Source organism: Dasypus novemcinctus, chromosome 11, assembly GCF_030445035.2.
Source record: "Dasypus novemcinctus isolate mDasNov1 chromosome 11, mDasNov1.1.hap2, whole genome shotgun sequence".
Lineage (NCBI taxonomy): Eukaryota > Metazoa > Chordata > Mammalia > Cingulata > Dasypodidae > Dasypus > Dasypus novemcinctus.
The window spans coordinates 116,774,279-116,841,576 of record NC_080683.1 but is presented as its reverse complement, the minus strand read 5'-3'; the positions used below and the strand labels follow the sequence as shown (position 1 = coordinate 116,841,576).

At 43.2% G+C, this 67,298-nt stretch overlaps 1 protein-coding gene across 1 annotated transcript; it reads left to right on the top strand.

Moving 5' to 3' along the window:
- The first annotated feature begins 6,699 nt into the window (after nucleotides 1-6,699).
- Nucleotides 6,700-36,684, top strand: IL22RA2 (interleukin 22 receptor subunit alpha 2). Its single transcript, XM_004468549.4, has 5 exons — nucleotides 6,700-7,111; nucleotides 10,228-10,363; nucleotides 12,927-13,105; nucleotides 32,316-32,485; nucleotides 33,483-36,684. The coding sequence occupies exons 1-5, from the start codon at nucleotides 7,051-7,053 to the stop codon at nucleotides 33,630-33,632; spliced, it is 696 nt and encodes a 231-aa protein (XP_004468606.2). The 5' UTR covers nucleotides 6,700-7,050; the 3' UTR covers nucleotides 33,633-36,684.
- Nucleotides 36,685-67,298: the final 30,614 nt, after the last annotated feature.

Below are 67,298 nucleotides of genomic sequence, written 5' to 3'. Positions count from 1 at the left end.
TGAAAGATGTTGTTAATAAGGGTAAGTGTGGGAGGGGAAGGGGTGTAGGGTTTATGGGAATTCTCTATATTTTTTATGTTAATATTTAGGTAATCTAAATCTTCTTTAAAAAGAAAAAATTTTTAATTAAAAAAATCTCTTCCACTTGGAAATTTTGTTTTTAATCCTCTCTTAAATAATCCTTGGGATCAGAAAAATTAATCTAAATTGCAGAATAGCTAAAGAAAAAAATTAATGAAAATATCACCTTGCAGAGCCCAGGGGAACCTATAGCAGACATTTCAGAGTATATTCCTGGTGTAAATACCTATATTGATAAAAAAGAAAGAACGAAGCAAATTAAATAGGCATCTTACTCCAGGAATTATTAAAAAGAACAACAAATTAAATAAAAAGAAAACGGAAGGAACTGAAAAGCATAAAAGGAATGAGACATGAAATCTTTTTTTAAAAATAGAATACATAACTAATTACAAAATCTGGGTCCTTGAAAACTTGTAAAAAGTTAAGTAACTAGTAGTAAGTATTTAAAGTAAAATAAGAAAACAAGGGAGAAAATACCATTACTCAAAATAGGAAATGAGAAAAGGGAAACCACAGAAACAGAGGAATTGAATAAATCATGAGGGATTAACTAATTTGCTCAACTCTAAACACAAACATAAACTCTAAACATAAAAGCATAAATGAAATGGCTAATTTTCTAAAGACAATAGAATTAGCTCAAACTGAATGTAGAAGAGAGAAAATTAAATGGACTAATCCTCATAGAAGAATTAGAATTAGAAAATTTGCCAAAGAAATACAATCCCATACACCCAGAAAAGCACACGGATGATTTCTCAGGGAAAGGTACCCAGCCCTTAAGGAGCAGTCAGTTCTCAGACCCACAGCTGATTTGTCCAGCTGCGATCCCAGTGGCAGTCGCAGCATTGTGCGAAGGCTGACACTGCCCCTGTGTTTCTGATTGGGCCACAGCCAGAGAATGCCAGTCCTCTCCCCTCAGGACCCCTAACAGTAAAGCAGCCTCCTGTTCTTTCAGCTTAAATCGAGTAAATTCACGTCAGTGGCTAATATTGCCTTCTTTTCCATGGCTTCACCAGCTATGCATTAAGTGCTAACTGGGTATCCAGCGCGGTTCAAAATGCTGGGGATAAAGGAGTGCACAAAGCACACCTCCCTGCCCCCGTGGGCCTTGCAATTTAGAGGGGGAGACAGACAGTAAAAATAAAATAAGACGCAAAGTCTATCAAATGATGGTAAGCGAAGAACGATCAAGCTGACAAAGGGGACAGCAGGTGGGCGAGACGTTGCCATTTGGGCCCGTCCTGGCGGAATTCACATTAAGACACCAAGGAGGTGAGGCAAGGAGCCTCCCTCACCCAGGAGGAGCATTCGGGAAGAGGGGACAGCAAGCAAAAGACCCCGGCCGGGGGATGTGCTACCAAGAGCCATCTGTACCGGCTTTGGTCAGGAGCTTGTAGGAGAAGAATGTGAAATCCCTGCAGCCAAGTCCTCTAGGACCACCGGGGGGATTGTCAAGCTGACTTCATTCTGAGAGAGGTGGGAAGTTGTGGGAAGGTCTGCACCGAGGTTCAAACTGGACCTTTAAAAAGACGTGAAATCTTTTTTAAAAGCAGAAGAGGACAGGAGCAGGGCCAGCAGGAGCCTGTGGCCCCAAGGCAGGCAGGAGATGGTGGTGGCTGCACCAGAGGGGAAGCAGTGGGGGGCGGGCCACTGACTGGGTTCTGGTTATGCCAGGAAGAGCTTTCCAGGCTCAAGTTCTACGAAAGGGGATTTTTAAATGATGTATTTGTGCCCCTACTCCTAAAATTCATCAAAACTGAACTTGGGCAGATTAGTCATGATGCTTACGTAGCCTGTGTCTGAATAGAGCAGTTCCTTTTTCCCTGACTTCAAGTCCAGACATTATTTTGAATAACATGTTCAATTATTTCCAGAAAGGCAGAGTTGTTTTAAAGGTCAACATCTCTCAGCAGAGCGACTGCGGCCCCAGCAGACAAGAACCGTTTCCCAGTTATTGGGACTGCAAGTGGAGGCTTCTCTGTAGGTCTGCGGGGGGAAAGGCGGTGTTTGAGTTCAAGTTCCCCGCTGCTTAACAAATCATGGGATGAGAAAGGGCCTGGAGCAGAAGCCCCGTCCATCCGACCCCTCTGGTGGACACCACCAGCTCTCCTGCAGACTGGTCTGTAAACACTTTTCTGAAGAAGGTTACGGAGTGCGGGGCCCGAGGCTACCAGCACCTGGCAGGAGAAAGGAGCATAGCTTTGCGAGGGACTTCACAGTCCTGTCCCTCAGCAGAAGCTCAGGGAAGGTTTTCTCAGATGGCTCAACAATGAGCGGAGCGACTGGCCAGATCTTCCTGGACACCACTGTAGCCCCTTGTGGTCTGAACGTTGCAAGTGAAAAGCAGTGCGGAGGGGCGCAAGCCAAGGAACCTGGAGGATTGCGGCAAGCCAGACCTGGGGCATTTCCCGGGAGGAAGCCAGCGTTCTAGCTTCCAAACAACAAGACCATAAATTCCTGTTGTTTGAACCAAGCCATTGTGTGGTATTTGTCATAGCAGCTCTGGCAAACTAAGATGTATGGAAAGTATTTAACACAGCACCCCATGGTCATTAGATTAAATACTTAGGTCCTTATTAACACTGAAATGGCATCCAATGACCAAAAGACTTTTATAAAGGTGCCATCTTGGCGGCAGACTTGGCCCAGTGGTTAGGGCATCCATCTACCACATGGGAGGTCCGCGGTTCAAACCCCGGGCCTCCTTGACCCGTGTGCAGGTGGCCCATGCGCAGTGCTGATGCACTCAAGGAGTGCTGTGCCACACAGGGGTGTCCCCCGCATAGGGGAGCCCCACGTGCAAGGAGAGTCGCCCCGTGCAAAAGAAAGTGCAGCCTGCCCAGGAATGGCACCGCACACATGGAGAGCTGACGCAACAAGATGACGCAACCAAAAGAAACACAGATTCCCGAGCCGCTGACAACAGAAGCAGACAAAGAAAGAAGATGCAGCAAATAGACACAGAGAACAGACAACTGGGGTGGGGGGGAAGGGGAGAGAAATAAATAAATCTTAAAAAAAAAAATGCAAAGAGACCAACTAAACATTGTGCCTCTTTAAAAAAAAAAAAAAGGTGGCGTCTTATAGATAAAAGTTTAAAGCTTTTTACTGTTGCTTTGAAAAATGTCAAATATATACAAAAATAGAGAATATAATGAGCCAGCAGATACCCAATACCCCGTGCCAACAATTACCAGCTCATGGATTGTCAGCCCTTCTCCCACCCCTTGATTTATTTGAAAGTAGATCTCAGACATCATATCATTTCATCTGTAAATATATCAATATATATCTCTAAAAATAATTTTAGAATAATAAAAGATAATAACTATCACACCCACATCATGCCTAAGAATAATTAATAATGATGCTTTAATGAGACAAACTGTTGATCAGCTGCAAGCAAAGCACATAGAAAGGAAGAAGTGAAGCAAATCTGGCCCGGGCAGAGGCGCTGGGGCAGCCTGCGCCTGTGAAGCTGGATTCTCACAACAGGGGTGAAGGGACAAGGGACGGGGGTGTCCAATGCCAGCATTTCATGCCTGAAGTGAGGCAGAGGAGGGGTCCCCATTAATTGTCACTTTCTTCTTTCCCAAACCAAATGACATTTCACATGAAACAATCATGTTACAAATTCTTCTGCTCCCTACCTGGTAGAAAATTCTCATTTAACTTCACCTTCTGGCCTACCTAGTGGCACTGCCAGCTGTCGTGCCTTCTATGCAGGCTAGGATCTCACACAAGGAGAGAGAGAGTTCATTGAATTGGGCAAGGACTGGTTTTGGTTTCTGAAATTTAACAGAGCTTAGATGCCCACACCTTTGGGAGATTCATTTCTCTGTATATTCTGTGCTCCATTTCTCCCTAGTCCCTGCTTATTTGTTCTACAAAGTCAGGAACCTGTGGAAACCCCAATTTCATTTTCTGCTGCTTGATGTACAAAACCTTGAATTAACATATTTTCCTTTTATTTTCTTAACTGGCATTTGGAGCAATTTATTTACTTCAAAAAAAGAGCTATTGGTGTTGAAAATATTGAACATCAATAGTTCACACTATTCCAAATATTCCATATTTGATATGGAATAGGAATTTCGAAAATAGATGGAGGATTGTGTTGGTAAACAGGTCTGTCCCTCCGGGCATATTAGATTATATTGGATTCAGAGGTTTCGCTTTTACTTGATTAAATAATGATCAAGGCTTTGATTGGGCCATGTCAGTTGGATGTTGCATCTCACAGAGAAACTGCACCACAGAGAAGGGAGTTTGGAGTTTCAGTGCTGGAGCCCGGGAAGTAAGCACACAGAGGAGCAGAGAGAAGGCTCATTAGATATGGCAGAGGCCCTGGGAAGAGAAAAGAGCTATTAGCCTCATAGTCTACAGCAGGCCTTATGGAGAGAGCAGAGCAGCTGAGCCCAGAAAGAGGCAAGCCCCTGGAGAGACAAGACTTGTCCCAGCCTACAGCTGATTCATAGTCTACAGCAGGCCTTATGGAGAGAGCAGAGCAGCTGAGCCCAGAAAGAGGCAAGCCCCTGGAGAGACAAGACTTGTCCCAGCCTACAGCTGATAGTGGAAGAAGCTAGGACCGTGGAGCCTTAAGAGGGAGAAGGAGGGGAGGGGAGGTGGCTCAATGGCTAGCGCCTCCCTCCCACATGGAAGGCCCTGGGCTTGGCTCCTGGTGCTTCTTAAAAAAAAAGATGAGCAGACAGTGAGTGCAAATAACAAGGGGCGGGGGGAGAAATAACAATAAATCTTTTTAAAAATGCAGAATTTTGTGTGATCTATTTATTTTTTTTAAAAGGACAATAAAAATTGCAGAAAAAATAGAGGAAAAATATTTAAAATATTTTTTAAAAAAGAAAAGCAAGAGGGAGCCTGAACCCTCGCAGTCATCGGCAGCCATCTTGCTCCAAATAGACTTTGTTGAGGGAAGTAACTTGTGCTTTATGGCCTGGTCACTGTAAGCGTCTACCCCAAATAAATACCCTTTATAAAAGCCAAAATATTTCTGGTAGTTTGCATCAGCACCCCTTTTGCTGACTAATACACAAGGTTATCATCTCCCATTTAAATACCAAGGTTCAAGCAAAGTCTAGGGTCAGCAGGCGATGTCAGCAAGTCAGAGAAGGATGATGCTGCGAGAAAGAAGACAAAGAGCACCAAGAAGACAACAGGGGAGCCTAAGGTGCTTCATGTCCCTTTTTCAAAAGCCTAGTTACCGCTGTGCCATGGACGCGTCCCATGGAGAAGACAGGTGTCTGGACTCAGCTTGAAGGCCCCAGGTCACCTTCAAAACCCCTCCCTTCTGCCTTGGTTTCAGAAATCACATGTCGTGACAGTCCTCGAGTACCTGTGGAGTCTGTTAGGTGACAATAGCCATGGGTCCTCACTGCCCTGGCCCATGAAGAATCTCCCAAAGGGCTCTGTTCCAAGATGCCATCGTCATGATGAGGTCCCCTGCTGCCCCCAACCCCGCCCAGTCCCAGCCACATGAGGGTCCAGAATGCACCCAGAGGCTGGGGCCTGGGGGCAGTGGGGATACCACCCTTGAGGACAACGTCCCCTGTGCCTTCACAAAGATTCACATCCTCCCCCCCCTTTTCAGAACTCTGCATCCTCCTGCACAGCGGCTGCATTCATCCTGCCCTTTCAGCTCTCCCATTTTCTCCCTTCCCTCCTTCCAACCCTGGGTCTCAGCAGGGAAAAGTGCCTTTGCCAGCAAGTTTCTGAAACTTTTCACCTCCCAATTGAGAAGGAGAAGGAAAGATTAACAGTCACCACCCTGCCAGAGCTCTTTATGTCCTATGTTCCCCTTTAGAGCTTCGGGAAGGCAGCGGCAACGTGTCTTGCTTGCGGCTGTATTCTGGGAGCAAAGAACAATGCCTAGCTCCTGGGAGGGCAGCAAATATGTGTTAAATGTTATTGAATGAATGAATGAATGAGTGAATGAATGAATGATACTGCTCAGAAGCCATCACTTCTCCTAACTAAAGGGGCTACAGAACCAGGACCTTGAAAGAGGCAACACATGAGGAAAAAGAAGACAGAACGCATTTCCTCCTTTTGACCTAAATAGCTTCTTTTTGAAAAAAGATCTCTGTGACTCTCTTGGGCTTTAATCTATATTTTTAGTGGTTCTAACATGCGGTAAAGAAAAAAAATGGCTTTGAAAAATGACACAATGAATCACAGGCAAAGAAGAGAAGATGTGGTTCAATCACATCTCAGAGCTGATACCAAAAAATCCTACTTGGACAGCGGCTGGAAGGCTTGCCCTCCACCTGCCTCCTTTCCAGGAGTCACTTGGTTTGACAGACTCAACTCTGTATCCAGATAGGGACTTGGAGCCTGAGGTGGGGGGGAAGCAGAAGGAAGGGACCTCATTAATGAGGAGGGTCCAGGGGACCTTGGAAAAGCAGCGGGTGGCGGGAGGGAATGAGGTCCCCAAGGGGGATGGCCTAGAACTACAGAATGGAGGAAAAGGAAGAAAGGGAGAGGAGCCCGGGGCTGGGGACCAGTGCCAGGACCTGGAGAGCGGCGACTGCCAAGCGCAGCACAGACTTCCCGCCAGCCACCACCTGGCTCCTGGCAGCCCTCCCCATCCTGCCGCCAGGTGCCCCTCAGGCCTCCTGAGCTGCTTCTGGGTCCCCTGCAGCCCCTGGCACCATGTCCTGCCCTGCCAGGGAGCCTGCGCTCCGTGCTGCACCTTCTCACCCCTGGCAAAGCCACGACAGCGCCAGGGACAGGCGACGCGCACCCAATGGGCTTGAGGTGCTGCGACTTTCTAACTAGCCGCCAGTGATTCAAGAATGCCTCGTCGTCACGAAAACGGCTTCAGGAACCACGGGCTTTGGTTAAGCCCAGGAGACCATACGTTGGGCTGGGAGTTTTCCAGTTCCCTGTTCCCCCAGCTGTGCTGTCACCAAAGGCACCGCGGTGTCCGGCCACTCAGCGGGGACCATGAGGCCCAGAGCCGGCTTCCTGGGCGTCCTCCTCGGTCTCCTCCTGGCCCACGGGGCAGGTAAGCACCTCATTCTTTGTCGCCTGATCCAAGGTCTGTTAAAAACGGCACTGGCTCTCTCCTGGGCTTTGTCACAGCTTCAGCTTTTTTTCTGTGACTCAGATGACCAGACCGACTGGGTCCATCGCTGTCCGATTGGCTCCGGGCATCCTAATGGGCACCTGTGAAGGAGCAGGTGCTCGAGCGGGGGTGGGAGAGCGCGGCCCCCTCTCCCTGCCTTCGGGGGCACCTGGGCTTGCGGGGAGCACAGCCTCCTCAGCCAAACTGCTGGGAGCCGAATTTCTCCTCCGCTTGCGTGATTTACTTGCCCTCCCTGGGCCTCAGTTTCCTCCTCGGTGGAATGGGGTCATTGTGAGGATCCAGTGAGCGCCCAGATGCCCAGTCCTCAGGGCAGAGCCTGGCAGAGAGCAGGGACCAGGGACACGTGGGGTTTGCTGCGGGCACCACAGAGAACATTCCAGAGCCCGAGCCCCTGCTCACAAGCCCTGGGAGCCGGCGCAGTTGACTCAGGTCCTGCTCATCATCAGAGGCTCAGGGAGTTTTCCCAAGAGCGTGCAGCACCCCGGGCCTGGCGCGGAAAAAGCCAGTGCCGCTGGCCCTCGGTAATGCCGAGTACACTCCGCCCGCCTCGGCAGGAGTTCAAGTGCTGCTGAAACGAGCCTCTGCATCTGTGTCTGCAGCCTGCCTGTGGCTTTGGGCGGGATACAGGAGCTCTTCAAGCCTCAGCTTACCCATCTGTAAAATGTGAGCGTAAGACACATGCTTTATTTGGCAGTTGTGAGAATTCAGTAGGAGGTAAAACTTCAAGTACAGCACCTGGTCTATAGTACATGGTCAGCGACTGGCAGCAGGAAGGGGAGAGGGAGAGGGAGGAGGGGGAGAGGAGGAGGAGGAGGAGGGGAGGAGGAAGAAGAGGAGGGAGAGGAGGAGAGGGTGGAGGAGGGGGAAAGGAGGGGGAGGAGGAGGGGAACAGGAGGAGGGGGAAGGAGGGAGAGTGGGGAGATGAGGAGGGAGAGAGAAGGAGGAGGAGAGAAGGAGGAGAGAGGGAGGAGGGGGAGAGGGAAAGGGTGGAGGAGGGGGAGGAGGGAGAGGGGGAGGAGGGGGAGGAGGGAAAGGAGGAGGGGGGAGGAGAAGAGGGGAAGGAGGGGGGAGAGAAGGAGGAGGGGGGAGGATGGGAGGGGGAGGGACAAGAGGAGGAAGAGGAGAGGGGGAGAAGGGGGAGGAGGAAGAAGAGGAGAGAGGGGAAGGAGGAGGGGGAAAGGAGGGGATAGGAGGAGGGGGACAGGAGGAGGAGGAGGGGGAGGGGGGAGAGAGGAGGAGAGGAGGAGGGGGGAGGAGAAGGAGGGAAAGGAGGAGGGGAGGATGGGAGGGGGAGGGGCAAGAGGAGGAGGAGGAGGGCAGGAGGGAGGAGGGGGAGGAAGGGAAGAGGGAGGAGGGGAAGGAGGGGGAGAGAAGGAGGGGGAGAGAAGGAGGAGGAGAGAAGGAGGAGGGGGAGGGGAGGAGTAAGAGGAGGGCAGGAGGAGGAGGATGCCCTTCAGCCTCTCTGTCTGTCCCGTCCATCAGCCCCTGTCCCCCTTGGCTTGGCTCTTAGCTTCCTTGGTAGGTGAGGGGCAGGTAGGGGCAGGTGAGGGGCAGGTGAGGGACAGGTAAGGGGTGTGTCTGAAGTGGGGACTGTCTGGGAACAAAACCAGTTTCACCCTTGCTGCTGGGCAAGCTCCTGAACTTGCCCGAGACCTAGCTCTGTATTCTGTAAGGGGAAGGCAGCCACCGTGCCTTCCTCGGAGGCGAGCTGGCAGATGAGCCCCAACAAGGCGGCTGGAGCCCCTCTGGAGCCAATGCCCGTGCGCTGGGAAGAACCCGCAGACCCAGGGCGGAAGGGGCATTGAGCACCTATCGTCAGCGAATCAACTTGAGGCAGCTTTAGGGAAATTGTGTCTGTCATCTCCCAAGAAGTTCTGGAATTGGATGTACTAAATGTCATTGATGAGGCGGTGATCTGGTGAGTAAAATCAACTGTGACCCCAGATGCTCTCCGAGTATGTGCCATCACTTGAAGCAGGGAAGGACTTCTAAAAAATGAAAACAAAAACAAACTGTGCTGTGAACACCTGAGGAAACAGCTCCATTCCCTAGAAAATAACAAATCTTGAAATCTAGAGCTGAGATCATTGGCTTACAGTATCTGCCTCCACCTCGATAAGGGGGAAGTTGGACAAGTCTTGAAGGAGGTGAGGAAGTGAGCCACGCGGGAGCCCAGGGGGAGAGCATTCCAGGAAAGGGGAAGAGCCCTTACGTGGGCTGGTACCTGGCAGGTGGAGAAAGAGCAAGGAGCCACTTAGAGAAGTGAGGAAAGAAGAGGGGGTGGAAGATGAGGTCAGAAAGGAAACAGGGGACGGCCTCCTGACTCCCCTTCTCCAGCCCCCCTTCAGCTCATCAGACCCAGGAATAATTTTTTTCCCAAGGACTCTTGCCCCAGTGGACTACATCAGGTTTCGTCCCATCCACCGGGGAGGGTGCTCCGAGATTTCCCCAGGCCCCCAGGCCCTCCACGGGGTCTGGGGCGGCTTCCCTTGTTAGCGTGGACCCACCCTGCTGAGCAGTTGACGCTGGGTGCTGCGGGCCAGAAGGCAGGAAAAGGCCAGGTCAGCTGTGGGAGGAGGGGACACTGAGGCACGGCCCAGAGAGGAACCTGAGAAAGGGGAGCTGAGCCCCGGCCAAGGCCCAGGAGCCAAAATCAGTCGCAGGCCTGACGCTGCCCCAGAGCAGTGACAGCGGCCAAGGGGAGAAGGCGCTCGACCCTCCCTTGCCATCACCCTGCGGCAGGGGACAATGTCTTTCTTCACCGCTGTTTGCTTCCTCTCCAGCTTGGGGGATGGGGTGGAGGATTATTGCCAATTGGAAAAACCAAGCTAGAGCACCATGGTCCCCAAACACTTGCCTACATCCAAATCGTGGCATTGCAGATGGAAAAGGGGGGCTCTGGGCTCCGGCTCCGCCCCCTGCACTTCCAGCGGACGCTCAGGGAATCTCCGAGCAGGCATTATATTGAAAATGACTGCGAGTGACAACGGGGCCCCTGTCAAGTGGGATGTTTTCCTTTCTCTTTTCTTTTTTAGGAACCCAGCGAGCCCATGCACCTCTGAAGCCCCAGCGGGTGCAATTTCAGTCCCGAAATTTTCACAACGTTTTGCACTGGCAGCCTGGGAAGGTGCCGGCCGGCGACCTCAGCCTCTACTTTGTGCAGTACAAAATGTAAGTAGCCGGGCCTGTGTGCTGGCGACAGAGCGCCCCGGGGCCACGGGCCCTAGCAGCAGGGGTAGGAGCCCGCTGTTTCCAGGCCACGAGGCGTGAGAAGCAGCAGAGGCAGGGGCAGAAGAGCTTGTCGCCTGCAGGCTGCCTGGTGACCCAGAGCTCACGATGACGTGCGCTGCCTGTTGGGGGGACCCCCGTCCCGGGGGACCCAGTTCTGAGGCCTCCCGGGCTCAGCCGCCGGCCTGGCGTGAAGGGCTCTCAACGCGCGCCTGTGGGTCGCGTGGACGTTGGTTAGCGACAAGCAGGGACCAGGTGAGCTCACGCCGCGGGGAGCGGGAAGGCCGAGTGGGAGGCAGGCAGGTGCGCGTGGCAGGTGCGCGTGTGTGATCCAGCCTTTCAGCCTTGAAGTCATTTTTCTTTTCGAAAATGCGCGGCGGCTCCGGGTAGCGTGGACACAGACCCCGCGCGCGGCCGCAGCGTCCTCGCGGGTGCGCGCCTGGCCTGTCCCGCTGCAGGGGCGCCGGACTCCTGCACTGGCCCCCGGCTGGAGGCTCCAGAGGGCAACGGCGGGGTCTCCCCACCCACTCGTTTCCGGTTTGTTTGGTTCTCGGCTCTGCCTGCTCTGACGTCGTTCAAGATGCTGACTGAACAAGAGGGGAGGCGTCACGGTTCAGCTCTCTTGGTTTTTCATTGGAAATTCAGAAAATCCGATGCAGAAAGGGACCAAAACTACAATTTCATTCCATAAGTGACTCCCTGTGGCAAGGATGTTCAAATGCCTCTCCAGGAAGGGGTAGGGCTGGGTTAGGGTCTCCTGTTAATTAGCCTCTCACTGACCTCAGAGGGGATAGCCCCCAGAAAGTTCTTGGTCTTTAACTGCGGCTACTTTTCTCTAAATACTTTATGTTGTCAACTATAAGATTTACAAATCATTACAATAACTATTTCCCCAATCCAAAACTAGATTTGTGCATCCCGGGGGATGCTTCTGGCATTTAGGAAGTCTAACTTCAGGTTAGGAAGTATCAATCGGTCCCAAATTCCCTAATAAATGGATTAGCGGCTGTTCTACCAGGGAGGTAATAAAGCATAAACCTCAGGGCCTCGTCCAAGAATTTTATACTTATAATTCTTTTTCTTAAAAAGAGCTCCCAACCTTGTATAAACTTCAGATCCCAAAATACCCTGATCCATCCCGGTCTATATGGTATTTTCCCAGCACGATGCAAATGTATCTTTTGGAGCTCTTTTCCTTAGGGTCCTTCCAGCTCTCGTGGCTCTGATGTGAGTATCTGTCCCATCTGGGATAGGACAAAAAATGAAGTAGCGCGTTAACAAGAGAAGCCAGACATGGTAGCTAAATTCAGCTGGCAAAGCAACGTCTCCTCAAGAAAGAACATCTGAAAAACATCAAACTGGGCTCAAAATAGGTTGTTCATTAGGCTTTAACTATATATTCTGATCTAACGAAACTGCCGTCGTCAGGTGGTTTACAGAGTGCGGGCCCCAGCAGTGTCCCCCGTCACGCCTGGTTAGAAAGCTGGAGGCGCAGGCCTATGCGAATGCCTGGGAAGGCTTTCTCCCCAGCCCCAGCTCCCCACCAGCCCCTCCTGCATTTGCTGTGACTTGAGTCTGGTGGGTGCAGGCGCTCTTCCCTCCTCCTGTTGGTCCCCCCTCCCCTCGGGCCAGAGCGGCCTCTGGCCCTCTTTGCCTCCCCGTCTTCTCCTCGGACCCCTGCCTCTCCCCTGCTCTAACAGCAGCCTTCCCTACGAAGAGCTCGCCGCAGCCCCTACTCGGTTTTCCATGAAGAAGCAACCGTGAGCGTGGGGGAAGCATCACCTGAGGGGAAACGGGGAGCAGCTCCTCAGAGCCGGCCGCGTCCCTCCCGAGCCCGCTGGGAAGTGTGGAAGCCTCAGAGCTGGGCTCCCGGAGCTGCGGGGGCTTCTCAGAAGTGGGCGCTGGTCCCCTCGCCAGAGAAAAGCTCTTCATTAAGCACTGGGGGGAAAAAACCCAAACAAACAACAAAAAACAAAAACATCCACAGCTGGGAGGTGGTTAGGGCTGAGTTTATCTGTCAGCAGCAAGCGCTCTGAGTGACAAGCACTTTTTGACAGGCGCGTGCCTCGGCGATGGAGGAGGTTGTTGGTGTGGGAGGAGTGGGGTGGGGGTGGGGTATGGGAACCTCCTGTGGTGTATGTATCTTCAAAAAAGTACAGTTTAAAGGATGGTGTGGTGGGGGCATGGGGAGTGGGGTGTGTGGGAACCTCTTATTTATTTTTATGTTTCTTTATGTTTTTTGGTGTGACATTCTTTATCATCTATTAACTTTAATTTTAAAAAGTGTAAAAAAAACTTATAAACCAAGCATCATATAAATAAATAAATAAATAAATAAATAAATAACATACAAATATGGGGGGAAAAAAGGAAAGAGTAGCCACCAGGTTCCAAGGAGTTCCAGTATCAAAAGGACAGGTCTCGATTAGCCTAAAAAATTAATAGGCTGAAAAAACGGTGGGCTCCTCCGGTGGAAACTCAGATCTCTGTCTTTTCCCTTCTGCAGGTACGGACAGAGACAGTGGCACAATAAAGAGGCCTGCTGGGGCATCCGCGCCCTGCTGTGTGACCTCACCAACGAGACCTCGGCCGTGCAGGAGCCCTACTACGCGAGGGTGAGGACGGCCTCGGCCGGGGTCCTCTCAGGCTGGAGCACCACGCAGCGCTTCACCCCCTGGTGGGAAAGTGAGTTCCAGCCAGCTCCCCCGTCTTTGCTCTTGTTGCACTTGGAAAGCCCGGTCTTGAGCCAGATCTATCACATCCACCGTAACTACTAAATCCACATTTTCAAAGAGCCTTCCGTCCGTCTCCTCACCCACTCTGCATCCACAGCCCCCAGAAGCTCCTCTCCAGCCCCCTCCGCCTCCGGGAGGCCCGTGACGAATCGGTCTGTCCATTGAATAGTCTCCCGCTTCAGGCTGCTTTCTACTGGGTGGTTCCCTTCTCGATTTTCTGTGGCTCTTATCCTTTCACGCTGAAGCTGTCAATCAGTTTGTGCATTCTTTCTTGAGCATCCGTTCTTGAGCCTCGTTCCCTCTTTCTCGTCATCCACTGCAGCCCTGGGTGATGGTGAGCTCTATGTCTCACCAGAATTCTCTGCACTGCTCTCTGCTGGGCCCATTCGAGTTTGGGCTGGGGGCTGAGCTCCTTGCTTGGTTGGATCCCAGTGACTTCCGGCTGGCTTCTATGTTCTTATTCTCTGCTGCCTTCAGTACTGGGATGGGGCTTGATTCACCACAAAATAACAGATCCAGTCAGATGATGATCAGCAGTCCAGGTGTGTGGGTGGCATAGAGGAGCCTTCCTCCATGAGTTGCACACGCCTTACCCAACCAAGAGTGATTTCTCCAAGACTTCTCACAAGGCACATGTACCCCTTTTAAATGATGGAATCCTCCCTATAAATTATTTCCTTAAAATTTTCCTTGAAGTCTACTTAGATATTATTATGACTATACAAATTTTCTTGGTGGCATTTTCATTGTGTATTACGTTTATCATTTTACTTTATACCTTCTTGTGACCTTCTTTTTGAGCTTATACATAAGGCATAAGCTCTTATAAACAGCATTTGGTGGGTTTGTTTTTTTTAATCTAAAGCAAATTTAGTCTTTTAATTGGCGTATTTACTCAGTTTACATCTTATGTAATTACTGATAAATTTGGGCTTTATCTTGTATCTGGTTTTTATTTTACCCACCCATGTTATGATCGTTTTTCTCCTTTCTTGCCTTGTTTTAATTAATCAATTTCAAAAATTATTCTGTCATGTCTTTCTCTGCTTGCTATAGTTTTTTTATCATATTCTTTTAATGTTTGAGAGATTATGATGTGCATCTTGACTGATTGTAGTCTAATATAAAATATTACTGCTTCCCCAGCAGAGCTATAACTTTAGACAATCTATGGCTCTATTTAGCCCGTCCACTTTCTGCATTATTCTTGCCATGTAGTTTTATTCTATCTGTATATTAAGCCCACAAGATTTGTTGTTAATGTTTTGTATGGTCAATATTTATTCATTCATTCACTAACATATCTATTTATTTATTGCTCACATATTCCTGTGGGTACGAAGCCTTCTTCACTTCATCCACATTAGCTTAGTTCCTTTGTCACAGCAATGTATTGGGTGCTGGGTTGGTGAACAAGGCATTCACAGCGTACACAGAGGGAAGTGCTAACAAATGCATTTTTCAGGAGGGGAGGCAAATCCATAACCAGAAAGTGTCTGTTCTAGTGTCTTTGCCCCTTCCCTCTTAGAAGAGACCAAAAACAAACCTACCTGAGCCAGGTGGCAGACGAGACTCCCTGGAGCCCAGCACTGCACGTGGGGGTCAGCATCGGTCTTCCTCACTGGGAACCCGGCCGTTCAGAGTGCTGGTGGTCGGTCCGTCCCTGGCAAGAGGATGTCCACCCTGTGAGCCTACGCACAGCCTCCATCCCTTCCACACAGCTACTTTGTTCATGGGCCCATCGAGCAACATGGGATAATGGGAAAGAGGCTGCCACTGATTCCACGTAGATTTTCAGAGCTTCCTCTCAGTAGGTGCCTTTTGCTGGCATTCATATGGACACAAAAAATAGTCCCGTTTTGGATCTAAGTACATCCTGCTGATCCAGATACGTCTTCTAAGACCTCCTGCCACCATCTGAGTGTGTACAATGCCAGCAGGTAACACAGAACCTGCTGGAAACCAGGCTCATTTTCTTTCTTCCTTAGCCACCTGGTCACAAGGAACTCCTCAAGAGACCATAATGCAGTGGAGGAAGGGGTGGTCAGGCCGCAGGTGTAGGTGTCCCGAAAGAATAACACACTCACTTTTGTAACTTGCTTTGATATTAAGGCCTGCCAGAGGCAGAGCTTCAGTTAATATTGGCATGCTGTGCATTGTCCTCGGCATTCCAGAGGACACCCCATTTGTCGTAGGAAGCTCGAGTCACATGATTACTTGAGATCCCAAAGGCAGGTGTTCAGTTGCTAGGAGGACCCAGTACAAGGGGGTGCATTGCTCCAAAAACCCAGGGGCCTCTGATCTGGGATTTCATGGCCTCCTTATAGCATCCTGCCTAGCCACAGACCTTCTGGAGTCCACTGGATCTTTTGGGTGGTAAAAGTCCTGTGGTGTAGCTGTGTCATCACAACCCGGACTAGTGGAGAGTCTGTCTCTTCCTCTGAGTCCCACTCAAAGCCCACAGCTTTATGCGTGACTTGGGAATAGGTGGCACAGCCCAGTGGAGTGTGCATTCCCTCTAAAATCCACCGAAGCCCGACCAGCCCAGTGAACATTTCTTAGTGGTAGCAGGTACAAAAAGCAACTCATCTTCCCATTGAGAGATGTCTCAACAAACCCTCAGTAAGTGGACCCCCTGAAAGGTTGTGAGATTTAAGTCCACCACGCTGCTTGTATTTATCTTACGGAAACATTTACGTAGCTAGAACTTTGGCCACACCAAGGGCCATCAGCTTCACGTGATCAATTTAGTGGTTCAGCATGATATCCTATGGGAAGAAGATCAAGGACTTGGTAGACTGTGTGTGACAGAGAACCAGGCCAGCAATGAAAGCCAAGGGAAAGAAGACTGCTCAGGTACTTTCTAAGTATTGGACAGAGAGAGGAAAAAGTCATTCTCCAAATCAACAGCTGCAGAACAAAGATTGTGCTGATCGACTCCAAAAAAAAAGACATTATGTCCAATAGTAGTCAGAACCAGGTCACCACTAGAGTATATTTTCGATTATCCTTTTGTGATTCAAGATGCATCATTTCTTCCATGTCATTCAAATAGATGAGATCCAAGGGGAAGTGACAACTTTCACTACCTCAACATCTTCCAAAGTGTGTTGGGTGCACTGATCTCGGCCGTTTGCTCAGGGATGCAGTCTTGTTTTTGAGTATTTATCTTGTCCACAGGAGAAAGCTCATGGGCTTCCCCTTGGCCTTCCATCCCATGACACCTTTCACCCCGCAGATCAGGAACCAACATGGGAATGGATTTGTCAGCCTTGTTTCTAGCTCGTTGAGAGAAAGGACAAGCCATAATTGCTTTGATTATCTGATCCCTGGAAGCTCCCACAGTGGCATTCTAAGTTCCTCAAGGGCGGTCATCGACTCAGATCAGGGTCCACGCTGTCCTGAAGGTCTGTACTTTTCTTTCTCCAGTTCACAGTCCCTCTGTGGGAAAAGTGCGGGAAGATGGACGGTGTAACCTGGGTGTTATTCCCTCCTTCCCGCCGCACCTCAGCGGGTGGTCTCATTGCTGCAGTGTCCTTTAGCTCAAATCAATTGGATCACATCCAAAAAGCAAGCTGTCTTGGAGTTCAGAAAAAGTCATTTTAGTTGTCCAACTCTCCAATCACAAGGAAGGTGGCATGGAGTCTAGCAAATGAATCGGCTCTTGGAATAACTTGTGATTCAAACCCAATGCACACAACCAACAGTTCTCCAGTGGGAGAAAAGAAAACTGCATACTCCAGAGAACGGAATGTTTGACAATTGTGTGATTACTGTAGTCAATTGAAATTTGGGTCAACTTCAGATTTATTTATCAGACAAAGCACCCTCCAGTCTGATCCATTAGGTTAGTGAGTAAGAATAACCGCAGACACTGGCTGGGACGTGGGGGATTTAGTCTCAGTTCTCTTTGACTTGGGATATTGCTGAGTTAAGAAGGATTTGTGCTCTTTCTATATGACCGTCTCTTTCAAAAACAAACAAAAATCCTCAGGCAGTGATCTTTAAAAGACCTTTTTAGGTGCAAGGAGCTCTTTTTAGAGGAGCAAGAAGCCCAGTCCATAAAATAGTTAGAATTGGAGCTACTCTGTTTTAGCAATAGGGAGCCCAGCCCTCTTGGCTGTGTCCTCAGCCTCCTGCTTCTTTCTCTCCTGGGTCAGCTCCTGAGGCTTCCTGAAGAATGTGTTTTGAAAACTACATTTTTAGGGTATTAGGACATCATGTTCTTAGAGTTTGTGACATGGGCTTAATGAGCCAAATGGATGCATCAGTTCATGTAAGGGAGATTTCTTCACTGCAGGGTGTTATCTTAGGCTAAGAAGTTCTGGTTTCTTTTGTGTATCCAGAGCCAAAATAAGATTTTAAAAGACAAACAAACAAAAAACACCCTTGTAAGTTAAAGGCAGCATTTGAGGTTCATAAGAATTCAGCTTTATCTGACCTCAGAACATCTTTATTAGAATTCAGTATATGCTTTTGGAGTAGGCCTGATTTTCCAATGGAGGGGGCTGAGATCAGATTCAATAATCACCAGGCCTCTTTAGTCATTCCACAAATATTTACTGTTCCAGGCCTAATATTAGGTCCTGAGGATAAAGGAGCTAGCAGAGCAGGCATAAAGAAGTCTCTTTCTCTATAGAGCTTTCTGTTTAGTGGAGGAAGACAGATATTAATAAAACAATCTTAAAGCAAATGAGTAATGAGAACTGTGACAGAAGGCACAAAAGGAAATGTACAGCGCTGAGAGCCTGGCCAGGGATGGACCTAATCGGGAGGTCAGGAGAAGCATCCCTGAGCTAAGGGCCCGTGAGCTGACGGTAAAGGTAAATGGGAGCTAACTAGAGAGAGAGGGGAGAGGGGAGCATTCCAGCAAAATGAACTACATTCGTGAAGGCCCTTGGGCAGGAGGAAACATGACACCTATTTCCTAAAAGACTCAAAGACAACTGGTCTTGTGGAAAAAAAAAAGCAGACAAGAGGGAGTAGGCAATGGGGTGGGACTGGAGAGGCTTGCCAGGGACAAGAATCTTCCATGAAGGAGTTAATTCCACCTGAAAAATGTAATTTTAATCAGGTTGCATGGTCAGACTTGTACTTTGAAAGAGTTATTTTGGCTGTATTTGGGGGTACAGGTCAGAAAGAACTGATGGGCTGCAGGTGAGTGAGTTAGGAGGTTACTGTAATAGTCTATGGGAGACAGGATTTGGGCTTTAATTAGGATAATGGAAAGGATACTGAAAAGTTATTACAGAAGGGCCATTTAATGGGAAACATTGGTCTTGGTGTTATGCTGGGTACAGTGGTAAGGACGAAGGAGACATCAAAGATGACCTCGAAGTCTCTGAATTATGTACCAGGATTAGTCACTGAGACGGGGGAATGGAGACCATGGGATGGATTTTGAACATGTAGACTTTAAGGTGCCTTTGAGACATCACAAGCAATATGTCTGTACAGATCCAGGGCTCAAAGGTAAGTCCCTGTTAGAGACACAAATGTATGAGTCATGGGCTTGTGGTGCCACGGGCAGCGATAAGGTTGCCCAGGGAAAGAGGTTGCGTGACTCAAGAAAGGGAGGGTTGAGTGAAACCGTGTATTGAGGAAATTCCAGAAAAGATACCTGAGTAGGGAAGAAACTTTTTTTTTTTAATTAGAGAAGTTGTGGGTTTACAGAGCAATCAAGCATAAAATATAAGGTTTCCATAAACCACCCTATTTTCAACACCTTGCATTGGTATGGTACATTTGCTACAGTTGATGATAGCACATTTTTATGATTTTACTATTAACTATAATCCATAGTTTAACTTAGGGATCATTGTCATGCAGTTCCATGTATTTTTTTCATTTTTGTTCTAGAAACATATAAATAACCTAAAATTTTCCTTTTTAACCACATTCAAATATGTAATTCAGTGCTGTTAATTACATTCACAATGTTATGCTACCATCGCCACTATCCATTACCAAAACTTTCCATTGTGCAAATAGAAACTCTGTACATTTTAAGCCTTAACTCCCTGTTCCCTATACCTGCCCCACCCTCTAGTAACCTATATTCTCTTTATGAGATTGCTGATTCTAATTATATAGTATCAGTGAGTTCATACAATATTTGTCCTTTTTTGTCTGTCTTATTTCAGACAACATGTCTTCAAGATTCGCCCACTTTGTTGCATGTATCAGAACTTCATTCTTTTTTATAGTTGAATAACATTACATTGTGTACACATTTTGTTTATCCATTCATCTGTTAATGGACACTCGGTTGCTTCCATCTTTTGGCAATTGTGAATAAGGCTGCTCTGGACATCAGTGTAAAAATATCTGTTTGAATCCCTGCTTTAAATTCTTTTATTTAAATACCTAGAAGTGGGATTGTCAGGTCATATGGTAAATACAACTTTCTGAGGAACTGCCAAACTGTCTTCCACAGTGGCTGCTGTGACTTCCACAGTGGCTGGGAAAATTACATTCCCACCAGCAATGAATGACTGTTCTTATATCTATAAATCCTGCCCAACACTTGTAATTTTCCATTTTTTAATAGAAGCCATTCTAGTGGGTGTGAAATGGTACCTTACTGTTGTTTTGATTTGCATTTCCCTAATGGCTAAAGATTTTTTCATGTGCTTTTTGACTATTTGTATAACCTTGGAGAAATGTCTAGTCGTCTTTTGTTCATTTTTAAATTGGGTTGTTTGTCTTTTTTTATTGAGTTGAAGGATTTCTTTATATATTCTGTATGTTAAATCATTATAAGTTATGTGGTTTCCTATTATTTTCTTCCATTTTTAGGTTATCATGTTTCATGATAAAGTCCTTTGGGCACAAAAGTTTTTAATTTTGATGAAGTCCCATTTAGCTATTTTTTTTTTCTTTTGTTGCTTGTGCTTTGGGTGTAAAGTCTAAGAAACTTTTGCCTAACATAAGATCCTGAAGATGTTTCCCTATGTTTTCTTCTAAGTGTTTGATCATTCTGGCTCATATGTTTAGGTCTTTTATCCATTTGAAATTGATTTTTGCATATGATCTGAGGTAGGAGTCCATCTGCATTCTTTTGCAAATGGAGATTCAGTTTTCCTAGCACCCTTTGTTGAAGAGACTATTCTTTCCTAATTGAGTGGTCTTTGCCCCCTTGTCAAAAATCAATTGGCCATAAGTATGAGGGCTGATTTCTGAGCTCTCTATTTGATTTCATTAGTCTACATGTCTGTCCTTGTGCCAGAACCACACTGTTTTGATTACTTTTTTTTTTTTTTAAACGAGATCTGGGCATTGAACCTGGGACCTTGTATGAAGGAGGCTGGCACTCAACCACTGAGTCACATAGACTCCCCTATGTTACCTCATCTGTTTGCTTGTTTTTCTTTAGGAGGCATCAGGAACCAAACCCAGGACCTCCTATGTGGGAGGCAGTGCTCAACTGCTTGAGCCACATCTGCTTCCTGTAATAACTTTTAAGATCGGGAAATGTGAGTCCTGCAACTTTGTACTTCTTTTTCAAGATAGCTTTGGCTATTCAGGGCCCAATACCTTTCCAAATAAACTTGGTGATTGACTTTTCCATTTCTGCAAAGAAGGCTGTTGGAATTTTGATTGGGAGTGTATTGAATCTGTACATTGCTTTGGGTAGGATTGACATCTTAATAATAGTCTTCCAATCCATGAACATGGAATATCTTTCCATTTACTTAGATCTTTCTTGATTTTTTAAAAGTGATGATTTGTAGTTTTCTGTGCACAACTTCTTTACATCCTTGTTTAGATGTATTCCTGCATATTTGATTCTTTTATTTGTTATTGTAAATGGAATTTTTTCTTGATTTCTTCTTACAGTTATTCATTACTAGTATATAAAAACACTAATGGTTTTTGGGTGTTGATCTTTTACCCTGTACTTTGCTGAATTCATTTATTTGCACTAGGCATTTCCTATAGATTTTTCAGGATTTTCTGTATACATGATCATGTTATCTGCAAATATGGAAAATTTTAGTTTTTCCTTTCTAATTTGGATACCTTTACTTATTTTTCTTGCCTAATAGCTCTGGCAAGATCTCCCAATACAATGTTGAATAACAGGGTGACCGTGTGCATCTTAATCTTTTTATTGATCTTAGAGAGAAAGCTTTCAGTCTTTCACCATTAAGTATGATATTTACTGTGGGTTTTTCATATATGCCCTGTGGCAGTTTGATATTATTGATGAATTCCAAAGAGGAGATATTGATTATGTTTGTAAACTGGTCTGTTCCTCTGAGTGTGATAGCCCTTGATTGTATTAGATTCAGCTGAGATGACTTTGATTAAATTATACTAAGATTAGGGCTTTCATTTGACCACATCATTAGGGCATGCAGGATTGAGTCTCTGCCCCCCTTGGTAGGCTATATAAACAGACACTCAATCAAGAATACATGGAAGTAGATACAGAGAATATACACAGAGGGTCCTGCAGCCCAGAAAGAGAGATAAGCCTGATAGTTTACATCTGACTTTGTGAAGAGAACAGAGCAGCTGAGCGCAGAAAGAAATGAGCCCTGGGAAGAGAGATGAGCCTTATGCCAGTCTATAGCTAAGATCAGAAGAAGCTGGGACCATTGAGCTTAAGAGAAAGAAGGCAGGCTGAATCTTTACAGACACAAATGACTTTGGGTGAGAAAGTATCTTTTATAGTACCTTGAGTTGGACTCTTTAGGGCCTTGAGACTGTAAGCTTTTACCCCCAAATAAATACCCTTTATAAGGCCAACAGATTTCTGGTACTTTACATCAGCATCCCTTTGGCTGACTAATACATGCCCTTTATTATGTTGAGGGAGTTTCCTTCTATTCCTAGTTTTCTAAATGTTTTTATAAAGAAGGAACACTGGATTTTGTCAAATGCATTAATTGAGATGATCATGTTTTGGTTTTTTTTCTGCATTAACTGAGATGGTCATGTGTTTTTTTCCCCCTTCAATCTGTCTGTAAATGTGGATTACATTAATTGATTGTCTGTTTTATGTGTTTTTTAAAATTTCAGTAGTGTTGATAGTAATTTCCCCCTTTTCTTTTCTGATTTTACTTGTGTCCATGCTCTTTTTTCTTCATCAGTCTAGCTAAAAGTTTTGTCAATTTTATTGATCTTTTCAATGAACAAAACATTCTCTATACTGCCTTTTTTATACTCTATTTCATTTTTCTTCACCCTAATCTTTGTTATTTCCTTCCTTCTGCTTGCTTTGTGTTTGGTTTGGTCTTCTTTTTCCAGTACTTCTAGCTTTGAGGTTAGGGCTCTGATTTGAAATCTTCCTTCTTTATAAATATAAGAATTTAGAGTTATAAATTTCCCTCTCAGCAGTGCCTCTGCTGCATCTCATAAGTTTGATATGTTGCATTTTCATTTTCATTTGCCTCACAATATTTCCTAATTTCCCTTGTGATTTTCTCTTCTTTTTAAAAAATTATTATTTATTTCTCTCCCCTTCCGTCCCCCCCACCACCCAGTTGTCTGCTCTCTGTGTCCATTTGTTGTGTGTTCTTCTGTGACCACTTCTATCCTTATCAGAGGCACCAGGAATCTGTGTTTCTTTTTGTTGCGTCATCTTCTTGTGTCAGCTCTCTGTGTGTGCAGCACCTTTCTTGGGCAGGCTGAACTTTCTTTCATGCTGGGTGGCTCTCCTTACAGGGTGCACTCCTTGTGCATGGGGCTCCCCTACACAGGGAACATCCCTGCATAGCACAGCACTCCTTGTGTGCATCAGCACTGCGCATGGGCCAGCTCCACATGGGTCAAGGAGGCCCAGGGTTTGAACCACAGACCTCCCATGTGGTAGGCGGATGCCCTGTCCACTGGGCCAAGGCTGCTTCCCATGATTTTCTCTTAACCCATTGGTTGTTTAAGGGTATGTTGGTTACTTTCCACATGTTTGTGAATTTCCCCTCTCTCCCTCTGTTAGTGAATGCTAGCTTTATTTCACTGTGGTCAGAGAAAACTCATTATATGATTTCAATATTTTTGAAATTGTTGAGACTTATTTTGATTAAGATATGGTCTATCCTGGACAATGAACCATGTGTACTTGAGAGTAATGTGTTTTTTGTTGGTGGTGGTTGGAGTGTTCTACATGTCTGTTAGGTCTAGTTGTTTCAGAGTATGGTTCAAGTGCTGTATTTCCTTATTGATCTTCAGTCTAGATATTTTATCCATTATTGTGGTGTATTAAAGTCTCCTACTATTAATGCAGAACTGTAAATTTCTCCCTTCAAACCTGTCAATTTTAGGTGCCTTTATTTTTGGGCTCTGCCATTCAGTATATATCCATATATAATTGTTGTGTTTTCTTGTTGAATTGGGTCCTTTTTCAGTATTTAATGACTGTATTTGTCCTTTGTAACTGTTGTTGACTTAAAGTTTATTTTATCTGATATTAATATAGCTACCCCAGCATATTGTTGGGTCATGCTTTTTTATGCATTCTGCCAATCTCTGCCTTTTGAAGGCAGAATTTACTCCATTTGTGTTTAAAGTCACAACTAATAATGCAGGACTTTCTTCTGCATTTGCTATTTGGTCTTTGTAAGTGTTATACTCTTTTTATGCCTCAATTCTTCCATTAATGACTACTTTCATATTTATTTAAATTTTTTGAATTGTTCCTATTAATTCCCTTCTCATCTCTATCTGGATATATTCTCTATTTTTCTTGTGGTTACCATAGGGTTAAAATTTAACATACTAAATATTTTAAAATCATATTTGATTTGATACCAACTTAACTTCAAAAGCATACACCTACTAATTCTAAAATTCCATCCCTCTATCTCTTTTGTGCTTGTGACAAATTTTATCTTTGTACATTGCATCTTCAAAACCTTAAATTTATCATTACTTTTTAATACATTTGCATTTAGCACCTGTAGGAAATAAGAATTGGAGTTACATAGCAAAAAAATACAGTACTGACATTTATAATTACCCAAATTGTTATCTTAACCAGGGGACTTTATTTCTTTATGCCATTTTGAACCACTGTCAATTGTCTTTTCCTTTAAATCTGAAGAAGTCCTATTAGTATTGCTGGTAGGACATGCCTAGTGATGAACTTCCTCAATTTCTGTTTATCTGGCAATGGCATAATCTCTCTCTCTCCCTCATTTTTGAAAGGAAGTCTCATTGGATATGAAATTCTTGGTTGGCAATTATTTTCTTCCATCTCTTTAAGTATGTCATCCCACTGCCTTCTTGCCTCCATGGTTTCTAATGAGAAATAGGCACTTAATCTAATTGAGACTTCTTTGTACATAACATGTTGTTTTTCTCTTGCAAGTTTCAGTACTCTCTCCTTGTCCTTGCATTTGACAGTTTGATCAGTATGTGACAAGGTGTGTCTTTATTCAAGTTTATCCTGTTTGTGTTCTCTTGGCTTCTTGGACCCAAGAAGATTTGGGAAATTTTCTGTCATTATTTCTTTGACTATTCCTTCTGCCCCTTTCTCTCTTCTCCTTCTGAGGCCTCATAGTGCATATAACATCCCAAAGGTCCCAGGCTATTTTCCATTTTTGTAATTATTTTTTCTTTCTGCTTCTCAGCCTGCCTCATTTCAATTGTCTTGCATTCAGGTTCACTGATTCTTTCTTCAGCCAGCTTCAATCTGCTGTCAAAACTCTCTTGGGAATTTTTCATTTCAGTTATTGTGGTCTTCAACTCTGTTTGGTTCCTTTTTAAGTTTTCTATCTCTTTTTTGAGATTCTCATATTAGTCATTCATTGTTCTCCTGATATCTCTTAGTTCTTTCTCTGTATTTTCCTTCATCCCGTTGAACATACTGAAGATAATTTTTTAAAAGTTTTTGTCCAGCATGTCCAGTCTGGGCTTCTTCATTGATGTTTTCTGGCTTTTTATCCTCTTCCTTTGGAAGGACCATCACTTCCTGTTTCTTCATTTGCCTTGTAATCTTTTGTTGCACACTGTATATTACATTTTAAAATGTTAGCCTGGGATTTATTCCCTGAGATGTCTGCTTCTTGAGTTTATAACCAGCTTTTCTTAGGTGTCAGCCTCCCTCTCAGGAAGGTCTGCCAAAGGTGAATGCAAAATGCAGGGTGTTCCCTGTCTTTTCTGGGTCTATGTCTTGTCCTGTGCTTGCTAGTAACCTTAGAAGTTCCCCCATTTTTAGGAGTTGAATGGCCCCTCTACTTCCCAGGAGCCATACCTTCTACCTTTCCCACTGAGGGACTTAAAGCAGGTACCAGCCAATTGACCTCAATTATTTCTTATACTGCTTTTATTGTCTCTAGTGTCTTTTGAGAAGACTTTTTCTGGGAGGGATCCTTGCCTGAGAGGAGTGGCCAAGGTCAGTTTTTATGGCTGGAACAAGATAAGGAACATACAATGGGAGCAACAACCAGCTCCAAATTGCCCTGGAGAGGAGATGAGGGAAGGCCCAGGCAGGTTACCAGGAGCTTCTTCTTTGGCTCCCTCAAGCTGTGCTTTCCTCACCTGCCCAGCAAATGCAGCTCTTCAACTATTCTCAGCGGCTCTGAGGAACAGTACCCTCTTTAAGTCTCCTCTGCCTGGGGCAGGATGGAACAGTGTCTGCTTAGAGTCAGGCCCCCAGTGATCTAAAGTAGCTAATCAAACCCTGTGATCAGTGATTGGCCCATGCCCATCCCCCGGATCTTGGGGAAGTGGATATTTGTGGCCCTTTCTGCATGAGCAAGCCACACCAAGAGCTGGACCCCACTGCTGCTGGCTGCTAGAGTAAGGGCGCCATGCAGAGAGAGTGATTTACTTTTCTTTACAGCAGTTTATCAGCCTCTTCCTCCTGCTCTTCCCTGAATACTGCACAGTGTTCCACTGGACTCCAGATTTTTTAAATAGTTCATTCAGACAGTTCCTGCTTGTTTACTAGTTCTGGTGGAGGGACCTGTTTCTGGAGCTCCCTATCTGCCTCTTCCCACAATCCTCTTGGGAAGATAAATCTTAAGAGGAGACTGAGGAGGACTACCCAGAGAGATAGGAAGAAATTGTAGGGCTATTAGAATCATGATTGCTATGGAAAGAGAATATTTAAAGGAGAGAGTGGTAAGAAGTAACATGGTTCTATAAGGTCAAGTGTATTTAAGGTGGCCATTGTAACCAGCACAATCCAACAAGAGGGTCAAGAATGATCCCTAAGTTACAAAGTCCAGCATCACACACCAGGGGCACTGTGATGTCTGCGGGAGCCTCACTGGTTTATCTAGGCTTGAATTGTGTGCTTCACAGCAAAAGTTCTATGATACCTGTTATGGCAGTTGGATATTATTGATGAATTCCAAAAAGAAATGTTGATTTTGTTTGTAAACTGCTCTGTTTCTCTGAGCAAATGTTACCCTTAGATTGTATTGAATTCAGATGTTCCACTTTTGCTTGATTAAATTATGATTAGTGCTTTGTTTGGGCCACTTCAGTAGGACGTTGTGTCCCTGCCCACTCACAGAGAAAATAAGGCACAGGAGTCAGTTGGTGTTTTAATGCTGGAGCCCCAGGAAGTAAATACATAGAGAAGCAGATACATGAGGAAGGAGAGAAGCCTCCATTAGATATAGGAGAGGCTCTGGGAAGAGAGGTGAGCCATTCACCTGAAAGTTTACAGCTGGCCCTGTAGAAAGAATACAAGCTGACTAATTAATACATCTGTATTCAAAATTAAATATCACATTAAACAATTAAGGTCTAAAATGATGAATGGACACATTCAAAGGACAGGCTCTGTGTAAGCATGAGAAAAGAAAAATATTCAATAATTATATCCTGTGCCTGAAGGAGCAAATGCCACTCATCTTAAATATAAACATTTTAGTGAAAATCTAGTCTCTAATCTTGCATTCAATTTTGCCAGTATTTGTCTTTAACTCACTTCTACCAATTGAAGTAAGTCTAACCACGAATAACACAAAAGAAAGCTTGTTTGTTGGTGCCAAATATCTGACAAAGCTGTTACAGGTGTGCTTTCTATGTAGGAGAAAATTAAGCATATTTTCTCTTCTACAAAACTGAGTGGTGATTCATTCTTCTCACCTTGTAAGCTGTAAGCAAAAGGTTTATGGTTACCAGGACCTGGAGCATGGAAAGTATTACCAGGATTAAACGCCCTCAGCTTTACAGGATGAAAGTGTAAACAAATGGGAAATTCCTTCTTCTTCAGGCAATTAGGCAAAATCCCCAACGTATTTGAAAAATAAATTAACAACTTCCATTTCTAGATTAAGTAGTCTGAAAAATAAATAACCTTTCTTTAAAACACTTAGAAATTCTGAATAAAATATAACATAATCTCTTAAATCTACAGAGGAGCTTGAAAGAAAGCAAAGAAAACCCACTGGGGACCAAAAACAAAATAACTACAAACCAGAGGTGAAGTGGCAGCCATCCTGAGGGCATTTTCCCAACTATAACTAGAGCCCGGGGTGGAAATAGCCACCCATGAGAAAGAGACAGGGACGTAGGGTAGTAGGAGGTGGGGAACAGAGCTGATGCTGCCACAAAATTTTTGGATCCTTCGAGGACTACACTCTCAAAAGAAGGGTACACTAGGAAAAGCACACCTTCTGATAATGAGAAGTAACAAAGGAATTTGTATTGTTTCAGACTTGGCTCTCATAGGAAAACAAGTGCCCCCTAAATTCATAAAGGTTTGAGATTCAAATATATGCAACCTTCATGTTACAGAAAACACCGAGCCAATAAGTTAATTTCAAGTGGTATAGAGTTGATGATTCCATAAGGACACCTTGCTGAGTCAATGCTTTAGCAGAGACCAGAGAAAACAGTCCACCTATATGGTCATTTAGAAAGATTCCAGCCAAATCTACAAAATGAAAAATATTGATGTGGAAACATATACACACAATAAATATATATTATAAAAATCTATTTAAAAACACAAGGAAGCAGTGCAACATAAGGAAGATTGAAAGAAATAAATCCTGGACCCCACCAGTGCTTCAAGTATTAGTAATGTTGGAAATAAATAGTAAAATAAATATGTTTAAATGTGTAACAGAGGGAATAAAAACACGATCAAGGGAAATAAGTTATTTTAAGACCAGATAGATTGAAAAAGACATAAATCAATCTCATAGAAATGAAAAAACATGATCATGAAATTAAAAAATTAATTTATGAATTAAAGACATAACCTAAGAGTGAATCAATAGATTGGAAGGCAGATATGAACAATTCACTCAAAATGCCATGCAAAGAAAACAGAAAGATGGGAAAAATTAAAGAGAAGTTAAAAGACATGGAGAAAACAAAGAGATATTCAAACACATGTTGAATTCAAATTCTAGGAGAGAGAGGCAGAGAGAGAGAAAGAGAGAGAAAAGCTGTTTTTCAAGAATTATGAAATATAAATCTGTAGATTCAAAATATGCAATGAATACAAAATGGAAAAATAACAAAAAAAAATCAATACCTAGAAATATCATAGTGTAAATGGCAAAATTAAAGTGGCTACTGGTGTATCTTAGAGATATTGCAGGTTTGGTTCCAGACCGCCACAATAAAGCAAATATCACAACAAAATGAGTCACACAAATTTTTTGGCTTTCCAGTATATAAAAAAGTAATATTTACACTATATTGTAATCTATTAAGGGTGCAATAGCATGTCTTAAAAAAATGTACATGTCTAAATTTTAAAATAATTTATTGCAAATACAAAAAAAAAATAAAAACAAAACTTTATTGCCAAAAAATGCTAACCATCCCCTGAGCCTTCAGCGAGTCATAATCTTTTTGCTGGTGGAGGGTCTTGCCTCAAAGTTGATGGCTGCTGACTGATCAAGGTGGTGGTTGCTGAAAGTTGGGATGGCTACGACAATTTCTTAAAACAAGACAACAATGAAGTTTGCTTTATCAATTGACTTTTTAAAAAAGATTGGTTATTTCTCCCCATCCCCTTGTTGCTTGCACTTGCTATGTCTGTTCATCTTCTTTGTTTCTTTAGGAGGCACCAGGTACTGAACCCAGGACCTCCAGTGTGGGAGGGAGGTGCCTAATTGCTTGAGCCACCTCTGTTCCTGGCTTTGTTGTGTCTTTCAGTACGTTTTTTTCTTCTTGTTATGTTTTTTTTTTAAGATTTTATTTTTATTTATTTCTCCCCTGCCCCCCACCGTTGTGTACTCTCTTGTGTCCATTTGCTGTGTGTTCTTCTGTGTCCTATTGCATTCTTGTCAGACAGCATGGGAATCTGTGTCTCTTTTTTGTTGCATCATCTTGCTGCATTAGCTCTCCATGTGTGTGGCACCACTCCTGGGTGGGTTGTGTTTTTTGCACAGGGCGGCTCTTCTTGCGGGGAGCACTCCTTGTGCATGAAGTTCCCCTGTGCAGGGACATCCCTGCATGGCATGGCACTCTCCTAGTGTGCAGCAGCACTGCGTGTGGGTCAGCTCACCACATGGGCCAGGAGGCCCTGAGCTTGAACCCTGAACCTCCCATATGGTAGGCGGGTGGTCTATCAGTTGAGCCACATCTGCTTCCCTGCATTATCTTTTTGTGTCAGCTTGCTGCACCCTCCTGTCACACCAGCTCACTGTCCTCTTTAGGAGGCACTGAAACCAAACCATGGACCTCTCTTGTGGTAGGCAGGAGCTCAATTGCTTAAGCCACATTCGCTTCCCTGTATTGATTGACTCTTCCCTTCACAAACTATTTCTCTGTAGCATGGGATGCTGTCTTATAGCATTTTGTCTAAAGTAGAGCTTATTTAAAAATTGGAGTCAATCTTCTCAAACCCTGCCTCTGCTTTATCAGTTAAGTTTATACGTTCTTCTAAATCCTTTGTTGTCATTTCAACAATGTTCACAACATCTTCACCAGAAGCAGATTCCATCTCAGGAAACCACATTCTTTGCTCATCATAAGTAGCAAGTCCTCACCTGTTTCAGTTGTATCATGAGATTGCAGCAATTCGGTCAGATCTTCCAGCTCCATTTCTAATTCTAGTTCTTTTGCTATTTCTTCCACATCTGGAATTACTGCCTCCACGGAAGTCTTGAACATCTCAAAGTAATCCATGAGGGTTAGAATCAATTTCTTTCACACTCCTTTAAATGTTGCTATTTTGACCTCTTCTCAGTATTCGCACATGTTCTTAATGGGATCTGGAACAGTGAATCCTCTCCAGAAGATTTCAATTCACTTGCCCAGATCCATCAGAGAAATCATAATCTGTGTCAAAATGCATTTCTTAAATAATAAGACTTGAAAGTCAAAATTACTCCTTGATCCATGGGCTGCAGAATGGATATTGTATCGGCAGGCATGAAAAAAACATTAATATTATACATCTCCATCAGAGCTCTTGAGTGACCAGATGCATTGTCAAAGAGCAGTACTATTTTTCTTTCTTTCTGAGCAGTAGTTCTCAACAGTGGGCTTGAAATCTTCAGTAAACCATGTTGTAAACAGATGTGCTTTCTTCCAGTTAGGCAGAGTAGATTTAGCATAACTCATAAGGGTCCTAGGATTTCAGAATGATAAATGAGCATTGGTTTCAACTTAAAGTCACCAGCTGCATTAGCCTCTAACAGGAGAGTCAGCCTGTCCTTTGAGCCTTTGAAGCCAGGCATTGACTTCTCTGTAGTTAGGAAAGTCCTAGGTGGTATCTTCTTCCAGTATAAGGCTGTTTCATCTGTTTACTGATGTTTACTGTTACCATCTTCATCAGTGATCTTAGCTAGATCTTCTGGATAACTTGCTGCAGCTTATATATCAGCATTTCCTGCTTTGCCTTGTACTTTGTTATGGAGAAAATGTCTTTCCTTAAACCTCATGACCAACCTTTCCTAGCTTCAGACTTTTCTTCTGTAGCTTCCTCACCTCTCTCAGCCTCCACAGAATTGAAGAGAGTTAGGGCGTTGCTCTGGAACAGGCTTTGGCTTAAGGGAATGCTGTGTTCTATCTAGACCTCTAAACTTACTTCATATCAGTAGTGAGGTAGTCCTTATCATTTGTGTGCTCTTTGCAGCAGCACTTTTAATTCCTGCAAGCACTTTTCCTTTGCATTCATAGCTTGTCTGTCTGGTACAAGAGACTTACCTTTCAGCCAATCTTGGCATTCAACATGCCTTCCACCCGAAGCTTAATCATTTCAAGCTTTTGATTCAAAATAAGAGATGTGTGGCTCTTATTTTCACTTGAACACTTTGAGGTCACTGTGGGGTTATTAATTAACCTGATTTCAATATTGCTGTATCTCAAGGAATAAGGAGGCCTGAGAAGAGGAAGAGAGTTGGGGGAAAGGGGGAACTGCCAGTGGGTGGGTCAGTCAAAGCACACTCAAGATGTACTGATTAAGTTTGCTGTCTTATATTGGTGTAGTTTGTGGCATCCCAAGCAATTACTATAGTAATATCAAAGTTCACAGTTAATGGTAACAGATATAATAATAATGAAAAAGTTTGATATGTTGCATGAATTATCAAAATGTGATAGAGACACAAAGTGAACACATGCTGTTGGAAAAATGGCATCAATAGACTTGCAAAAGGCAGGGTTGCCACAGACCTTCAATTTGTAAAAAACCCCAAATCTGTGACGTGTAAAAAGTGAGGCACACCAGAACAAGGTATGCCTGTATCTATTTATCTGATTCTCTTTCCTAGTTAACGATGATACAATTACTGATAGCAAAATGCAAGGAACAAAAATTCTCTTTCGTTTCTTTCCACGCTGTTCTATAGTATTTAATATAATCCTGTTAAATTAATTTTATAGCTATAGCTCTTCTGATGGTTTTAATGCTGTTTTGATATTTTTTTTGATATCTTTTTGATATCTTTTTTTGATATCTTTAAGGACCTACATAAAATTTGTCTTACTCTACCATCTCCCCCAAATTACTTTTTATATTCTGTTTTCCAAAACAATCACTGAGGACTGTGAAAAGCATGGATAAATATCTTCTTAAGGCTAAAACAAAAATTATCTGTCTTTGCAAGTATAAAATTATCTCCAAAGAAACTTTTCAGGTACTTGTGTTGTTAGGGGTCAGTAGTAGCTCTTCATAATGATTTTTTGCCAGGTCTCTGCATTTAATACTGATTTATCTTTATGCATATTGTGGCCATGTGAAATAATTACATTTTTGAATGATTTCTCAAAATTTCCTACTCTTTCTCCAGCAAAATTAGATCCTCCTGTCATGAATATAACCCAGATTAATGGATCTTTGGTGGTGGTTCTCCGTGCTCCAGATTTACCATATAAAGACCAAAAGGGAAAAAACATATCCATGGAAAATTACTATGAGATAGTATACCGGGTGTTTATAATTAACAATTCACTAGAAAAGGTAAGTTCGCATGTTTGGTATTTCTCTTTTGTTCATTTAACCAACATTTTGGCCACATAGTAGGTCCTCTCCTTTGCTACTCTCTCTCTTCTTATTTTACCCTATCTTCTTTTAACCCTGTCTCACTATCATCACTGATAAACATGAAATAGTGCTGATTATCATCCTCAGACTGTGTGTATGTGCATGTTCATATATGTGTGCAGGCATGTGTGTAAGAGTGTGTGTGAGGATATGAGGTGAGTGAGTGTGGGTATGTGTTTGTGCTTTCAACCACTCAACTGGTCTTCAGGTGGTCTGCCCTGGATACCTAAAGATCAGTATTAAGTATATTTAATCCCACTTGAAGTCCCCAAATACTCATTTTTATGGGCTTCACAGATTTTATTCTAAAGTAGCTTTTGGATCACAGCATTAGGTATTTGTGCCAGTTTTTCTTTGATCTGCCTGTGCCTTTATGTTGGCTTGATGGTTAATTGAATTGACACTTTGTGTCCATCGATGACAGGTTCCTTTGGTTGTAAGAAACAGAAATCCATTCACACTGAGTTAAATAAAACAGAAGAGGGGAAGGAAACAGAGAAGGGGAAAACAAGAGGTGACAAGCAGGACCTGCTTCATGGTCCACCGGAAGGGAAGGCTGCCAGGCTCTGCCATGTCCCTCCACCCCTCTGATTTGGTCTCTCCATGGCCACATGTTCCACATTTCCAGTTACCTCTACAAGTCACCTCCATTCCTCTCCCTGCCCAGTTCAAATTCTTGAAAAGAAGACTGATGGACCACTGGGTCACTCAGCAGTGGCCGGGGAGGAGTCAGGGCTTCTTCAGTCCCTTTGCTGGGTCACGGCCTAGAACTCACAGGAAGGGGGTTGCCCTGGGGAGGGCCCCAAGGCTCAACTACTGTCCTACCGCAGTGTCCATGCACCTGATCAAAAATGGAGCAAATCAGTGACTTAACGGTCACCATTCCCCATCTGATTCTTGTCCTTGTGCACAGGAGCGAAAGGTGTACGAAGGAGCTCACAGAGTTGTTGAAATCCAAGCCCCAGCCTCTCGCTCTGGTTACTGCGTCGTGGCGGAAATGTATCGGCCCATGTTTGACAGAAGCAGTCACAGAAGTGAAGAGAGATGCGTGAAGACTGCGTAAAGTAGCGGGGCGTGCTCCCAATATATAAAGCAAGAGCTCTCCGAGAACGGCCTGGCTCCTTCTTGAAGGGTCTTATTTAAGGTGTTTTTTTTTTTAATTTTTCCTTAAAGCTGTGTTCACATTGCATATTGGGGACTTCTTTGTTTATCCATTCTTTCTTCCGCTGTCTTTCATTTGTAAACTCTCCTTGAACAACCCAAAAAAGTTATTCGAATTTAAAGAAGAGGTAGAGAATTAAGGGCTCTATGACATACAAACTTTTATTTCTGAACGATAACCTCTCGCATAATAATTCTCTTTTTTTCTTAGACATCAAAATAAAATTTAAGAACCAAACAATAGTAGTCATTTAATGAAATGTTACTGAATTAATAATATATAGAGATACAGCATTACAGACTGAAGAATCCCAACACGATCTTTTTTACTCTCTATTGAGCCAGTTAATCCGGTGTAGATATATCAATTTAAATGTTTCATGGGAATGACAATTTTCCATATATTTATTTTCTATTTTATACAAATATACTTTTTTCTTATGTTTACTTTCTTATGTGAAATATTTCTACTTAATGAAGAAAAATTTGTTTTTAATTCTCTGTGTCTTTAAAGCAGTAGTAAATAAGAACAGTATTTGGGCAAAAATTTCTCATGATTTTTGAATTAACATTTCAACAATATCATATAAATCCAAAAAACAGCCCACCTGATACAATATTCCCTCATCTAACACATACCCACATTGAAGGACTTCTTGGGTTTTTTGTTTTTGTTTTGTTTTTAATATTGTCTTAAATTCAATAGCAGATATATTCTTTTTCAGAAATCTTACCTCCAAGTCTAGGCCACACTCCCTTCTCAACGCTTCTGGCAAATGGTCTCCTGCCAGCTGCAGCTTCATGTCTCTACCCAAGGCTCTTAGGAGGGAGAGTTGGACTGGGGCTGTGGGGGAAGAGTCCCTGGCTTGAAGCAGGAAGCGCAGTGGGCAGAAGGGACATCTGAGAGAGGGACGAGTGTGGGACCTCCCCTGCCATTCCTGAGTCAGGACCTAGGCAAGCCATAATAGCTTAGGGTGTCAACAGAAAGCTGGCTTCTTCCCTTGGGTTTCACCTTGGGTTTCTGTTCAAGGTCGTTTCTTGTGAGCTGGTCTGTATCAGGGAACATTAGCATGATTCCTTGTGAAGATTGCTCCAAATTGTGGTTTAAAAATATATAGTTGGTCCTTCTAGTTATATACTCTTGCACACAATAATAAACTTTTTTTTAAAAGATTTATTTCTCCCCTCTCCTCCCCCCTCCCCCCATTGTCTGCTCTCTGTGTCCATTCACTGTGTGTTCTTCTGTGTCTGCTTGCATTGTCAGGCAGGCGGCACTGGGACACTGCATCTCTTTTTTGTTGTGTCTTTTTGCTGTGTCAGCTCTCCGTCTGCACAGCACCCCTCCTGCGCAGGCTGTGCTTTTTTTTTTCATGCAGCATGACTCTCCTTGTGGAGCACAGTCCTTGCGTGTGGGGCTCCCCTATGCAGGCACAGCACTCCTTGCACGCGGCAGCATGGGCCAGCTCACCACACAGGTCAGGAGGCCCTGGGGATCGAACCCTGGACCCTCCATATGGTAGGCGGGTGCTCTACCTGTTGAGCCTTGTCCGCATCCCCACAATAATAAATTGATCACAGATTTTTCGTAAATGCATGGAGGGAGAGAGTAAGAGACAGAGAGAACAGCTACAGAACTGGTTTTATTGAACCAATGGAAAAAATGGATTTTAACATAGATCTAGGGACTGAAAAAAATTACATGTTTTTGAAATATGTAATTGTGCTTTTGCTTACTGGTTTCTTTTTCCTTTTGTCCTGTTTGGGGGCAAGGGAAAGTGAATTAAGAATGGATGGGTATCACTAATGAAAGATGTTAATGTGGGAAAGTGGGGGGGGAGGAAGGGTGTGGGGCATATGGAAATCTCATATATATCTATATATATATATATATTTTTTTTTTTTTGAGGTACCGGGTCCGGGGATTGAACCTGGGACCTCATATGTGGGACACCAGCAGTCAACCATTGGCCCTGTCGGCTCCCATCCCCTACATCCTATACCGCACCCCCCCAATGGCTCCCTCATCTGTTTGCTCATTGTTTGCTCATTGGATTTTGCCCATTGTCTGCTTGTTGTCTGTTTTTTCTTTAGGAGGCATTAGGAACTGAACCTGGGACTGCCCATGTGGGAAGAGGGTACTCAACTGCTTGAGTCACATCTGCTCTCCCCCTCCCTTATATTTTTGACGTATCATTTATGTAAACTAAAGCTTCTTTAAAGATAAAAAAATACATATTAAAAAAAAAGTGTGGGTGGGTGGGGAGTGAGGATAGGTGTTGCTCAGAGCTATGTTTACGGACTTCATCCTGAAGGCTAATGAAAAAACAATTATAGACCGCGGACTTGGCCCAGTGGTTAGGGTGTCCGTCTACCACATGGGAGGTCCGCGGTTCAAACCCCGGGCCTCCTTGACCCGTGTGGAGCTGGCCCATGCTCAGTGCTGATGCACGCAAGGAGTGCCGTGCCACGCAGGGGTGTACCCCGCATAGAGGAGCCCCACACCCAAGGAGTGCACCCTGCAAGGAGAGCTGCCCCGCGTGAAAAAAATAAAAGCACAGCCTGCCCAGGAGTGGTGCTGCACACATGGAGAGCTGACACAGCAAGATGATGCAACAAAAAGAGACACAGATTCCAGGTGCCGACGAGAATATAATCAGACAAAGAAGAACACACGGCAAAAGGAACACAGAGAGCAGACAATGGGGGGCGGGGGGGAAGGGGAGAGAAATAAAATAAAATAAATCTTAAAAAATTAAATAAATAAATAAAAGAGAAGATAAGCAGACATAGAAGAACACACAGCAAATGGACACAGAGAGCAGACAGCAAGCAGAAAACAATGAGGGGGGAGGGAGAAATAAATCTTTAAAAAATATATGATTGTCACATTCTTCATTGTGTTATGAATATATTGCCATACAATTTCAGTAAATATGTTCATTTTTTTCACTTTGCATTTTGAAATTTTGTTATTTCGGTTAAAAGAAGGATACAAGTTTTAAGTTTGTCAGATGAATTCCTAATTGGACTTCTTTAACACGTCCCACACTACACTGGAGCCAGTAGGAGCCAGTGCAGTTAGCATGATTGCAGATGTTCATTGTCTCACCCTAAGACCAAATGGCAATTCCACTCTTCCTGTCACTCACCCCACAAATCTGGGCACCATCTTCCTCTCCCTTTCTCCCACATTCTCTATCCAGTCCATCAGTGAATCCTTCTGGAGCTGCCTTCCAGTCACAGTGCCTTTCACAAGCACCTTCATTCCTCACCTGGGTGCTTGCTGTCGCCTCCTAACGTGTCTCCCTGCCCTTGCCCTGGCCTCCCTCGAGGCCCACCCCACCAGGGTAGCCAGGCCTGGATTTATTTCAAAGCTGAACCAGGTCATGTCTCTCCTCCCCTCCAACCCTCCGCCTCCGAAGAGCAGAACACAGCATCCTCGCAGTGGCCTCCAAGACCATGAGTGGTCTGTTCCTTTCCTCATCGCCCCTTGGACCTCATTCCCTCATTCTCACCCTCGTCCACTCTGCTCCAGCCCACTGACCCCTGGCTCACCCTCAAATACCTGTGGACATTTGCACTGGCTGTTTCTGGGAAGGCTCTGCCCCCAGATGTCCACAAGGCGCTCTCCCTCATTCCCACCAGTCCTTTGATGAAAGTTTCTATTTAAAATTGCAGCCTTCCTCCTCAATGTTTTGTACCCCTCATGTTCTCCACAGCACTGAAGCCACCTGCAGTGCCAGACAATTTGCTTGTTTATTGTCTTCCCCAATCCCTTTCTAAAACATAAAGCAACTGTCACCTTTATTCCCAGCTGAAGCTTCATCATCTAGAAAAGAGCCTGGTACATAGGAGACATCAACAAATTATAAAGCAAAACTGGAACCACTAAGAACATGGCAGAGGTGGGTGAGGTGGATAGAAGGAGACTTTTTCATGCAGTTTTGTACAACCTGTTGCCTTCTCTTTCTCCATGGATAAAGGGGTGGGGGAGAGGGATCCATTCTTTACCAATGATATGGAGAGTGACAGTGAAGAAATATGCCATGTCCTGGGTGGTTCCTATAACATAGCAGAGGGCCATTCTGGAATAATTCTCTTCCCCCAGCTAAGTATCACCTCCATGGTATTATTCTCCCTGAATGGCAGTCAAGTCCAGGGAGACCATCTCCGATTTTCTTCAAAAAGAGAGAGGGAATACGGGAAACGGACTTTAGCCCAGTGGTTAGGGCGTCCGTCTACCATATGGGAGGTCCGCGGTTCAAACCCCGGGCCTCCTTGACCCGTGTGGAGCTGGCCATGCGCAGTGCTGATGCGCGCAGGGAGTGCCGTGCCACGCAAGGGTGTCCCCCGCGTGGGGGAGCCCCACGCGCAAGGAGTGCGCCCGTGAGGAAAGCCGCCCAGCGTGAAAAGAAAGAGCAGCCTGCCCAGGAATGGCGCCGCCCACACTTCCCGTGCCGCTGACGACAACAGAAGCGGACAAAGAAACAAGACGCAGCAAACAGACACCAAGAACAGACAACCAGGGGAGGGGGGGGAATTAAATAAATAAATAAATCTTTAAAAAAAAAAAAAAAAAAAAGAGAGAGGGAATAAAATTGAGAGTATGGAAGGGACATGTCCACACTGAGATAAGGAATTTTGGAGACTGAGTGGCCCTGGTTGCCTGGAGCCCTGTGCAGCGGAGCCCATTTTGTCTTGGATTGGACCAAAGTTGTCCGAAGGAGCAGCCAACATCCGAGCTACTTTCTGTTGTGATTCTACATGCACCAAGCATGTACTCACTGAGTGATGTTCTTCATGATGGTGAGAAGACTGTGGGAAAGATGCCAATGGACACATGAACTGTAAAGTTTCTTTAATGATAGAGGATATAGAAATTTGGGGAGATGGTTAAATAATGTAGGTGAACACACAGCTCCCAGGCATTTCCCCCCCAAGACAAAGGCCAAGGCAGAGAAAGCCCTAAGGAGGAAGCAAAGTGGGAGCCAGAGGTGGGAAGAGACAGATTCCCCATGCTCCTTGAATAAATCCAGCCATGCTGAAAACCAGCTCAGCTGCTGAACTTTGACTTCAGGTGAATGATGAATGGCGTCTCTTGCAACCCAGCTCCTGAGGGGCACGAGTTGGTGAGGCCGCAAGACCAAAAACACACCTGGCATTTCGTCAGGCAGAGCTTTATTGGGACTTAGGGACAGGAGAGACTTCTTTGATGGCAGCTGGTCAAAGCATGAAAAAGATAGTGCTTCGCAAAGAGATGAGAAAATGACGGGTCATATATAAAAGGTTTCAGAACAAGGACATTCTGTAGGGCAGGAGAACAGAGTTCCTGCTAGAGTCACACAAAGGGTACACACAGGGTATGGTGATGTTTTCACTACATTCGTAGGAAGGACATTTACCAAGGACGTTTACTGCTTTGAGAAGATCATAGTTTATCATAGCATCTATACATTCTCTTCCCTCTGGGGAGGGTTGTTAACCTTGAACTTATGTGTAGGTCACACAGGTGGCTATGTGCTGAAGACTTGGGGGGGGCAGCCTGGGTCCCCACACTCCACCCCACATAGCAGCTTACATTGACCATAGGGCAAGCATTGCATCCACATTCCACAGCAAGGGTAAAAAAGACAACAGCTAAAGCTGTTATATGTTTTTCAGTAACAATTGCAGTTCCACCTGGCACAAGAATGGCCAATGGGTAGAACCAACAGGGGAGGATACACTTTACTCTGCATCTAGCCTTGATAGTAAAATTACACAACTCAGGGGGTAACCACCCCACATCAGATTCCCTCTTGTCATTCCATGCCAGCAGGAGCGATACATTCTATGGTGAAGATTCAGCTGTTAACCATCCTAAACCATTATATACAGCATTTTCTAATAAAGGCCTGGGTTTGTTCACCTATTCCCTTAAAAAGGAAAAAATATATAATTATGAGTCTCACTGAAAGACCGCAACTGAATCCTAGTCTTAAATGAGAAGGTCTTGTTTCAAATGTCAATGGGTCATATTCTGCAATGCCAGTGAGGTGTTGCACACTGTCCAGTTTGCAAGAGTTACAGTCCAAGGAAGTCCAGTAGTACCCAAAGTGGTAAGTCTGTGCAAACCCAACATCCAGTTTGATTGTGGGCATGGGTTACTGCCAAAGCCTAGTGGAGAAGGGTAATGGCTAGGGTGCTACAGGTGCAAAGAAAGATGTTTATGGGGAACATTAAAGGGCAGATCATACTGTTCTAACAGCATACAGCAATATTTCCATTAGTAGATAACAAGGCAGTACAGAACTTTCAAACTGGACCTTGTGACCAGAGTCTTTAGTGGGCTCTATTCTGATCAGTCACCTTCCCTGTTTCCTAAACTAACCTGCCTCAACTATCCCTTCAGAGAGTTCACACCCTTATTCTTAAGGGAGAGTTGAAGAACAATGGTCATTCTTCTGTAGCTGCTTCCTGCTGGTTAGGGTCAGAAGACTTGCCTGATGAGGTATGAAATTCTCTTACTATTCTACTGAGGTTGAGGGAAGACAGGCCCAGCACCCTAGTTAGATACTGGATGAAATCCCTGTATGACTAATAACTGTTCTAGAAGCATTGATTCTGGAATAAATAAACTTAAGGTTAGAATTTTGAAGATACATGGTTTTACTAAAAGGATAAAGAAAATGGTGGTATGTGGCCCCAAAAATGGGGCCAGCCATGACATACCAGACCATGGGAATGAGACAGACCAGGTGCCTCCAGAGGCTACATCCTCCCAAAGCTGATGGGCTTGATCTTGTAAGTTTCAAGTGCTGTTTAGGAAACTGCCACCCCCAGTTCCCACAGTGATCGTTGTGCCTAGGATAACTGGGAGAGGTACAAAGAGAGGCACTGCCCTAGATAGAAACTCACAAAGATAATATAGACAACAAAAAAAAATAAGCATGTGGCAAGCAAAGTAAAGGCAATACTTAAGAGAGCCATTCCTTTATCTTTTAGGTAGATTCATTAAATACTTAGAAAATGAATGTAATTAATGATGAATTAATTAATGAATTAAATTAACGTGTTCAATATCCTTCTGCATATGATACAGAAGAGATATTATATTCATCAAGTATTTAGGTATAACACTTAATATTAATCAATGCACAAGTTCCTCTTTGAGCTGCAGTTAGTAGACCTAAGTTGCAGGTTTGCAGTACCATACATGTCTCTCCATGGGAGCAGGCCATGACGCCAATTGTGCTGTTCAGGTTCTACTCACATTACGCGGGTAATTATTGCTCCACTTGGTATATCCTTCACACAGCCAGCATGCTGCAGCACCATTGGCCCTAGAGAGAGGCTCCAGTGTTTCACCAGCCTGCTGCATAGTACTCTTTGGCACTAGTCGTTCTTGGAAACACTTGTATTAGTAACCAGCAACCAGTTAGGAATACCTGAGCAGTATAAATGCATTAAGCACTAATTTAGCAGTTTAGACAGACATTTAACACTTCCATATTCTGGACTACTCTCCAGAGTACACTTAGTTTCAAGTCCAGGAGTAAGCCATTGATTCAAAACTTAAAGTTCGTTTTTAACACCTTGATAAAAATTCTGATCAAAATAAAATGTGAATAAAACTTAAAACATTCTCAAAATAACATACTCTTCCAGTTTATAGTTTTGCAATATAACTGATCATCAGCTCAGTGCAGGTGAATAACGAGGGAATATTTCATCTTTACATGTGCTAGGACTTATCCTTTTCTAGCTCTAACTTTCCTTCTAAGCAGCACACAGAAGTCATTTCTGCTTCTTCTGCCTCAGTAGCCACCTGCAAGTCTCCTAACAAGGGCCATACTACAGCTGCCACTACCTGGCAGTCCCCCTTCTGCTTGTTTAAGTGCAGCTGCTCTGCTATCTGCTGCAGCATAGCCAGCATACCTGCCGGAGTTTTTTGAGTGGCCCATTATTATCTCAGCAGTACCCACTCATCCAGGAGGGCAGCCACTCCTCCCCACATGGATGTTGTAAGCCAACCCGGGATTTCCCACCCCTCCCAGATTCTCCTTCCCTGACCTCATGCCCACCACTGCTGGTGGTTCTTAGGTCTCCTGGGTGGCTCGCCAACTGTTACAACCTAACTCTTGAAAGGCCAAGTTGATGCAGCAATGAGACTAAAGAACATATCTGGCCTTTAATCAGGCATAAGCTTTATTGGGATTTATGGATAGAAGAGACTGTTTTGACTGGCCGCCCTCAAAGAATCTTTCTTGTTCATAAGTCCCAATAAAGCTTGTATCTGACTCTCTGTCCAGTGCATTCTTCAGTCTTATGGCTGCACCAACTCATGCCCTTTAGGAGCTGGGTTGGAACAGCATCTTTCCCTCACTTTACTCTAACTTGAAGTTCAATCACTTTCAACCAAAAGATCCTTGAGGAGTAGAACAGAATAACAAATGTATGTGGCATGAGTTATGAGCTGTATTAACCAAAGGAAACTCTTCCATGTCTACCATAACATTTAAACATGGAGATAAACATTGCTGGAAAGTGTATCTCCAATGAATGGTACAATGGAGGCCGTCTGGGCATGAGGAGCCCTACAGAAATGTGGGGCTAGAAACCACAGAACAGGCACCAGAACAGCTGCCTGGGAAGCTTTGCAGGCATTGGTTCCTTATACGATTATTCCCTATTCCTTACATACCTAATTAAATAAATTTATTGACCCTCTAGAAAATTCAAAGAATTTGTCAAACGATATTATTGACTCTGCAAGTAACTACTTAGGCAGTAATGGAAAAGGTATACAATAAAAATTTATTTTATTTTCTTCTTTATTATCTTTTAAATGTTACATTCAAAAAATATGAGGTCCCCACATACCCCCTCCTCGCCCACCCTACCCCTCCCACATCAACAACCTCTTCCATCATTGCAGCACATCCACTGCACCTGAAGCACTGCTGAACCACATGGACAGTGGTCCACATTGTAGTCCACACCCTCCCCCAGTCCACCCAATGGGCCATGGCAGGACACACAACATTCAGCATCCATCCCTGCAGCACCACCCAAGACAACTCCAAATCCTGAAAATGCCCCCACACCATATCTCTTCTCCCATCTCCAGCCACTGTGGCCACCCTCTCCACATCACTATTAAAATTTCTTCCCTTACTAATCACAATAGTGTCCCAGCAGAACACCAGTAAATCCACTCTGATCCATACTCTATTCCCCCATCCTGTTGACCCTGGGATGGTGATGTCCAGTTCCCCTCTCAAGAGGGGGCTTAGATTCCACATGGATGATGGATGCAATTCTCCTGCTTGCAGTTGTAGGCACTCCTGGCTCCCTGGTGTGGTGGTTGACCCTCTTCACCTCCCTGTCAGCTGACCAGGGTGAGTCCAACAAACTAGAGGGTAGGAGCCACAAATCTGCTGAGGCCCAGGGCCTGGCCATGTCATGGACAGTCCAGAGATTCAGGTCTCCTGAGTATACACCAACCCAAATGCCAACCACAGGTCCGGTAAAAGTAATAGAAGAGGCATGTGTAGAAAGGTCATATCTGAGTCCAACTCCATCACACTCAGGAACACAAACTCCAAAGTAGGGCCAACTGACATGGCCCTGAACTCCAGAACCATCTGCTATGACCATAGAACCTGTGGGTTTCTGCAGCCCTCAGGAGAACAGGTACCTGGGCTTTCATCTACCTTGGCTGTCTCTGGTACCTGCTGAGGCATGCATAAGCATCACCCCTCTGATGACTTCCCAACATTTTTTTGGAGACTTATAGCCATATCAACTAACTTGTCATTTCCATTTCCCCCTTTTATCCAAAGTCAAAAAACAGTTTTTAACATCTGATATTACATGTAGGCTGAGATATTCTGCTGGTCTGAGTTGACCCTTTTATTCAAGGTCTTTTTCTAGTTACATCATCAGCTGGTGCTTGGTAGGAATCCTTTGGCACCAGGGAGGCTCATCCCTGGAAGTCATGTCCCATGCTGGGGGGAAGGCAATACATCTACATGCTGAGTTTGGCTTAGAAAGTGGCCACATTTGAGAAACATGGAGGCTCTCAGGAGGTAACTCTTAGGCACCCTACAGCTCTAGGCCTTGTTCATATTTCAGGCACACAGGCTCATAACTGGAGCCATCAGTATCAAGGGTTCATCGTTGGACCATCCATCTTTGTTGGTCTTTGCCATTGCACTTGGGGGATTGTTGCTGTTCCATTGGGGAATGTGATAGAGCTCCCCTGACCACCACTATGAAAATATCCAAACCTTTCTATATACCCTGTATACATGCCCTGGAGAACTCCTTCCCAACCATGTGCCCCCCACCAATAACACCCCACACAGGTTCTCCTCCCCCACCATAGTTGAACCTCTCTGTAGTCCAAAACTTCTTCAGAAAGGAAGCCCAATATATTGCCAGATTCCATTAATAGTAAAATGGAATATAGTGATGGGTTTAAAGAGTAGATATAGAATACATAGTCATTTAGAAAAATTAAATAAAGGAAAAATAAATTGGGTTATCAAAAAACAAAAAAATGAAAAAGTTTTGTTTTTGACATTTTGCCTTTCATCACTGCTATAGGCGTTGCCCTGCATGTACAGTGGCAAGGCACTTTTTTCCATTTCTTCCTCAGTGTCTACATCCTTTTTTTTTTTCTTAATTATTAAGTTTGTCTTCACATAAGTTTTAGATCACAGTAATTCACATATACAATATATGGTACTCCCACATATCCAACATCAAACCCTTTGTCTGTTCCCCAGCAATGATCTTTTTACATATTCATATTATATTTGCTGCAGCTAATGTACAGATATTGAAACAATAGCTTTCAAACATGGTTCCATTTGGGTTTACATTATGGTTTATATTTTAGACTATACAATTTTCTAAATTTTTAGTTATCTTATGTTTTACATTATGGTTTACATTTTAGCTTATAGACTTTTATACATTTTTGGTGTAATGCCCTATATCCATCATTGCATGATCTTGTGGAACACTTCCATTGCCCCACAGTTACACTGATTCCCTCTATTCAACACCTCTTTCCCCCTTCCCTCAGGGCCCACTATGACAATCAATCTTCATTACTTGAAGGACCATATTCAGAGATACTTGCAACAATGTTGAGGGCTTGACATACTTGACTGCCCTGACCCATTGGGAGCCACCAATTCTCTCAAGAGATACAATTCCCTCTGTTTGAGAACATCAGTCCTCCCCAGGATGGGAGTTTACCTTCACTCTCATTGTATGGGTCTCCAGCCAATGATATAATCCACTATGACAAAATGAGCACTCACACACTCCATAGAAGCTTGCCCTTTGTCAGATGCCCTCCCTTAAGCATCTTAAACAGGTAACCTTCCATATTATATTTTCTAAAGAGTTTTCTCTACTTTGTAATTTCAACCACATACCTGACAATCTCCTATGGTCAAATGTTCCCCCCACCCTCCCCACAATTTCTTGGGCCATCTGACCCATCCTCCCATTCCTAGCCCCCCTCAAACACACAAAGCCATACCCAAAGGTATCCCTATGCTCCCATTTTATCCCTTCCCTGTACAAATACTTACCTCCAGCTTATCATAGATTTCACCCATGTAGGTGTCAGCTTGCAACCTTCCTCTATCCCCCAACTTCCTTTAAGTTTATCATCCAGTCTCTAGCTCTCTAAGGCAGCTTGGTTTACTTCATATCAGAGAGGCCATGTAGTATTTGTTCTTCAATGCCTGGGTTGCTTCACTCAACATAAGGTTCTCAAGATTCATCCATGTTATCCCATGTTATCCCTGTATTCCTTCTTATAGCTGAGTAGTATTCCGTTGTATGTACATACCACATTTTATTTATCCATTCATCTGTTGATGGGTATTTGAGTCGATTCCAACATTTGGCAATAGTGAATAGTGCTGCTATGAACATTGGTGTGCATATATCAATTTGTGTCTTTGTTTTCAGTTCTACTGGGTATTTACCAGGTCATGTGGCAAATCTATAGCTAGTTTTTTGAGAAACCACCAAACTGTCCTTCAAAATGGTTGAATCCTTCTGCATTCCCACCAGCAGTGGATGAGTGTTCCCATTCCTCCACATCCTCTCCAACAATTGTAGTCTTTTGATTTTTTGATAGCTGCTAGTCTTATGGGAGTAAGATGGTATCTCATACAATAAGAATATTTGTTCCTGAATTGTAAAGGATCAATGAGAATAAAATATCCTGTTTAAAATGGTTTAATAAATTAGGATTAGAGATAGAAGAGTTACAGGTAGGTTAAGAAACAAGATCTGCCATATACCTATCAGAAAGTATAATATTATTATAATATATATTATATGTTATAATATATAATACTAATGTTATAGTAAAAATCATAGTTACATGATTCTCCTCAGGTCCTTGAGTTTTGGTTAATTGATTCCTGTTTCACTAAATATTGGAGAACAGTCTGCTTTCATGAATTCATCAGTTTTTAGAGAAAAGAGTTCTGGAAATCCTGACCCAGTCCCTTGGACCAGTAGCATTGTATCCACAATCTAGTCTTGGAAGTAACAATAGTTGCAGAAATACCTGGTAGAATCTTTTCCACTAAGTCTTGAAACGATCCTTTTTTGGTAAAGATCCATTTCTAAAGTTTGAGGTTGTAGCAGGGCCTACAGGCAAGTGTGGGAGGAAGGCTGATACTACTTGTTTATGAGAAGATGGACTGCCTGTAGTTAATTTATTATCATAACTAACAATATCAGAATGGAGGAGAGTAAAATTTTCTATTAGGGTGTGATACATGATCAATGTCTCCCCTGAATGTAGTAATAGCTATGGACAATGTGGTGTTTGGAAGTTGTTATATAATCCAGAAAAGCATGTTCTTAAATTTAATCGATTCCCATGGATGTGAACCCATTTTGAGTATACTGGACTTCTTGAGGTTACTTGAGTTATGATAGGTTACTTGAGTTATGATGTGTCCCAACTCAATCAGGATGGGTCTTAATTCTATTACAGGAGGTCTTTATAAGAAAATGTATTTCAGACAGAGAGAGAAGCCACAGAAGCAAGAAGCTGAAATCCAAGAAACCTGGATGAGAAGGAGAGAGTGGGAGGCCCTGCCATGTGCCTTGCCAGGGGACAGAGGACCCAAGGGTTTTTGGCAGCCAGTCTTCAGGAAGAAAGCATCACCTTGATGATGCCTCGATTTAGATTTTTTCCAGTTTCAAAACTATGAGTGAATAAATTCCTATTGTTTAACCTGACCCATTTCATGGTATTTGCTTTGAGCAGCCTAGAAAACTAAACTATGCAGTCAGGGTGTTAGTTATATCTTTCTAGCTAGCTGGGAGACCTGTAGAATACCAAAAAGTTGGCTTAGGTATAAAATACTTTGAAAAAAAATGTATGAATCTAACTTCAGATCTTTGGAAGCCTAAACAAAAATAATCAACACTTGGCTCGGAGAATCATTCAGGTACCAAACGAGGGAACAGTCATAGTAGCTAATTTGGCCACCTAACAATCAGAGCGACCATATAGCACTTAAAATAAACACAGAATTAGGAAACACAAGTGTAAGAAAACTTAGCTCACAAAGAAGTAACATTCATTGTTTGTTTAATAACAGAAAATAACGACGGCATAAAGCCTAGCCTGCTATGCTGGTGAGCTATAGACTCTCTGCCACTCAAGTTTTACTACCCCTCGTTAAGAGCCGACTGAGTACTATAAGTCTAATTGGTCACTTTAACAGAACAAAAAAAGGTAATCTTTCATTAACATAATATTTTGCAGTGGAACATTCCCAAGTTTTCTTTTTTTATAAAAAGTTATGAAAAAAAATCATCAAAATTGAGTGACCTTTACCAAATTCTTAATACATTTCCTTGGTTCTTTCAGGCTTATTTGAAAGTATTATAATCAAAGGCAAATAAAATTCTCTTTCTGCAAACCTTCTACGATCTCCAATATCTATAAATTTTGTCTTCACTGCCTTCTTTTATGTTCTGAAACAAGACACTCTCCTTTAAGAAAATCTACTCTTTTTCCCTTGATATGTGAAAATTCATCCCATTACCTTGCATCTATAGTTATACTTCTTTGCCTCTGTTGTCTCTAGGAGTCTGAACCCCTCTAGTAATTAGAACTTTGTAGCAATTTAATATTATTGATGAATTCCAAAAAGAAATATTGGATTATGCTTGTAATCTGATCTGTTCCTGGGCATGATTGAGTTATGATTAGGGCCTTGAGTCCCCACCCACAAAGGCATGGCAAAGAACAGAGTTGAGGGTTTTCTGATGTTGGAGTTTTGGTGTCGGAGTTTGATGCTGAAGATTTAAACTGGAGCTCTGGGAAGTAAGCACACAGATGAAAGAGAAGCCAGCCCCAGGATGGAAGGAATCTTGAACCCAGGGAAAAGCAAGCCCCAGAAAAGTAGGAACCCAGGAAGCCTGAACCCTCGCAGACATCAGCAGCCATCTTGCTCCAAATAGACTTTGGTGAGGGAAGTAACTTAGGCTTCATGGCCTGGTATCTGTAAGCTCCTACCCCAAATAAATACCCTTTATAAAAACCAACCAATTTCTGGTATTTTGCATCAGCACCCATTTGGCTGACTAATACTAACTTTTAAACAATGTAATTATTTTTCTTTCACAAAGAAGGTGGGAGATAAGTCATTAGACTGTCTTTAATACATTAGCATTTTAGCAGATTAGCAAAGTTCACAGCCATATACACCCATTTCACACCTTCTTAAAGTGCCCAAATGAACACGTGTTAATATAACTCAAAAGTATAGCTGCTTTACAAAAAAAAGTATAGCTGCTTTATGAGTTGGTAACCAATATTTCAGTTTCTATCTTATTTAGAAATTATTCAGGTATCTGAAGATTAGTTCAAGTCCTTACAGTTAGCTAATAATACATAATCTTGGAAATCATATTTATGCTGACACATTACATAAAATAATTATTGCTGGCATCAAAAATCTTTTCAGAGTCATTATAATTTAGTACACATAATTTTTCCCATGATCCTAAATTTTTGCATTATACTCCTCATACTGGTAAAACTAGGGAGAAGATATCACTGTTTTTAAACCAAAATGATCACTTCAGGCTGATTTCTCCAGGTTTCATTTTGATCACATGAACTTGGATTCTAATAAAAAATGCTTCTCAGCTACTTGTTTTGGGGAGATACTTTTTTTCCTATAAAGGCTAACATATTCAGAATTTCAGCCATTCATTTCTTTCTCCTCTGGGATTTCTCAGAATAATAGATTTATGTAAGTCTTTAGGGTCTTTACAAACTAATCAGACCAGAGCTCTTTTATTTGAAGAGAATTTATAATCAAATTTCTTACACTCTCCAGAGACAGGAAATTACTTCACATTCATACACTGAAAGGTAGGCTTTTCTCAGTCGCACTCACTCAGACGCAGAGAACGTGCAGCTTCACTTCTATGATTTTAGCCATAGGCTGAAAGTAACAAACCCCTACCAGTTCAGACCTCAAAGAACTGTTCTTCTTTATAGTAGGAACATCTTTTTAGTTTTGTTAATTTGACCTTACAATTGGTGAAAAGACAAAGAGCCCCCCTAACTGCCAAAGAAGAAAAAGTCCCTATCACCCCAACAGAGACCACCAAAAGGTCCGAATTTGATCCCCAAATATTGATGCCACCAAAAGAGAGTAACCCAAGCCAGACTAAAATACAACAGGAGACAGGCCTAGAGGTCTGTACACACTTTTCCCTGCACTTGGATGAGAAAAGGGACATGGCCTGAATTTAAGCTAGCCAAAGCACAGATGGAATAATAGACATAGTAAAGAACCAGAAACAAAAACAAAAACATCGACTTCTAGAACGAAGAAGAGCAGAGAAACAGAGTCAGCAGAGGCAAGTATCCACTGTTGCTTGGGATTATCTGAGCCAAGAAAAAAACAAAGTTGACATTCAGTAGTACATAATGTGTACTTGTAAGGCAGTGCAGCTTAATTGCCTCTGGAAGACAGAGGACTGAATCTCCACAAACTGTTTAAGTATAATATTCAAATAATTTGAAAAATGTCTCCCATACAAATAAAAAGTGAGCATGTGTTAAAGATTTATTGAGGGAAGCGGACTTGGCCCAATGGATAGAGCGTACGCCTACCACATGGGAAGTCCACAGTTCAAAGCCCGGGCCTCCTTGACCCGTGTGAAGCTGGCCCATGCACAGTGCTGATGTGCACAAGGAGTGCCGTGCCATGCAGGATTGTCACCTGTGTAGGGGAGCCCCATGCACACGGAGTGTGCCCTGTAAGAAGAGCCGCCCAGCGCGAAAGAAAGTGCAGCCTGCCCAGGAATGGCATTGCACACACAGACAGCTGACACAACAAGATGACACAACAAAAAGAAACACAGATTCCTGGTGCCGCTAATAAGGATAGAAGCGGTCACAGAACACATAGCGAATGGACACAGAGAGCAGACAACAGGGGGAGGGGGAGAGAAATAAATAAAGAATAAATCTTAAAAAAAAAAAAAAGATTTTTTGAATTCTTTTTAATGAGGAAGCCAGCAGGAAGATAGAGCTTGTTTGGGTCCTTATTGTGGCTCCAAATTGCAATTCTCTAATCAACATCCTTTTAATACATTCATTTTTTGTTTAACTGATCCTGATGTGATTTCTGTTGCTTGAAACTAAGAGATCTTGTTAATATTTAAATTGCTATCATCGTTGATTTGAAATCACACAACTTGAGAGAAAGAGAAAGAGTCTGGGTGGATTATTTAGCTTTGTTAGAGCTGAGGGCAGTGAAAATACAGCTGCCACTAAAGGATGGGACTCTGGCAGCCAATGTTTTCTATTACTCAAATTTCTCTGTGATTCCCCCAGAATAAAGTGTCCCTTGAAGTCAAGGCTTTAGGGCAGTGAAGGATGTTGCCACAGAATATAGGAAGAACATGAAAAATAAAGGGATGTGGGTGGTATGGTCACTTCAGGGATGTTAGAGTACCCAAAGAATAAGAAAAACAAGGTCAACATGTTGAATTCTTACCTCAGGGTGAGGATCTGAAACATGGGAGTTTTTGCTAACATGCCAAAGAATTCTAGTGTGCAAAGCAGCAGAGCCTAAACCAGGCTCAAAGTCTGATCCTGTGAATGACCAAATTACAGTTGAATTCACAGCCTGGCCAGGTCTTTTGTGAAAGGCAGGCCAAGGATCAGGAATAAGTGGGGCCTAAGGACTGGAATTCATAATTTGGATGCTTGAGAGCATCAAGAGACCCCAATCCCAGTAAGGCTACCTTGCTAGAGGAAGTATCCCTTTCTCCTCTTTCAGATCCAACCTTGGATGAAAATTCTATAAAAACCTAAACCAAAGCAGTTAGTTACCTTGACAGGAGAAATTACTTTTATACCCATATCCACTATCCTTCATTGCCCTCAGACCTACAACTAACAGCAAATTCCAAGATCTCAACATGCCCCAGAGGTGTAATTTATAGGAATAAACTTGGATGGAGAAGGTTTCCACATGAAAGGATTTGTAAGATGTTGTTACTATTTAAACAAAACTCTAGAAAGTATCCATGAGAATGGGTATTGTGGGTGAGCCTGGAGGGGAAGGTTGAAACCTCAGCAGAGATCAGTGGCCATCTTGCTTCAACACATGGCAGCTGATTTTGGTGAAAAAGCACTTCTTATGGTGCCTCAGTTAAGATTTTTTCATGGTCTTGGAAACTGTAAGATTTTACCCCAAATAAATTCCCTTTACAAAAGCCAACCCATTTCTGGTACTTTGCATTAGCGGCCCTTTGGCAAACCAAAACACATGCAGCTCATCAATTAGAGCGAAGATTTATAGGAACCCCACAAAAAGGGGTTTTCATCTTATTCTGCCTATGGTATGCCCAGGGGCATCCTGAACACATTCTGTGGTTGTTTTTACTAGTTCCTGAGTATATATTTGGAATAGATATACTCAGTAATAAATGGAATCCTTGCATTGGCTCCTTGACCCATGGTGAAAGATATTGCTGGAATATTGCTAGAAGGGTCCAATAGAAGCTACAAGCACCTCACCTTCCTACTTAAATAAAAAGCAAATTTAAAACTATATTCCTGGACAGTGTGTACCAAGGATGGGAGGTGGATGCAATTTGCTGCAGGTGCCGGCAGAGGTGCATTTTCTGTAGAGTATTTAATAACGATAACAAAAATGAGTGCAAGTTAATTTTATTGTTATTATCATCATGTGGCCATGCACCCATTTAACTAGCATTTTTAGCCTCTGCAGAGAGCACACAGGTCTTGGAGACTAACAAAGAGTCATAAGTATAGTCAGGTTAGAGCCGCAATTGCAAAAACCTTTTTTCAACTGGAGAAATCCAGCACAAGCTCTGGTACCCAGTCTGCAGCTTTTTATCAGGCAAATCTACATTTCTCCATTGTGATCAACACAGAGTACCAGACACTATTTGGTTCTTTCACAGGAACAAAAATACACCTTCAATTCCTCTGCTTGCAGTGTTTGGCACTCTTGAATCCCTGGTGTGGTGGTTGGCCATCTTCACCTCCCTGTTAGCTGACCTGGGTAAGTCCAATGAACCAGAGAGTAGGAGTCACCACTCTGCTGAGGCTCACGGGCACATGGGCAGTCCAGAGATTCAAGTCCCCTCTTGATCTAGAGATAGAGTGGACATCACCATCCTAGGTCTACAGAATGGAGGAATAAAATATGGATTAGAGTGGACTTACTGATATTCTACTATGAAACTATTGTGTCTAGTAATGAAAGAAATTGTAGTGCTGAGGTGGAGAAAGTGGCCACAGTAGTTGCTGAGGGCAGGAGGAGGGAAGAAGAAATGTGATGTGGGGGCATTTTTGGGACTCTAAGTTGTCCTAAATAATATTGCAGCGTCAATGCTGGACTTTATATATCTTGCCATAACCCACTGAATGGATGGGGGTAGAGTGTGAAATACAGGGTCAACTATCATCCACGTGGTGCAGCAGTGTTCCAAAATGTGTTCACCAAGTGCGGTGAGTGTGCCACAACGATGGATGAGGTTGTTGATGTGGGAGGAGTGGGGTGGGGGGGTGAGGGCTATACGGGAACCTCATATTTTTTAATGTAACATTTTTGTGTGATGTATATATCTTCAAAAAAATACAATTTACAAAAATGATGGGGTGGAGGTGGGGAGTGGGGTATATGGGACCCTCATGTTTTTTATGTTTTCTTAATGTTTTTTAATGTAACGTTCTTGGTGATCTATTAACTTTAATTTTAAAAATGTAAAAAAAATAAATAAAGAACATTAAATTTAAAAAAAAATACACCTTCAGCGTCTTGTCTCAAAGGGGCATTACCTCTCTGTCAGGGAATTGGATCACCACTCCACACGCAGGACATTGCTCTGGTCCACTGTGTAGGGGCTATTACTTGGAGATCCACAAGGAATCCTGAGCCAAGATGATTTAAAATCTAAATGTGTCAGAAAGTAGGAAATAGATTCCATCAAAGTCGGAGACCTGCTCAATCAGCGAAGGGTGGGAGCTCCAGCGTGTTTTAACTACCACTCAGTTGAGGGACGTGTTGCCCCAGTTTGCTCCCTGGCATTAGAAAGGGGCTACTTGGTTGGCCTCTTTAGGTTTTGAAGGCAGGTTGCTTACTGCTCCTACACATTCGCAAGGAAAATTAAAGATGTTCCATTTTCAAGTTTGGCCCACAAGAAGAGAAGGCTCTCCAGTCGTCCAGTGGCCCAGGCTGCAGGGCAAGCCACCTGCCAAATGGTTCTCATAACCCAGAAGCACCAATTCACTGTGCTCTGTGGACAAACCTGTAAAGCTCACAAGTGCCTACACATCCTGTATAAAGTGGTGAGGGAAGGAGAAAAGAGGAAATTTGCTTTAAAAATAATAATATATATGTGTATATCTATATAAGCATAGATATACATGCATGCATATCAATATATAAATGACATCAAAAGGAAAACACAGGGAAAGATTCCACAATCGACTCTGAAACTGATCATGAGACTGTAGTTGGCATTCATGAGTTCTCTCCTCTAATACTCATTCCATGTTCCCTTTCTGTTTAGCCCCTGAGGTACCTGAGGATCTGTAATAGGTAACTGAACCAAACCTTCATTACCGGGGCCTCCAAGCCCTCTGAGTGGAGGTCCAGCAACTTTTCTTTATCATTTATCACTGGACGTGGGAGGAAGGGAGGAAGCTCAGACAGTGTCCTGGGCTCCAGAGATCCTCTCCGTGACAACTCAGGCTTGATAATCAGGACCACTTACCACAGCCAATCTGTTAGTATCCCTTTCCGTGTATTCACCTACCCGGGGTATGATGAGCCAAACTCTCCCAAGAACAGTTTCAGTTTCCATTTGTTTCGGCCGGTGTAGCTGGGGCTCCATTCCACACAATTCCTAACCAACACAACGGAGGCCAGATTGTAAAGGTCTTTCTTGTACCACACTGTCCATTGGACTAGCCCTTACAGGCTGGAGAACAACGGAGTGGGAAGGCATCGTGTTCCCCCTCTGGGATATCCTGGCAGGCTCTTTCGCATCCTTCAGGTTGCAGCTTAACACCATCTTCTCAAAAGGCCTTTCCTGGCAGCAGACTTGGCCCAGTGGTTAGGGCGTCCGTCTACCACATGGGAGGTCCACGGTTCACGCCCCGGGCCCCCCTGACCTGTGTGGAGCTGGCCCATGCGCAGTGCTGATGCGCGCAAGGAGTGCCCTGCCACGTAGGGGAGCCCCACGTGCAAGGAGTGCACACCATAAGGAGAGCCGCCCAGCGCGAAAGGAAGTGCAGCCTGCCCGGGAATGGCGCCACACACGGAGAGCTGACACAAGAAGATGACGCAACCAAAAGAGACACAGATTCCCGTGCCACTGACAACAACAGAAGCGGACAAAGAAGAAGGCACAGTGAAAAGACACAGAGAACAGACAACCGGGGTGGAGGGTGGAGGGTGGAGGGTGGAGGGTGAGAGGTGGGGAGTGGGGGAGAAAAATGAATAAATAAATCTTTAAAAAAAAAAGGCCTTCCCTGACCACCTTATCTAAGCAAACCACCAGCATCCCCAAGACTTTGATTTTCCACATCGTAATTATTACTCTTTTTAACTATCTTGTCTGTTTACTTTACTTCCAATTCCCCTCAATCGCCACTAAATATATCAGTGCTACAAAGGCAAGGGCCCTCAATTTTTGTCTCTACTGAACCCTCAAGACCTAAAATGTAATTGATGCTCCCTAAATATGTGCGGAATGATTGTGATCAAATGAATTAAGGGTTCTAAACAACAGGAAGTCATGGTCAGACTTCGTTTTAGAAAGATCCCTCTGGCTGTAGTGTGAAATTGAAAGGGATTAGGCAACACTAGGCAGGAAGCCAGTTTGGAAAACCAGGACAAGTCTTGATAGAAGCTCAAAGCCAGAGCTCCCGGGGCTTGGGGAAATCCTACCCTCTTCAGAAAGTAACTAGTCTCATTTTGGAAACTAACTACTGACTGATTACCAGGCTCCAAGAGATGCCATGTGACCCTGTAGCTGGAGTTTCCCATCATTCACTGAATTCCCTGAACCACCAAGCCTGGAACAGGAAGGGAATAACCGAGACTGGACCCAGCCAGGTTTTTTTCTTTTCTTTTCTTTATTTTTCTTTTCTCTCTCTCTCTTTTTTTTTTTTTTTTTTTTTTGAGTTAATTTTTTTATTTTTAAAGAGGCTTTAGATTATTTAAATGTTACATAAAAAATATAGGGGATTCCCATATACCCCACCCCCTCGCCCTCCCACACTTTCTCCCAATAACAGCATCTTCATTCGTGTGGCACATCTGCTACAATTGATGAACACGTTGCAGCATTGCTACTAACCACCAGCCAGGTTCTTACAGCACAACATGCTGCACCAGGGCCTTGAGAAGCAAAGGAACGATGACCCATCTGTGCAGGGGCGCCCCCCTCAGCCGCTCCCAGACACACAGGGTTTCTTCCGTGGTCATGACCAGTGTCCACGGCAGTGGGGACGGAGGTAACGCGTGGTTCCCAGCAGCATCCTCTCAGCGAGGCTGACCTGGCTCTGCCACTCTGATGCCTTATCAGCCAATAGCCGCAAGTGAGCTCCAAACACCTTGTGTGTTAGCGTGCCTTGCAGGGGCAATGACTTGTCCCCAGCAAAACAGACAAAGGTAGCCTTAGGGTTGCTTTCCCTGCCCATCATCTTCTGCCAGACCCAGCCTGTGTCATACTCACCACCATGCTTTACCACACCACATGGCTTCTGATCAACAAACCCTCTTTATAGAGAAAAAAGATCCAAATATATCTTTTCTTGAATGTTTAATATTCAACATATTGAGGCCTAAACTTGTGATCTTCTGAAAGCCTATTTTCCTCCACTATTCTCTAAGTGAATGGTGCTGCTATCTACCCAGTTACCTGATCCAGAAGCTTCAGATTCACCCTTGGCCCCTCCCTCTCCGTCATCCCTCACATCGAATCCATCTCCAAGTCCTATTAGTTTTCCCTCCTAAGTATTTCCTAAATCCATCAACTTCTCTCCATTTGCACCATCCATGCTAGGTGGGACTTCAAGAAGACTTTTATTACGTTATTAAAAAGACATCTACCCTTGCCTCTTCCTCCCATCCCTGATCACAGAGTGGACACGAGCCCTGGAGGTGCAGAGGGCACCTTGGGGCCAGGAGGCAGATTAAGGCGAAAGCTTGTGTTTGGAAGGATGACCTAGTAAAAGAAAACATGAGCCCGGACCCTAACGACCCATGGCACTGCCAAACTAAGCCGGGGCCCCTGCCTGCCCTCCTTGTCGGCATTGCTGAATAGGCACAAGTAGCTGCACGGCCACTTAATGGGAAAGAGGCCCCAGAACCTCCTCTAGGCTTTCTCTCTGGTTTGCAGTAGTCATAGAGACTGAACTTTGCTTTTTGAGGTATGAGAATTGAGGATTCGGTTTCAAAATAGAAAAAAGAAGAACGATGTGGTAATATATGTCCCTTTGACTCATGCTAAAAAGCTCCCCAAAACAGCACACTCAAAAACAGCACCATTCACTCCCTTATTCTACTCAACATCAAATGAAAACAATGAGAAAATCCAAACTTATCTTTATATCAAAAGTTCCCAAGAATGTTTGGGAGTGTCAGGCCTGTCTTAGCTTGAATCCCAGCCCAGGTCCTTCTACCCATCCCAACACCAACACACATGCACACAAACAGAGAGACACACACACTCACAGACACCCACAAATACACAGAGACACACATTCACAAATACACACATGAAAATCTTTCCTTCCGAATGACCCAGATGTGAAATCTTACTGATCCCCAATGAAAGATCATTCTCTGTCTTTACTAATCCCCACTTTGTCACTGTAAAAGAACATATTCATGGTTTATGAAACCATTTATCAGGATAAGAGTGAGGTACAGCAATATGATAAATTTGAAAGATTAATGTGAAACCATAACCTTTAAAATATCTTCCTTCTTGGGGGAAGCAGCTGTGGCTCAATCAGCTGGGCTCTCGTCTACCCTGTGGGAGGCCCTGGGTTCGCGTCCCGGGACCTCCTTGTGAGGGCAGGTTCACCTGGGCACCGCGGAGTGCTGTCGGCCCACAAGCACCATGGAGAGCAGACTCAGCAAGGTGACGCAACAAAAAGGGAGACAAGCAAAAAACGCAGAAAAGCGTGCAGCAGATGGACACAGAAAGCAGACAGCAAGCAAGCCATGGGTGGAGGGGAAATAAATAAAAATAAATAAATATAGACACATAAGAATGCACAGTGAATGGACACAGAGAAGAGACAGCAAGCAAAAAAGTTGCAAGGGGGGATAAAAAATGTATTTAAAAAAATATATATATATATATATATATCTTCCTTCTTGTTGAGGCACCAGCAGCAGCAGCACCCTTACCCCTCCAAATCTCATAAGTCCCCCAGCTCTCAGATTTGGATCTCTAACACCAGCCTCCTATTCAAGGATCCAAGTCTCTTAGAAGAGCAGCTGATGCTATATCTTATGGTAGGAAGACAAGCAGGATGGATCTGGGCATCATATTGTTGGCAGAAAACATCAGAGGCAGGTCGAAGGATGAAGTGGAAGGCAGTTTCAGGGAGTTCCCAACAACCAAGTTATGCTAGTTTGAGCATGAGCTCAAAACAAACACCCAAAGAGAAAAGTGAGTGGAAAACGCACCAAATATTAGTTGCAATACAAAAGAAGCATGAAAAGAATGGGTTCCACTAATTTTATTGGTGTTCAAAAATTTTTTTATTTTTAAAGAAGCTTTAGATTACATAATGTTGCATAAAAAATATAGGGAATTCCTATATACTTCCCTTCTCCTCCCCCTCCTCCCCCACGTTCCCACATTAACAACATCCTTCTTTAGTGTGGTATATTTGTTAGAATTGGTGAACACATATTGAAGCTTTGCTACTAACCATGGACTGTAATTTACATTACAGCTTACACTCTGCCCCAAACAATTCTGTAGGTTATGACAAAATATATAATTACTTGTATCCATTATTGCAATTTCAGGCAGAACAATTCCACTGTCCCTAAAATGTTCCCACATTACACCTATTCTTCCCTTTCCCTCTTCTCAGAACCTGCCTTTATATAACTGATAACAGTTCTTCCATTGCTAGAATATTAATAAGTCTATAACAGAATAATAATTATACTTTACCCCATTGTTCATTGCCCCAATCTTGAGGATTTGGGGATGGTGATACCCACTCTGTTTCTAATGGAGAGCGGGCTTAGATCCCATGAGGCAGATGGATGGAACTACCTTGCTTGCAATTGCAGATATTCTCTGTTCCTTGGGATGGGCACGGTCCATCATCATCTCCTAGTTAGTTGTCCAGGGTGAGTCCAATGAACTAGAGAGCAGGTGTTGCAACTCTGCTGAGAGTCAAGGCTCAACTGGAAAATGAAGGGACCAAAGATTTAAGCCTCTGGGATACATATTTAACAAGTACAGTGCTAATTATAGGTGCAAATAAAAGCAGCGGAAGAACCACGTGTAGGGAAACTATAAAAGAGTCTAACTCTGTTACACAGGGGAGCATAAATTACAAAGTAAGGCCCACTGACAGGGTGCCAAATTCCTGGGTTTGTCAGTCCTGCCTTTAGTGTCTGGATGTCTCTAGAGCCCTCAAGAACCCCACTGTTTGAGGCTATTTTATTGATTTTTAAACACAGGACAATGTTGATGTACAAGGAAAATATTTCTTCTATTAAGCATATATACTGAAGATATAGCTATGTAGTTGTTCTGAGCTACGTAAACAGGAAAGGGTGAACACACACATGTGAGTGAGCCCAACGGTCCCCCCAAAGTAGGAATGGCCCCAAGAACAAGAAGGTCTGGTCAGTTCTGCTGATTACACACATGGCCAGGGAGAAGGGCATCACCAGTGCCCAGCACAGAGATGGCCCAGGAAGATCAGTTTCAGAGCTAGGCCAGGAGAGGCTTCTAAGTGAGTGACTTCACCCAGCATCCCGAAGAGGAAAGCTCCCCTGGCAAATCCAGCCCGGCATTTTCTACAAAGAACACTTCTACCAATTATAATTACTAATATTAATACAATACTAATGATAAATATTTTTAAAATATCAGCAGTCTGTGTGTACATATTAAATGTGCAGTCAGTCTCACCAAGCTTCAAGGATACCAGATTTGAAGACACATCTCAAAAGCTGAGCATCTTCATAAAAGGCAGGGACCTGAGAGTCCCAAAATGGAACTGTGCCAAAAGGAATGTGGTTTATAGAATGGGCTGAGCTCATGACTGACTGTGCAAGGTCAGGTGGAGGCCCTGCAACTTCATGTTCTTTACCAAATGAAACTTAACTACCACTCCAATAAAAAGCATACATGCAATTATTAAAACAGAAAAGAAAGAACTGAATAAACAGCAAACAATTGGTAGTATTTGACAAAGGCAAGGAAACACCATTAGAAAACACTGATGTTATTTTTTTAAGAAATATACTACGTGTCCAATATTTGGCCAAGTATAATGATGCTTTTTCTGGCAAAAGAGCAAAATAATTAAATAAAACAATGGAAACTTTCTAGGGTTAGTAGAAATTATTTTGAAATTTAATGACATAATGGTCCAACATGTAAAACAGATTTTAAAAATGCAAAAAGTGTTGCTTTCTAGGACAGAGAATTCAAAATGAGATAGTTAACTAAATGGGTAGTAAAAAGAGAAAATGAATCATATATAAAAATTTTAATGATAAATAGCATAAGTTTAGAAAAGCAGGGACTAAAGTCATGTTTTAACAAGAAACATTTATTTGCATATTTCTGAACGAACATAAAACATAGATGAGGACATTAAAATTAAGGATTATTTCATTATTTTATACCTGTTATTAAAAAGTACAGGCTTAAACTGAAAGAAAAAGTTTTTAACTTTGAAATTTTGGTCATTAATATAAAAGATTGCCAAAGGCAAACAATGCAATAATGACATTCGCATCGTTGTTCATGAACATAGTATACAAACCAGAATTTTGGTTCCAAAACCAAAAGCATTCTTTGTGCCAGAATTTAAGACTAGGAAAAGGCCCAACTGTGCCAAAAGGAATGACATTCCTTGGAACAATTTCAGGATTAGATAAAATATTTTCTTCATCAGCCTAAAGATGAAATAACTTGAAACATATATCAAATTTGACTTTATAACCACTCTTAGCCAAAAGATCAATGTGTTAACTAAGTCAATTAGATTTTAATTTAGACAATTTACAAGATGCCTTAAAAGTGTAGAACAAAAAAACAAAAATCCTACAAAAAGCAAAGCATGTTCTTTGGTAGAAAAGAAAATTAATTTCAAATTTGCACTCTCATTGGTTATTTGGTATGAGCCATTGCTCTCTATTAATAAAATTGGCAAAAACTTCAGAAATAATGACAAGGAAAACAATCTACATTTGGCTATTTCCTTTTCCAAAGTGGTTTGTGGGCCTAAGCAGAGCTAAGTTTCTCCAAATTAAAATCAATAAAAAGCTACTAAGAAACATGACAGTAGGAATATTGTTTAACTTGGCTTTACTTTCTGTAAAAAACAAAATAAGTGATAGTTTGGATTAAAACAGCATAATTAGTAAATATGAAGTGAAGGCACAAATGATAAATATTATGGATCAAATAGATAATAATAGACAATAATGTATGAATCAGCATTTTTTTCCTCATCTAAACCTTACTAGCCCATTTACAAAACACCCAAACATGCAATAATCATTGAATTCCATCATTTAAAAAAATATTTTGCTGACTTTAAAAAAAACATAGTTTACACAGTTTTCAATTAATGGTCATGAAGGCATTATTGTCAGGGTGGCAGGATAGAATATATTTGAACAGCTTGTTTGCTTTTAAATGCATAGGTATATGAAACAATGACCTCATTTATTTATACTCTTGCCTCAGTTCCTGTAAATGTTGGGGTCCCGCCTGCTCTATATACACAGAATCAGGAGTCGTGCACACAGAGCCTTCCCTGATACTTGTCCCCCCATCTTAGACTTCCTGCTAATGCAGAGGTTGATACCTACCCCTTGTAGAAGGTGCAACCAAGCGCTGCCACAGGTTTCTCTCCCTTTGCCCCTCACTCTGACATCCCCATCAGAGCTCACTGTGAAGACAGGAATTCATTTGTTTGTTTGTTTTGTTTTTAGGAGGTACTGGGGATCAAACCCGGAAGCTCATACATGGGAAGCAGGTGCTCAACCACTCCCCCATCATTGACGGTGTTTTTTTTAAAAAAACTATTATTTCATTTATTTATTTATCCCCACCCCCTTGTTGTTTTTTCATTTGCTGTGTCTTTTCGTCTTCCTTGTTTCTTTAGGAGGCAAGGAGCCAAACCTGGGACCTGTGATGTGGAAAGGAGGTGCCTAATCACTTGAGCCACTTCCACTCCCTACTTCGTTGAGTCTCTCCTTCTGTTTTTCTTCCCCACGTGTCTTGTTGCGTCATCTTGCTGCAACAGCTCGCCATGCCTGCCTGTCGTGTCAGCTCACTGTCTTCTTATAAAGCACCGGGAACCTCTGCTCCCTGCTTCAGTTGTGTCTCTCATTATGTTTTTCTTTCTTGTGTCTCTTATTCTGTCAGCTTGCCATGCCTACATGTTGCACTAGCCCACCGTCTTCTTTAGCATGCACAGCGATCTCCCATGTGATAGGTGGAAGTCCAGTGGCCTGAGCTACATCCACTTCCCCCATCAATGAGGTTATTTTTGAAAATGAAAATTTTTTTGTCTTTTTTTAAAAGATACATAGATCACACAAAATGTGACATTAAAAAATATAAGAGGTTCCCATATACCCCACTCCTCACGCCCCACTCCTCCCAATCAATGAGTTTTGACTGCTGTATGCCTCCAGCTGACAGCTTGACTGCAACTTCATGAGAGCTCAGGAGCCTGAACCACGCAGCTAAGCCACTCAAACTTCCTCACCCTAGCTACATGAGAAAGTAAATGTTTGTTATCTTGAGCTGCTAATTCTGGAACAATTTGCTGCTGAGCAATAGGTAATTAGCGCCCTGGAGAAAGCTTGGCTTGTCTCAGGGATTCCTGCAGAGAGACACACCTCGAAGGTGCAAAGAAAGAAGCCACTCAGGTGTCTTAACAAATGGTGAGCGTTTGACGCCTGTCATAGAAGAACGCATTACAGCCAGACAGAGAGAAACCATAAAAACCACCTTTTCCAGCAGTTCACCCTCTAAGACCCCTGGACCTGGGAGATGCAGAAGAGAAGAGTAAAATTCTAGAAGGAAAGGGAGGGAGCTGATTGGGCCCTGTTGTCACTGCAATTCTCCAGCAGAGTCAGCACTGAACTAGGAGGAGTGGGGGCAGGGAGGGGGAGCTTGGAATTGGATGAGATTATGGTTTGGGGTTACTCTAGATTGGAGGTGCAGATATCAAAAATTGTCTCAAATGCTACAGTGTAAACCTGAGATGCTACCAAAGTTAGTGAAGGCAGATTGAACATAGCATGAATGGGAGCTGTGAGGGGAAACTGTCACAGCCATTTCCTGTTTGACTCTCATCAGGATCAGTCCATTTGACTCAACAGGTGGATGCTGTGTGTGTGTACGTGTGTGCATTTCAGCCTTACTAAACCTCTATAATGTCAAGAAAAGGTCGGAAACCTTTTTTTTCTAAAGGGTTATGTAGTAAATATTTTAATGGGCCACACACTGTCTCTGTCACATATTCTCTCTTTAAATACAAACAAACCCTTGACAATGAAAACAAAATTCTTAGCTCATGGATTGTACAAACAACAGGCTGAGGGCCAGATTTGGCCTCAGTTATGCTTTGCTGATCCCTGGTGTATAGTCCAGATGAAAGAAGAGAGAGACATCAACAGAAAAAAGTTGTGTTCAGGGATTCAATGAAAATTATTCAAGCCTTAGGATGAAATAGACAGGTAAACTAAATCTAGAAGGAACAGAGAGAACCAGCAACAAGAATCTTAAAATCTTAAAGCTTTTAAAATGTGGCTTAATCTCCATTTTATGAAATCAAAACAGCTTCCACGCTTGCATTGTTTTTAAAGGATGTCTTAGTATCAGATCATCTGCAGTTCTGCACACGGGTGAGAAAGTGTGTGCTGAGAACTTCATTCTCATACCGTGAGCGTCTATGACATTCAGAACCCAAGGGGCCCCAGGGGAGCCACTGGCCACCACATCTGATGTGTTCAGTGCCTAGATGTCTTACAGATAACATAGTTTCATTTTCTAAATAATAAGATAAGAATATCTCCTTTCCTGGAAAAATACACTGATTACTGAAGGCCTTAGAAAGAGGACCCAGGAGTCACAGAAGCAAAAAGGGAGAGGACATTGCCACATGGCAAAGGCAGAAATTCAGACCAAGGAAACCTAAGGAACACCAGGCACCAGCATCAGAATGCCAGAGACTCTGGGGGAAAGCAAGCCTCAAAACTGAGAACCAATAAATTCCTGTTGTTTATGCCAACCTATTGTGTGGTATTTGTCATAACAGCTCTGGCAAACTAAGACGTTACTCAAAAACTCTGTCACTAAAAGTGCCATCTAAAAGGAAATATCAGCCCCAAACTTAAGGAGCAGATAACAGTGGATTTCCTTTTTTAAATGTTTCATTCTAGCTTTATTAGCTATAAAGAAGTTTGACATTTTAATCCATAAAGGTGGACTTTAACAAGGTTCTAGGTCATCAGTGCAGCACATGAAGGCTTTATCTCTCATTCAGAAGAACATAAATATTTACATCTAAGGAGGGAGCTTTTCTTTATATTAGCATTTGTCTGAAATACGGTGTGGTTTTGAAACAAATTTCCTGTAACGGAAGAGAAGAAACAGCACAGAAAACGACAAACATTGATTTTAGCAACTTATGACATAATTAAGCCCCATTGTCTATTTTTAGGAGCAGAATCTTATTGCACTTTGGCGAGGGGGTTGAGGGTAGAGACAAAAACTAAAAAATACCTTCTAAAATGGATTTAAGAAAGTCCCAGATAAGAGAGTCAAATGGAGCACTAAGGGAAAGCAGCAGAGTTCCCATCCAGCTGTGGAAGGAAAGCATCCTTTGCTTGGGTGAGTATTTGTATGCCTTGTTCTCAAAAGGCTTTAGGGTGGTCCTGTTCTCTGGGCCATCGATCAGAAACAAAATACTGGGCTGCTTGAATCAAGGGTGTGATACTACGGGGACCCAGAAGTCACGGAAGCAGAAAGGGGAAAGGAGAGGACATTGCTGTGTGTTTGTCTAAATATATACGTATTTATGCATATCCACATAAAACTCTGGATATCAGAACTGTTCCCTAATGTTTTATTTTTCAATATGCAAAGGAGTGCTAATTTCTTGCCTTTGCCCTAAACATTTTATTGTTTAAAATAAAGTGGTACTACTTCTAAAGAATTTTGCTGTGTCTGAGTAGCCAACCATACTCATTTGGAAAGCCCCTATACGCTTCTCTTAAGACTTTGGTTTGTGGGTGGTTGGGTGTAGGGGAAAGGGGAAAGAAATGCAGAAGAGATGGGAAGGCATCTGCTCAGAAGCAATGCATCTCTGCATCCTACCAATCTCTAAACCATGTGTTCTCAAACTCTGGTGAACTAAAATTACCTGGGGAGCTTTTACAAAATATATGTGTGCAGGCTCCAACGTTGGAGATTCTGTCAATGAGCCTAGGGGGAGTTTGGCCAACTTTTTCTGTAAGGGGTCAGAAAGTAAAGGTTTTAGGCTTTGGGCCATATAATGTTTGTTTCAACTATTCATTTTAGCCACTGTTGTGCAAGAGCAGCTTTAGCTGATATGTGAACAAATAAGCATGCCTGTGTTCTGATAAAATCTCACTTGCAGGGCAGATTTGGATGACTAGATGACAAACCATGATTGGCTGGGCCCAAGAATATGTATTTGGAAAACAATTACTCCTCTATAAAGTGCTTATAAAAATGTATCCTAAAATAGCAAAATCACAATAGAAAAATGGCAAAGATTTAGACTAGGCAGTTCCAAAAAAGAAAAAAAAAAGAAAGAAAACTATTTTACAAAAAAAGGAAAACAACATTTACCAGAGAAATGCAAAATGAAAAGGACACCATCTTTTACCAATTAAAATGGCAAAGACTGAAAATGTAGGTAAGATGTTCTTTGATGAAGCTGTGGGAAAGCAGACACACTCGACACCATATTATGAGAATAAATTAGTACATATCCTTCAGAAGGCAATTTAGGTACAGCTATCAATTGTTTATGTAAAAGGTGCAAATTTCATGTATATAGTGTTTATAATAGTACTAAACTGGAAACCTAAGAGTTCATCAACGGGGACATGGTTGAAAAATTAAGGTATATCTGTTTAACCATATATTATTCACGCATTAAAAGGGATGAGGTAGAGCAGCATAGTTGTCTGGAGCAGACTCCAAATATTCTCTCCCTTCCTCTTGGATGGGGCTGCCCTGCTTGAGAGCACATTTTCCTAACTCTCTTGAAGCCAGGTATAATCATTTGACAGAGTTCTCACCAGTAGACGTAATGGAATTGATACGTATTACCACATGTTCATCTGGGAGAGGTTTACCTTTGAATCACTCTTCCTTTCCCATTTCTGCTACAGCCTTGGAGCCACGCGCTGAAGATAGCTCCACTTCCTTACTTCTATGGGTCCCTGAATGATTTCATGGAGCAGCACCCACTTACCAGCCATGGACTGTGAAGTCAGAGAGCAATAAATGTCTATCATATTTAAACCAGAGAATCTGGGGTCTCTGTGTAGTGGCTTAGCTATCATACAGAAATTGGGAGTGTTGCTGCCATACCTAAAATATAAAATAAGTGGTTTGGAGATAAAGGGATGGAAGCAGATGATGGGGATATAGGTATTTCAGGCTATAAGGTTGACAACTCACATTGTGTCGTCACAAAGTCTTTGGTAAAACTGTCATCTCTGTTAACTTGGGAGGAAGACCCCTTCTTCCATTGCTCCAGGGAAGCTGTTAGAAAGAGTCCAAATGGTCATCCAGGTTGGCTGCTCTTTGCCGTTCATAAAACCTCAGGACTGGAGAATGAACGATGGACTAGAGGAGACTTACTGTTATTCTACTATAGACTTATAGTTATCCTAGCAATGGAAGAACTTTTATTTCTGAAGTGGAGGCAGTGGCCACCAGAGGTTCTGAGGGGAGGGAAAGGGGAAAAATAGGTGTAATATAGGGGTATTTGGGGGACATTGGAATTATCCTGAATGACACTGACTAACAGATACAGGCCTTATATATCTTGTCATAACTTACAAAACTGTGCTGGAGTTTAAACTATAATGCAGACTACAATCCACACTTAGTGGCAATGATCCAATATGTGTTCATCAGTTGTAACAAATACCACACTAATGAAGGATGTTGTTAACGTGGGAGGGGTAGGGAGTGGGGCATATGGGAATCCCCTACATTTTTTATATATCACTTATATAATCTAAGTGTCTTTTAAAAAAATAAAGGCACTATGATTCAACTAGGAGAAAAAAGTTGTGTTTCTTCTTGTTTTGTTTTTCACAAACTAAGGCAAGAAGCAGCAAGTTTGCAAGCAGATGGAAGAAAATAGAGGACATCTCAAAAGGTGAGGGCTTGTGAGGTTTGAAAAGACAACTGAGTCTGTACCCTGAACTGCAGGATTTAAAACCACATGCACAGCTTCTCTCAAGGGCCTGTCAGGGCTCTTCAGCAGACAGAGAGAGGCCTCTGGCAAAGAACAGATTAAGGGTGCTGCCTTCCTGTCAAATCTAGTTCTTCAGGTGGCCTCAAAGCACCTGTCATTCAAATGAGGCAAAGAGAGCTTTGTCAAACGAAAAAGCGGGAAACAGGTCAGTCTGAAAACCTCGGTCCTGAAAGGAACTTGGAGAGTGCCCCCTCGCTCAGGTAACTGACAGACCCCAAACAGACCCGAAACCCCGTGTGTTGTCGTCAGAAGCAGTGC

Bases quoted from the DNA above. Each gene is read 5' to 3' on its own strand.
- IL22RA2 (XM_004468549.4), top strand. From the start codon at position 7,051: ATGAGGCCCAGAGCCGGCTTCCTGGGCGTCCTCCTCGGTCTCCTCCTG. The intron at 13,106-32,315 runs GTGAGTTCCAGC...CTCTTTCTCCAG, and splicing joins CTTCACCCCCTGGTGGGAAA to CAAAATTAGATCCTCCTGTC. The intron at 32,486-33,482 runs GTAAGTTCGCAT...CCTTGTGCACAG, and splicing joins TTAACAATTCACTAGAAAAG to GAGCGAAAGGTGTACGAAGG.